Genomic DNA, 72,089 nt, shown 5'->3' with positions numbered 1-72,089 from the left:
TCATTATTTATTTATATGAGTAATTAAAACCATTTTGTGTACATAGGCATTAACACAGGATTGGTATAAACGCTCTCCACTTCCTGATTATGCTGAGAATCTTTTAAATAATTTGCCGCAATCTTTACATCCAATGGCCAAACTGTCTTGTGTTATAACTGCTTTGCATAATGATAGTAGCTTTGTTAAAGCTTATAATAGCGTAAATTCTTACTATTTAATTTAATTACATATATGTATATAAAAGTTTATTCAATATAATACAATTTTCAGGGTGTCAAGAAGACTGAGTACTGGAAGTATTATTATGAAGATAGCATGAATATCATTGCTAAATTACCACTGATAGGCTCTAAAATATATGCAACCACTTTTTGCGGTGACAAAAGCAAAAAAGTCATGAATCCTGAATTAGATTGGACTGCAAATTTTGTTAAATTAATTGGTTTCGAGGATGAAACTTTTACGGATTTAATGCGTTTATATTTTGTTATTCATGCGGATCACGCCACCGGCAATGTATCGTCGCATACAACACATTTAGTTGGATCGGCTTTAAGTGATCCCTATTTATGTTTTGCTGCTGGTATGAATGGATTAGCTGGTCCATTACATGGTTTAGCCAATCAAGAAGTATTAAAATGGCTTGGAGATATGAAGAAGGAAATTGGTGATACTCCTACAGATGATAAAATTAAGGAATTCGTGCAGAAAACCTTAAAATCTGGACAAGTAAATACTTCTTTGTTATATAAATATATTTATTTTTTATATAATATGTATTTATATTTTTATAGGTCATCCCTGGTTTTGGTCACGCTGTACTACGTGTTACAGATCCACGTTATACCTGCCAACGTGAATTTGCTTTGAAATATTTGCCAGATGACAAAGATTTTAAAATAGTTTCTAAGCTCTTTGAAATTGTACCACCAATTCTTAAAGCTACTGGTAAAGTAAGTAATCCATACCCAAATGTAGACGCGCATTCTGGTGTGTTACTACAACACTTCGGTCTAACGGAGACAAGTTTCTATACTGTTTTATTTGGTATTTCACGCGCTTTGGGTGTATTGGCTTCACTTACATGGCATCGCATACTTCTTATGCCTATTGAGAGACCAAAATCAATTTCAACATATGATCTTTTGAAATTGATTGATAAGAAGAAGACGTCCGAAGCAAAAAGTAAAATGAAAAGTAGTATTTAATATGTTATATACAATATAATAAAATAAATAAATATTAATTTTTTTTTTAAATATTTTACAAAAATTAAATATCTCTTCACACAGCAAAAGTAATTGCAATTTTGCTCGTTCAGTTTATTCGAATTGGTTTGTTGTAAAATTGATTTTATACAAAAAGCGACAAACAAAACTATGATTAGGTTGTAATTTGTACAAAATCAAGGTTTACCGATTTGGTAAGTAATTCTCATAAAGTAAAACAAAACAATATGGAATATTGTACTATTGAGTATTTTTATTTTTATAAATACATTAAAAAAATCAATTTTATTATGTATTTATTTTTATACATAAACATTTTACAAAAACAATAGTATATTCACACTGTCTAATTTATGCATGTGCTCATTTATATTAATAAGTGAACGTTCTCATTGTAATGAGCGCATCTATACAGCTGATAAAATTTTTATAAATTTCACTTAATATATCACACAAAATAATTAAATATGTAATTGATATATTAAATAATTTATATATTAATTACATATTCAGTTAATAAAGCCAAATATTTTATTAAAAACGTACTTTCTCAGTGCTTTTATTTACAGTTCAGTTGTTGTTTGTTTACATTTTACATATAAAACACATGATACATTTTTAAAGTTTAACAATTTCCTTTGTGAGAAATTTATTTGTAAGTGTTACATTCGACATTTTTTGCTCTAAATGAGCTGATTTATTGATAATGTGGTCATTTATATAAAAGCTATTTGTACGGTAAATCACTCTCAGTAGTGACTATAACGAGTAAAACCGCCTAAATGAGACAATGTGAATTGGCTAAAATATAAAGATTTATATCAGAACGAACCTAATGAGCAAAATTATATTTGCTTGTGCTGCGTGAATATGATATAACAGTTAATTTTTATTTATTATATATAAGAATTAAAGTGTTAAATATTTTTTAATTATATCATACATAAAACTATAAAATTTTATAATATTAAGTAGTTGGCAGCTCTAATAAAATTTCATAGCCATATCATGGAATAATCTTTTAAGTGTAAATTAATTGTGTTAATAAACATATGACACTTTAATAAAATTACTTTGTCTTATTCACATTTATATTTTATAATTTTTTTTAATCCATAATTCTAAATAAATAAATTTAGTTTTTTTAATGTAATACGTAATTTTACAGGCGATTGCAAGAAATGATTGTACTACGTGACCATTTCGAGCCTCGAACTAATAAACATGAACATGGCTTTGACATCTGTCAAAGTCAACAGTTGTTGTTTTTGTGTTTATGAAAACAGAAAGGTTAAGGTATTCTGAAAATTCTAGTTTAAAAGTTTTGTTCTTATAGTTGAAAATGAGTTTTGATCTAAAAAAGGAATCGGATGTTAAAGAATATATAGAAAAATTGGGTATTGAATATCGATTTGGTTGCTATTCAGAAAAAAAACCAGAAGGTAATGCGAGAATCTTAATTACAAAACATTAGCGGTGTTTCGTGTTTGTATAAAATTTATTAAATTTAAACTATTAAAAGATAATTATTTATCATAAATTATATTCTATAAACAGTATGCCACTTACTTGGAGATTACTTAGAGGGTATTAAGAAAGATTTTGAAAAGGCTGCTAAAGTTTACAAATCAACATGTGACGATTATGGTTACGCAAAATCATGCTATAAATTTGGAAATTACAGTTTTCTTGGCAAAGGGAAAAGTGGGAGCAAAGGTGATCCACGTAGTGCTTATAACTATTATGAAAAGGGATGTAATCTTAACGATTCAGAATCATGTTTACATTCAGGATTATTGCTGGTCTCTCGTTCTATGCCTAAACAAATGGACAGAGATGTGCCGAAGGTAAAATTTATGAACTTCAAAATAAGTTAATGATTTGATTTATTATTTAATCAATTGTTATTTAATTTATTATTTACAATAACTTCTATTAAATGACAGTATAAAATATATATTTTATATTTCAAAAGATTTTGGTATGTGAATCCATTTAAAAAGGTTTACATAATAGTGCTTTCATATGAAAGAAAAAATATGAAATTGTAATTTTGCTGATATTTGATTTTTCAATTTATAGTTTTAAATTATATTTAATTTAATTCTATTTCAATTTAAGTAATATTAATATTTGTTTGCTTATATTTTTATAATATTTATTAATATAGTGAAATCAGATTTCTTATCTCAAAGTGAACTAACTAGAATAAATAAACAAATTAGACTATAACCTTTTCCGATATGTCTCCCAAATTTATTTGTCATATAATTCCTTAATGATCCCTGCTATAGAGGTTTCTTCGGGTTGCAACAACAGAACTAAGACGTTAATTCAGTAATAATATTTTTTATATAATATTAGACTATATCAGTTTCCGACATATCTACCAAATTTATTTGGCATATAATCCATTAATGTTCCCTGGTATAGAGGTTTCTTCGGCTTGCAACAGCAACTACAGAACTAAGACGTCAATTCAGTAGCTTTGGCAATATTATTTTAACAATAGTTATCGTTGATTATCGTTAAGGTTAGTTCTATATTTATGGATCTAAAAATCGTTCTAATAGTGCTAGAAACACATTATCAGGAATTTTTATTTTATAAGTAATAAAATGGCTGTATATATATATGTATCAAATATAAACATTGATTTTCATTCATTCACGTAATTCTATTCTTTTGTTTTTGACTTTTTAATGTTAATTGTTTTTATTTCTGACAGGTTAAATATCTTTTCTATTATAATTTTTAAATATTATTTTGTAATATATCACGTATCTCATTTCTTTATTGTATATCATTAAATCTTTATATCAGAGTAATGTTTTTTTTTTTGAATTTTATGAGTATTTTATAGGGATTTTTAAGATAGATTAAAAATATTTTCAAATTATTTGATGCTTAAATACTGTAAAGATTGATAAGTTTCAATAACTTCTTAAATTAAACACCCTTTTCAAGAAATATAAAATTCAGCTAAAAGAATAGTATGTTACTAACCCTTAATATTTATCTACACTACATTACTACAAGACTTTGTGTAAAAAGTCTCTAAAAGACATACCATATATGATAGGTTGGATAGCAGACCTTATAGTTTGTAACTAATCTTTATAATTATATTAATTATTTCATTTGTGAATATAATTTGAAACCACAAAAATATTCAAAGGATATGCTAAGTAACTTGGTAAAGCCAAAATTATATATCGTATATGTTAATGTTTACAAGATGATTCATTTTATATTTTCCTTAAAGTAAAATGATATAATTTACTTGATTTTGTTAAGCACTTTTACAATTTTACCGAGAAAGAATTAAGAGTGTGCATACAAGTGTTTATTATTTTATTACTTTACGATTACTGAGTTAACAGGCTACAGAGGGGTATATCTGAATACTCCTCTTATTTAAAATATAAAGCTTTTATTATACTACAATATGAATATTTAAGCAATATTTATATATATTACACCGCTTTTAATTCTGTGTTCATTGCTTTCCTTTCAGGGTCTTGAATACTTGACAAAAAGTTGTGATATGGACAATGGAACGGCTTGCTTTTATCTATCGGGTATGCATATATCTGGTGTACACAAAAATCCAGAAAGTACTACTGATATAGATATTAAATCGCAGAAAGCAAATGATTTTATAATACAAAAAGATATGAAAAAAGCATTCGATTATGCGTATAAAGCCTGCGAATTAAAAAATATGTACGCTTGTGCTAATTTAAGTCAAATGTATGCACGCGGAGATGGAACTACAAAGGACGAGTCTCAAGCAGATAAATATAAAAAAATGGCAGTCCAAATGCAAGAAGAATTGAAAAAAGTTCAACCAACATTGCAATTTCAACAAGGTGTAAAGGATTAACTACTGAAAACATACCAAAATATAGACGCTTACAACCTAATATCGGGCTGCAATATAAATAAATTAAATAAAATTAGTTTTCACTTAATTAAATTTTAGTTTTTATACAAACCAAATTATAATCGGTTGTTATATTCTATTTTGGGACAAAATTTTTGTTGTTGTCAATTTTTGATTTATTTAGAAAAAGTTTTTATTTACTTCTTTATGTTGACAATTATTGACTAAATTAGTTAAATCTTAATTTTGAAATGTGTAATATAAATTATTTAGAAGAAATTACGAAAAATGCTTCGGATATTTTAAAATGTGAGAAAATTTCTAAAACATAAAATTTATACAATGTATATATAATTATAAATATTTTGAATAAATAAAAGAAAATCAAATTCAAAATTTAATTTAATATTTAATATTTTTCGATAGAATTTAACAGAATTTAATTATATATGTACACTTTAAAATGCTAATTCATTAGTGTTCTTACTAAATTTAAAACAATTTTTTTAAAGTTTCTTAAAAAGAAATTATGAAATTTAATTTTATCTCGTCAAATTTCGTTCCTATAATAATGTACTTTGACTCATGTCAATTTGTGCATATACATATGTAAGTACTAATATGTACTAATATTATGTATAATACAATTATGTATATTATACTAGTACTTTTTCAGTAACATTTTTTATTTTAAATTATGTTTTATAATTGCGATTTTTTTAATGTTAAAAATATTCGCAATATATGACATAGCAAATAATTTATGTTATATATTATTTGCATAATTTATATCATTTTTTATATAATTGTTATTATAGAGTATACTCTATAATTTACTATACATATATTCATATGTTTCAACAATAAGATTAAATTGACAAAAAAAATAATTCAATAAATATTTTTTTTTATTTTTCTAATTCTTAATGTTTCAAAAAATAAATAATGTTAAGTAATGAAATTAACCACACTTAAGGAAAATATTAAATTGTTTAATAATGAATATTCCTTCGCACAAACAATTTTTATCTACAATTTGTTGATTTTATAAAATATTGACGCAGAAAATTTATTACATTCGATTATAATATAGAGAAATAAAAACGTTTATTATTGTATAAATACAGAATAATTGCAATTTGAATTAATTTTTTTTTAATTAAAAGGTAAAAAGGTTCTAATAAATTAAATTCACCAAATTTTAAATGTAGGCCATGTGCGAGTACGAGTAAATTGAGGTAAAGTAAATTGAAATTTCCTAGGGATTTTTTTTTTGCATTGCACTTACCTATGTAAATATTTATTTATTACATTTATTGAATATTTTTGGTTAAAAGTTTCCAAAATTATTTATTTATTAATTAAACGTCTTATAAAATTTTCACATGGTAACACCTAATTTACGTAATTTTTATCTAATTTACCCTTCTCGAAATTCTGGTAAATACCAACATTCGCAGCCATACCGACATAGTTTGCTATTTCCCTCAATTTACCATCAATTTACTTGAACTTGCTCACGGACGTAGTGTATAAACCTATCTATATAATTAAGTTATTCCTTTCAACCCAAAAAGATGGATATCTAACGATTTTAACAACGATAATATTAATATCTTGATCGAAGTAAGTACTTATGACTAATTTGATGGATTACAAGAGCGCCCATGTCCACATCACGGAGTAAGTGGAACTTCATAGGTTGCAAAAGCAAACACTATCAATAAATCATTTTCATTAGTGATCAAACATGTTAATGTAGGTATATATTACTTATTTTTTATATCATGATAAAGAGTACTTTTTTATTGGTAAATTGAATAATAAACTTGGGAAATATATTAGCCATAGAGATAAACAGATACTATTGTTACACATTCGAATTTTATAAATATATTTTTTTCTGATTTTTTTCTTTAGTTATTAAATTAATGATTTTATTTTTAGGATGATTTGGCGCAGCATGATTTTAAATGACACTTGCAGATTATTTATATTATATAACTGACTATAGATCTTATCTTTAATAATGTATTATATATGTCACGATGAGTTCATAAATTCAGCACCAAAATAAGGAACATCATAGTTTTTTAAAAGTGATATAATATTTTACTATGTACCATAAGTAGTATGTCTACCATAGTAGTACTGGAGATATGGTTATGTGGTGGGTTTATCAGGAATGTTTCAGAGAAATATACATAGTTTAGAAGAAATTTCTAATATAAATAATATCTTATTAAAAATGAGAAGAAATGTTAAACAGTATTGTAATAGAAAACCAAAATTTAGAACTGCATTTGAATAAACTACATTATAATATATGAATACATAGTAAATCGTATATAAGGAATAGTATGTCAGCATCTGTTCTTAATAGAAATATAAAGACTGTTTCATATATTTTATAAATAACAAAAATTTTTTAAAGGCACTAAATACAAGATAAATTCTATAAAGACAAAATTATATAGTTCAACTTATTATCCTTAATTATATACGGCAACGTACTGTGAAAGTACTGTGATCTATGATATATCTTTTGTATGTTACAACTGAGTAAAACAGACAATATTTAATGGATTTTGTTAAATTTAGTTTTTTTTAGCAATAATTTATAAATAAAATTAAATTTTAATATCATATTATCATATCATGTATATCATATATAGATGACATATGATGCTAATATGATTTTTTTTATTTCCAAAACTGATATCATACCATGGAATAAAATTCATGACTTTTTAAACTCTCATTAATGTTTACAAGCATATAAAAAAACTAATAAATAAATAAGAATCGATGATGGCATATAAGTATATTATCTCTAATGGAGATTGTTTCAGAAAGTAATAAAATAAATTTTTAAGAAACATGAACCTTTTATGATTAATTAATTTTTCTATTAAGAGTAGATTGGGGGTCATTTCATTAAAGGTGAGTTTGCAGAAATATCTGAACTGCAAGACTGTACAGTGTGCTTACAATACACCTATAGTGTAGGGCATAGTCTTTTACATCGTACATTACTCCACCATGTGTTTCTAGTGTATGGCACATAAGCTTTTTATAGATTTACTTTGTACCTCGCCATTTCAACTAGTATTTAGAACATTGAACAATAGTAAATTGTTATTAAAATTATCTCGGTATTTCTTTTGAAAACTTCTTTAGCTGTATAAAGCTTAAGATGGCTGTATTAATGAAAAAAAGCTTCAATTTTTCACTATATAATATATGCGCAGGCCACATTTTGAACCATAGACAATAACTTTTGATAGTAGTGAGATCCATATTGTTGAGATGATACGGCAGGTTAGTTAATTTGACAAATAATCTGCCAACGATCTCTGTTGAGTGGTACTAATGAGATGTATCTTTTCAGTTGAAATAATAAATCAGCTATTTAGGCTAGTACCAGCATCGATGTTTGAATGTGGAAGATATAAATAGTTAGAATGTAAACAGTTAGCTAAACAGTTAGAAATTTTAAGGAGTTATTATTTTAAGATTTTACGATATTCTTTGACTTTATTGAATGACATAGAGACATTCTGTCTACAGACATTAACTTATTTATTTATTACAATTAATTACAATATATGAAATCTTCTAACTAAAGAAAAGAAATAATGTACTCAGTACCAGGGTTTTCTGATCATATATTATAACATATATTACATTTTATTAAGTATTTCAGAAGCTTTAATATGTTTCTGTATTAAAAAATGTTTTTAATAGTAAAACTCTTTTTAAGGGTCGATTGATAAAATATTTAAAAAGTTATATCAAATATTAAAAAGTAAGGAATTACTTACTTACTTACTTACTTATTTGGCCATAAACCGTTACCGAGTTTCGGTCTGATGCAACATGTCTCCTTAGGCGCCATTTTCCAGTCTCGTACATCATGTCGGGTTAGTGCTCCCTCAACTTAATCACTCTATCGAAGACACGGTCTATCTCTACACCTTCCTTCAACAACTACTTCTTCAAACACCTTTTTCGCTGCAGCATCTTCATCTAATCTCACGACATCACCAAGCCAGCGAAGCCGTTGGATGTTAATTCGCTTAATTATATCAATGTCGTGATAAAACTCTTTCAGCTTGTGACTTATTCGTATGCGATAGTCGTCGCCAACTCGTAGCGGATCTAAGAACTTACGGAAAACTTTCCTCTGCAACACTCCTAGTGTTGCTTCATCATTCTGTGATAATGCCATGTTTCTGCGCCGTACAGAACCACAAAAAGGATGAGCGACCTAAAGAGCGTAAATTTCGTTTATCAAGAGAGAGCTTTACATCTCAGTTGCCTATTGAGCCCATAATAGCACCTATTAGCAATGGTGATTCTTTGTCTGATCTCCAGACTGACATCATTGTTGTTTTTAACGGCGGTACCAAGGTGGATTAAATCCTTTACAGATTCGAAAGTATAATAGGTTGAGATGATTGTTAATGAGTTTTAAAAAAGAGCAATCGATCTATATTATCACGTTTTTTTTTGGAAAAATAGTCTTTACTCCAAAGTTACTCCATAGCTTTCATACATAGCCAATGGACTAAATAGGAAACAGACACCACATGATTTGTTAATATTATTTCGAAATTCTTAAAAACTCATTCTTTTATTGATTTCCTGAATATGGGGAGTGGTTGACTTGGTTTTTAGACCCTATTGCGTGTTCAAAACACATGTTTACTAGTACTTAACCTATCTGACAAGTTATCTGACGAATTTTTATTTATTTTCCAAATGTATAACCGCGTAATGCTGAGTGCACTAGCACCAATTTTCAATTAATTAAGTCAGTCACACATAAAAACTTGTGCACAGCACGCTTACAAGTAAAAATGTTTATTTGCGGGTATGTAAATTGAGTGGAGCAGAACAGCAAAAATGTATTTATAAGAATGTGTGTACTCCTATTGTATTCACATAATGGAAAAAACTATTAACGCAATTTTTCTGAATATGAATCATTTAAACTTATCAATGCTGCAATATTAAAATATTTATGAACTGATACATCCCATAAAAAATTGTTAATCATACGCCATGTGATCTTGTTTTGATGGCAGTGCTTAGTTTTTGTTATAATTATAATTTTCTTTTCAAATTTATTTTTACGTTTCAACATTTTTTATGTTTTAATATTAAATGAAATATAATAGATTCGGATAAAGTTTTACAAATAAAAAGTAAAGTATAAATATATACAGATTAAGCACAATGTCTGATAAGCAAAAACTCGGTAAAAATTGACAACATTTACTTTACACCAAGTGGAACGTTAATAGTCTTAAGAAATCCCTAAACATATTTTATTCAAATATATATCTATTTAATATTATTATGTTGAGGCTAGTTGAGTCAGTGCACCTGAGCACTTTTACTCTCTATTAACTGCGAGGTTTCTTCAAAACCTCTCTTTGCGCCTTGACTGGATTATTGTTTATCACTTCATAAGACTAAGCAATAATTGATCACAGATCTGCATACACACTAGTATCATCTACTTGAATGTGCATATACTCGTATATTAATTCGAAATTAAAGAAATAATTTAGTTTTTAAGAAAAAATTGTTAGTTTATTTTGTAGATAATTACACTATTTAAATTTATTTAAATAATTAAATGTTAAATTTATTTTATTTATATAAATTTTTAAATGTCAAATATTTAAGTCACGCATAGGTATTTAAATTAATTAGTTAACTTTCTGCTAAAGTTCAAATAAAATGAATAAAAACTACATGATATAGTCAAATAATCAAATTAATAATTGTTCACCTTTATCTACCCGTATTTAAAAAAAACTGTCAGGCTATTAGTTAAAAAACTCAGTAATTAATCATAAATTTAATGGATAAATAGGCAGCGAAATACGACGGAGGATTAATAAATAGATAGGCTGAGAACGTATAGACAAATAGACATAAATAAACCTAAAAATACTGCGAAATCTGATAAACACAGGCAGATACAAAGACATCAGATCCATTATATTATAAAACACCGTATTCAGTTTTTCTTAGTGTGACTTAAAACTGTCCACAGATATAATAGAGTTAAGGTGATGAATCACCAACTCAGACATCTGCATATCAACGTATCAACATAAATAAAATAGATATCATGAAATTGAATTGTGTGATTAGACTGATCAAAAATATATATCATTTAATATATCTTAATACTCAATGTGTTCAATATGTCTGAATAAACTTTTTTTATCCTTGTTGTACTCAGTGGTACATTATTCAAAAATCTGATTATGTTTTGTTGAGTAAAAAACTATACTAAGACAAAAGTCAAAATTTGAAATTGAAAAGATAAATTAAAACCATAACTTTTATAAATCGGAATAGGAACGTACTAGAGCAAATTTCAATAGATAGTTAATTCCTGGAAGGGATCTCATTATAGGCATTAAAAAAATATCACAAATTCTTGACGTCGCCATCTAACTGCAAAATTTTCCTGAAAATAAGAGTTCATTGTCTTTTAAGGAGTAGAATATAATATTAGTAGGTATAATATTAGTTCTTTGCTAAACAAAATATTATTAAAATATTTACAACTATTAGTACACGAGAGTTTTTAACACAGTCAAATAAAGTAATTTAAAAAATAAGTAATTTTGAGTACTAAATTCGATAATAATAATAAAAATAAGAATGTCGATGGTATTTAAGATGTTAGCATACAACCGTTTTGCTTTCACTCAGACATAATTAAACAAAAAAATTAATATACATATATTGCTTTCATATCAACAGAACAGTTTGCTCATAAAATAGAAAAACTTTTTCAATTTTACATCGATTAAAATAATAATCGATGTAAAACATTCTAAACTATATAAAGCTCACTTAAATATAAATAATTGTCCGTTGTAATACTACGGATGAGAATTATTTATATGCCACCTTATATATTTATGTTTGTAAATAATCACCTGTAAGGCAGAAATCTCAAACAGCTAGTAAACAGAAAGCGCGTCTTTAAGAAGATACGATCTGACAAATCCACAAACTTGGCTATAACTCTTATTTCAAAAGTAGATAGCTCTGTGAGGTCAGTTAGAAAAGTGGCCACAATGATGGGCACTGACACATTTAGTAGATGACAATTTTCTCTTCATCTAAAGAAAAAACAATCCAGACAAGAGTCGTTAAAGCATATACCAAGTCTTATTGCATGCTTTCGTAATACGCAGTGACTTGTCAATAACGGAAATAATAGAATAAAAAAGATAATAAATATTAAAATTTGAAGCTCAAACTTTATTTTTATTAAACTTGATTAAACTTTATTAAGCTTACTTATTTTTATTAAATAATTGAATAAATGTTAATAAATTTACTGCTAATCCCTTTCTAATTTTTTTCTGCTTTAGTTGAATCAACGGACATTTTATCCAATGAATCTTAGTTCAATCGTGATCTGATAAGAATCATCATCTATCCAGACTTCCAGACAACCAATCTATAGTTTTTATGTTTAATTTTCAGTTTAGCTGTTGTATAAGTATTAACTATATTTAAAGCATTTGCATTTCAAAATAAAAAGTTTATTACGATTTTAATGAAAAATTAACAAATAATCGTACCTATTTTACGCAGAAAGTTATTATTATCTCGTTTGCTATTAGAAACACATTTATTTTTATGAGACAGAAAAATATTAATTATGATATAATAAAGATATAATTGCTTATTTTATGAGTACAACATGTAACAAGCACGGACATCTCCGAAAAAAGGTAGTACCACAAATCACCAGATAACCCTTTGAGCACCAAACACCGTAATAACAGAAGGTTGTACTCAATGAAATGAAAACATATGTTAAATATATGGTGGGGAAATAAAAACCTTTGCTTTGTTGATACCATTATAACATATATATATATATATATATATATAATAATAAAGACAATAAGTACAAAAATAATAAAAAAAATTGAATTTGATAAAGTGCCCAATGATGATTAAGTATCCAAAAATAGTGTATTCGACATTATACAGTGTATTAATGCATTAGAGCCTATTGAATAATGGTCTCTCCTTGAATGTGATGGACGAATGGGGAACCTATAGTTATTTGTATATTTTGGACAATTTTGTTCAACTATAACATGAGGTACATTTTTCCATTAAAAGCAAAATCATAAATAGTGGAGTTTTAACACATATTTGAGTACAATAAGCTTTTTTCGCCGTTTTGCTACCACATTTCTCGTAAGAACCCTAGTATACAAGAGTAGAGACTAAATCTATCCCGTCGAATTTAGATAATTTAATAGGTCTTTTGTCTTCCCGATGAACAGTCTGATAAACTATAAAAGAAGTATTCTCCTAAGAATATATATCTTCTGGACGTCAAAGCCGGATATTCACAGAGAAAATGTATTACAGTTTCTTTCTTCTGCGGGTATCCATAAATTCTACAGCAAGGATTATGGTAAATGCGCAGTTTCTCTGTGTGGGTTCCTATATACCAATGACCATAAAGAACTGCAGTAAGCCTAGCAGTGTTCATGCGAGCTCTTTTGATGAGTTCCCAGGATGTAGATAGCCAGTCCTACTAACATTAATTTTTATCATTTTATAATGTTAACTTAATAATCATATTTTCGTTTCAGTTGTAATTTATATATTCCAAAAGTTGCAGTATACTTATAACTTAATTGGCTTTAGATGGCTTCGGCGGCAAGACGCCTTCGGTGGCTGATTTCACGTGATAGGTGAGAAACATAAAGCTTTAGGAATATAACTTGCTGTATGCACTATAAGTTCATTACCCAGCGGGTGCCAGGTAACGACCTAGGTGTGCACTAGAGTGGCCGTAAAAAATTTTTTTTTGATTTTCATATGTTTCTGCTTGTTAAAATATTCCTTTTGATGATAAATTAAGGAAAATAAAATTTCAGATCGATCGCATTGTGCCAACCCGTGCCGAGTTGAGCTCAAAGTTGTAAAATTACCTCAATATAGAAAAAGTCATCAAAATTACTACTTTGCTCGTAAAATATATTACTAACAGTTTTATTTCAGGAACATTTTTGACTAATTTACATTATTTAAATGTTTTTACGTTATGATATTGAATTCACTTACGTCTGTTTATATTCCCTACATAATTTTTGATACGAAGTAACAAAAACTGAGTAGTAACATTGCTGTTATAGTTGTTTATTGACTCTCAAATTGACAACGAGAAAAAAGTTTAACGATAATTGATCATTTACGTTGCGAAAATTAATCTGAATTGATATGGATTCCGTTTCATCTTTGCAATCGAAATCATCTCTAAAGCGGCTTAGATCCGATGATGATAATATATGGTATTTTTAATAGGAAAATGTGAAAGTGAAGTCTTTGGAGCAAACTTGCCGTCAATGAAGCAAGTATGTTACTTCAACTGCTTTTCTATAAAATTCGTGTTGAACACAAAACCTTGAAACGAAGTTTTAGAAATGTGATTGATTCCGTATTACCATTCTGGCAAAAGGCTCGTATTCCTACTCTAACTGAATCTAATTGCCAAAAAAAATTACAAAAATTGTACGATGAGTGGAAAAAAGTAGCAAATCTCCACACGAAAAATGCCGAATCAGAGAAAAAGAGTTCCGTGAAAAGATAGAACATTTTATATTCGATATCGCAGTACCTACTGCTGTTAAAACAATGAATATCCAAGAAGATAAAGATTTCTTGATTCAACAAAGAAAGAAAGGCCGACCAGGAAGCATAGCAGGCATTGATAAAAAATTATCACAAAAAGAAAAGCGCAAGTTAGAACTATTAGGGAAACTTGATAAACGTAAACAGCAATATATGGAAGATTTATGTACAAGCGTTCCAGGTAATAACATATAAGAATCAATGATTGACGTTTCTTTATTTGTTTTCAATAATCATACATGAAAGTATATTTTTCGAATAGCAGCGACAGATTCTAGACTCGATATTGAGCATAGCGATAATAGTGAAGATTTTATGGAATATCCATTGTCCTCGGAAGTAGCAATAGAAGAAGATATTATAATTGGAATACCAAATAGTCATTTACGAGGAAAAATACATTTCATTGATGATAGAATGCTTGCTTGAATGGATAAATCTAAAACTTCTACTAGAGATGCGATTCATTTCATAAGTGCAACAGCAGCTGCTTTAGGTCATCGCGTAGAAGATCATGTTCTGAATCGTACAACTGTCCACCTGATGAGAAAAGAATACCGATGCAGAAAATCGCATGATATTTTGAAGAATTTCGATGTAAATTAATTAAAGTTTTTTCTTTTAAAGTTTTATTTAAGATATTTAATTGCAGATCCCTTAAGTTTTTGTATTCCATTGGGATGGAAAACTTCTACCAGAAATGAAGGGTAAAGAAAAGGTTGATCGACTTGCTCTTGTCGTCACAGGAGAAAAAACCGAAAATATACTTGGTATTTCGAAACTAGATAACAGCACTGGTAACAAAATCGCACATGCAATTGATCAATTTTTAATTACTTGGGAATTAGACAACTTAGTTGAATTTATTTGCTTTGATACAACAAGTTCTAATACTGGTATTCACAAGGGTGCCGCCTTTTTGCTCGAGCAGAAATTGGGGCGTGAATTACTTTTTCCTCATGCTGCCGTCATATCAGCGAAATATTTCTAAAAGCTGTTTTTGAACTGAATTTTGGTATCTCATCGGCTCCAGAAATTTCAATTTTTAAGCATTTTGCTGACGGCAAAAGAATTAAACGTCATACGCAATATTTGTATTTTTCTAACTCGCTATTACATACAGTATTGGTAAACATGCCAGCACGCAATTGAAGCACCACGTAGGGATTTACAACTAATTAAAGATGCAATCCAGTATTTTGATAAACGAATTTCAGCGGTTTTATTAGAAAAATTCAAAAATCACTTGTGGTATTTGTCAGAAGAAGCTCAGCACTTTTCGACTCTGAAGTTCCACTGAATACTAAAGGAAAGATGATTAAGGCTTTGGAAAAAAACTAAAGATGACGATATTCCATGTTCAAAAAAATTCGAAACGACAATCGAAGACATAATGAAGCTCGAAGATATGGATCTCAGCTATTTTGTTACTTGTAAGACGAAACGATTTTTTCTTCGATTGGAAATTAGCTCCGATTTTTTAAAGTACGATCCGTCATCATGGGGTGAAAGAGTTGATTATTCTTCTGGCCTGCAAATTTGTAAAAACCTGACAGTTGTAAACGATCCAGCAGAAAGAGCTGTTAAGTTAATCACTGACTTCAACTGAGCCTTAACATATGACGAAAAAGACAAACAGTGTTTATTGCAAGTTGTTGAATATTATTGACACATGTATCCATCACATACTAAATCGTCACTACTAAGCCGAAAACATGAAAAATTTTAAAAACTAGAACAGTAAAACAAACAAAATAGAATATAATTAGGTGAAAACATATAAATAATGTAAATTAGTCAAAAATATTAACTGTTAGTAATATATTTTACGAGCAAAGTAGTAATTTTGATGACTTTTTCTATATTGAGGTAATTTTACAACTTTGAGCTCAACTCGGCACGGGTTGGCACAATGCGATCGATCTGAAATTTTATTTTCCTTAATTTATCATCAAAAGGAATATTTTAACAAGCAGAAACATATAAAAATCAAAAAAAAATTTTTTCCCATACAACTTATGGCCAGTCTAGTGTGCACGTGGTGACTGTGTGACAACTTGGATTGAGGACTACAATAATTGCTCCGGCATTTTCCAAGGTAAATGCAATCAGGCAAGTTGCCTTGTGTACTCGCTCTCAGAGGCTCATAACCACAATCAAATAAATTATACATTTGTTTTACTTATGCTATAAATACATTCTAAAATAAGTTAAAATATTAAAATACTGTCGTAGGATTAAAATAAATATTCAACAACATAATATGATGTATGTTAATATACATCTCATTAAAAGGCCTTCCAATCTAAAATTACAATCTTTATATATTAGGGTGTTTTTTTTTATGGATATGAGTAATATAATTGCACTGTATATTATAAATAAATTAATTAGATTTATTTAATGGTTAAGTGAGCGCACGCGTTTTCATATAAAAAAGTACTACAAATTTTTTTTCTTAATAATAAACATTGAAATTCGATACAGAATAAACAAATAAGTTGATCGGAAAATTAGAATCGAATTTCGTATTCTGGACGCTATTGATAACAAAGTGTAAAGCTCGTGTTTATAGTTTGACCCAACCCCGTTTGTATGCATGAACCTAATCGAGAGTCCAACAAAAAAAAAACAAAACCTAAAACAAGAGAAATATATTATCGCAATAAAACACATATTTTAGAAGATAGACTAAATGACAAATCTCTAATACGTTTTATTAAGAGCAGCAAATGAAAAATAGATAGACTTTTCGAATGCCAGATTACAGATATACAGATACACGTACAGTAATTGCGGCAGATAGATAATGAATTCAGTGTGACAAAAGTCAAATACTGAAGAATGACGAATAATATTAATCAAATGTCACTGAAGACATAAATGATCGCGTCTTAGTAAGAAATTATGCTACAAAAAACTGTTATCATTTGTTTGTATATATTATGCTAAAATAATATATGTATCTTGTTTGCATTGAATATGTGTATCTGCGTATATGTGAAGTGATATAGTTATTACTTCAATTAACTTACTCTAACTTAATTTTAATTAATAAAAAAGTCAAGATCAGCATAAAACAGAAAATTTTATATTCTCCATTCTGATGCTTAAGTTGATAAGTTCATAATGATTAATTTTGTTTTTATTGATTGGTTTAAAGTTCTGTTTCATATACTGTTTTTATCTGTACATACATATAGTAGATACAAACATATGACAATAGAATAGATTTTTCCCCAATTTTATGTTGTTGTTGTTATTGTTGGAGTAAATGTGTTTTGCTCTATGCATTTTTTTTTTTGATTTCTATGAATTGCCTGCATTCTTTCACCCGTTCTCCAACCTTTATCAATAAACAAACAAACAGTAGCAATTTTTCTATTCATACCGATTTAGGCATACATGAACCGACATCTGAATTGAGCTGCACTACACTAAATTTAAATACAATGAAATGAAAATCTAAACTATATAAATGTAAGTGCTTTGTATTCACACAAACACCGACAGCAGAGCATTTTTCCATGTGTCCATTCGAAACACCGTAGACTAAATTTTAGCATCAAATCGGGCTCGAGCTCGAGCATTGTCAATTTGAGCTTCAGTATTTTTGCTAAATGTGTGACGGTTAGTCCAAAACGGTGCGTCTACTAAGAAAATACTCCGGTACAATATCAACGGATCACGGAACAGAAAAAGTCGAAGTAAAAATAATAAAAAAAATATATAAAATTATATGAGACATTTTTTTTTTGAAAGGAATTATTTGAAAGTTCTTACTACAGCAAAGAAAATATAAATTGAAAGCTTGTTTAAGGTGACAGTAACGACGGTAACGATATCGGCTTCGGCGGTCGGTCGTACCATTAAAGCGGAGTGTACACTTCTGTGCTTATGTGCTAGTAACGAGTAAATTAAAGATATGTCGTGGATCTGAAAGCAAGCTGAGCAATAAATAAACACGAAAATTAGTATTTTTATTGTAGGTCTTAAAAAGTAAAGAATAATCACAATAATAATATTATTAAGAAAGTAAAAGAAAAAAAAACAAAAAAAAAAAAATAAAAGAAGAAAATAGAGAAAAAGTATCTAAGACAAGCAACGCGGATAGAAATCTTGATTGAGTTATTTTACTTGCCGCAGTTTACGAGTGGCCACCACCAACGCAGCACAAACGAACACCATAACAATAAAGCCAACAATAATAATAACAACAACAACAATAACGAAGACAACAACATGGAAGATTATTGGGGCCTAAGCAGCACAAACGGTACTTCAACACTTACGCATAAATTACAATTTAATTAATATTAACTCGTATACAATACACTATATACAAATTACACACGATAATCATAAATCTCATTTAACTGACAATAATTATTAATTTTAATAATTAAAGAACAAAAATACAATTTATTTAAAAATACAAGATTTATACCAGATTTATACCAGATTTATGCCAGATTTATACCAGATTTATACAAGATTTATATAAGTCTACAAATTGTTTGAAAAATGGAAATTATAGAAATCCTTAACCTGTGCTTTTGAGATATACATATATACTATATATCTATGAATTTGTGTACATGTTTATATGTTATATGTTATTTGTACATATATTTAAATAGTTATTGTCTTAATTTTCAGTTTCAATTAATGACGTCATATCAATTGTTATATCTGATAAAATTAGTGTATATTTATTTTAGTGTTGTTTATATTCTAAATATCTTAATTCTGCAGTTTAATGTCGTAGTCGAGCGCGTTTTTTGTATCTGCTCATTAAATTTAATACAAACGAAACAGTCCATGCTTAAATTCTGTGAATAAAAAATAATGACGATTTATATAAACACAAAAAAAAAACAAAAGATACGAAAAAAGATTATGTGAATTTTTAGAAAATTTATGTGGGTGTAACTAAATTTAAAAAAAAAAACATTTATATATAGTGATAATGAAAAAACAAATCAAAAACATTTATATAAACAATAATTTTTCTCAAATTAGTTGCAGGGATTTTAAATTTTTCTGAAAACATAACAATATTTCATATAACAATATTCCAATAAAAATATAATAAAACTCTATTTTCAGTATTTGAAGTATTTTAAGTGCAATTTAGCAATAAGATAAATAAACAATACTAAAAACAGTTTATATATGCTTAAGTTCCACATGAACGGTGGATATATAATATTCAAGATGATTTAATGATTTAATATTGATAGACCAACATAATAATAATGTTTAATACAAAAAGCGATTCTATTGAATATAAAATATGAGTATTTAAAAATTAATATATAAAAATATTTAAAAACGTGTTAACTATTATAACAAAATACACTCTAATACAATATAATATATTATCTATATAATACATGTATATTACATATACCTATGTAATACATAATAATATTAATAACAATGCAAGTAATATAATAAAATATTTATAAAATAAAAATTCAAACAATATACTATAGTGTATATATAAAACAAAATAATATTAAAAAAAATTATTAACAATAAAATTGATCTGAACAAAATTGTTTAAAACATTAAAAAATCTGGTTAAATTCACTTTAATATATGTCCAATTATATGAAATTAAGAGTTATAATAAAAAAAAATATTTTTTTTCTTCTCTTATTTGTGATCAAAAATATTATATAATTAATTATTAGCAGACTAATTGGTCATTTAAATAGATATAAAAAAAACTATAATTTTTTATTTACATTTAAAAACAATTTATATTTTAATTATATATATTATAATAAAATATATATACAGATAATTTAATAAAATTTAATTGTTTTTAAATAGAAATAATAAATTATATTTAATAATTTAATTTATATAAAACATATCACTAATAGTTTTCTTTAAAAAAAAATTATTTTAAATGAATAGACTTTTTGGGCTAAATGTATAGCGTTTATGAATATTGCAAAATATTTATCATCAATAATTTTAAAAAAAATTTATTTTTATGTGATTGTCTCTTTATATTTGACCACAAATGCCAATGTTCCTAGATTGGTAATTTGAAACTGAGTAAAATTACTTGGTTATCTGGCTATAACACATTAAAAATTTACTTAAATTATTTAATTATAAAATTAATAACTCATGTCAAACTTAAACTGTTAAATAATACTAAAAATGTGATATATGTCATCAAAGATAAGATTTAATTTATCCAGGAAATATGGGTTCAAAATTTTAATATTTTATAGAAGTTATAATGTGGGACATATTACTTCTTGTTTTCTTTATTAATGCCGTTTAGTGGAAGATAAACTTAGTTATTGCATTGTATAAGGTTCTGAATGTGTTATCTTATAGTATAGTTTAGCTATGAATAAAATTTTTGAAACCTAAGATATTTTATTAATTTGATATATATTATTTTAAATAAATATTACATACAAATATATATAAATAAACTATTAGTGTAGTTTATCATTCTGATTTTGGTGATTCGCTATGATTTATTGGTGCATTGGGTAGTATGTTAAGTTTCTTATAATATTGTAGATTTAGTAATTATTAGTTTCTATTAAAAAAATTTTTTTTGAACACTTGTATTATATATAAATATAAAAAATAAAAATAATTTAAAAAACTAAAGAATATAAATAAGCATATAAAATTAGATAAAATTTTTAAATTAAAAATTGACTAATACTGTCATTATTTAATGATTATACTAACTGAGAATATATTATAATAAAATATAAATGACGATAACAAATATTATATATATAATATTTTATGCTATTTAAAATTATTAAAAGCGTTAACAAGTTAAATTTAATAAAGTAAACATAATTTTAAAAATTAAATTGAATAAAGGGGAAAAATAAATTAAATTCTTATAAAAAATAAATGAAAAGTTTTCATCCCCAGTTTCATCACGTGTTTCATACGTAAAAAGGAAAATGCTTATAAAAGAATGAAAATGATAATAAAAAATAATTTTATCATTGTATGAAAAGCATGGTAAAAGAAAAATGTTATAAAAATTTGAAACAAATTTTATAAAAATTTTATTTTAATATTTCCGATTTTTTTTTATACAGCAAAAAAAAAAACAAACAATATTTTCAAGTGATAAAAACAATAAACAAATTTATTAAACAATTTATGAATTTATTATACACCAATCAATTTATTCAATTAATTCGGTACAACATGACGTATGAGCAAAAAAATGTTGTCTACATGCCCCTTTATGCATGTTCATAAAATTGTGTATATTTTATAATGATATATTTTAATTAATTAAAATTAAAATTTTAAAAATAATGAATAAATATAATGTCATTTGTATAAAAAGTGGAATGCTTTTAATATCAAGTAAAAAATGATATGCTAAACAATTTATAATCGTTAAAATGTGAAAATATTACAAAAGCTTTAAAACATTATTTTCCAAAAGCAAATAATGCAAACAGAATTTATTTTTATTAAAGACAAATAAATTTAAAAAGAAAAATAATAAAATGCCTCAAAGTTAGTTAAATGATTAATAAAATAATTGTGCAAATATTAATATTTGATATTAATAGAATAAATGTTCTATCGATTTATTTATTAAATTAGCTTATTTTTAACTTAAGTAATTATTTAGCTTATTATATTAATACTTAAGTGCCAAATATAACAGACGTTAATTCATTTTTAATTATAATAGTCTATTAACTACTGTGAATAAAAGCTGTCTGCATTAGATTTGGTATTTATTAACATAGATATATGTATAAAAATATATTTATTTACTTATTAATTTGTATTAATTTTTATTAGTTTAATGCATTATTTCCAAGTGCAAAATATAACTGGTTTTAAACAGTTCTTATTATACCGTTTACACTATATTTATACAAAATATATATTTTTACTAATAGCACGACAAGACGTACTAACAACGCTATTCTATATGCCTTCACAGGTAGTATATTAGAATTCAAATTAATTGAATGAAACTTCTTTGTGAATCTTTAATAAAGTTAGGTAGATTAAGTGACAATATTAGTCGAACATGTCATGTAATTCTAATTCAAAATAACTTTCAAATAATCAATAATTTTTGTTATCAATAAAAGATATAATATTTAGTTTTTCAGAAAAACGGTAATGTAATAATTTAATCTGATAATGTCATTATAATCCATAGCTATTTTGGTTTTTATCTAATAATATGAAATAAGAAATATATAATACGTATATATATGTATATTATATATATTATATATATATATATATATAAATTTCCATATTATTTAAATATGTAAGTTGTTAAAACGCTTATACCAGGTTGTTTCATCAGAGGTTGTTCTGAGAGAGATGGAAATGATTTTTAATTGTAAAAATAACTTTATTTTTCGGCCTATAGTTTCTTAATTAAAATACATTATTTTCATTCGTCCTACAATTTATAGATTTCATCCTAATAGTTGTTTGCCGAAGTATTGCGATATTCTCCTTTAGAGCAGCTGTTATTTCTTCATTTGATTAAACTATTTTGTCGCGTAAGATAGTAGAATGTATACCAAGCATATTCTAGACCAGTTGAATAACAGAAAAACACTCAAATTGAAATCTTACAATCGAGAAAGAGGCGATTATATAGGTTTTCAGATATACGAGTGCATATCTCGGGCATAAATATTGTATACACTTATAAATTATATATTAGGCTTTTATTATATACTATTAACTCTACAACTTTTCAGATTTTTCCAAATAGAAAAACCATTTGGATTATATGGGTTTTCTGAATAGAAAAATTTTGATCCAAAACTATAATGTAATCCAACTTTTTAATTAATGATAAAAAATTTTAATTGTTTAATAAATAACATATAATATATATTTATTATGTCGAAATATGTAATACTGTAATAATAAATATATCATAAATATAATACATAATTTGTAATTCATTATGTCAAGATGTTTCCAAACGAAGTGGGTCAAATGGGGGAGGTGATTCCTTGTTCTAAAAAATGAAAAAATAGAATTCCTCATTTTTTAAATTGATAAAAATACAAGAAATAATTATTCACATATCAATACCTTACTATCAAATGAATATTTCTTAATAAAGAATTTTATTTTCATTATGCAACTCCTTTTTGCAATCTTCTTTTCGAGTGAACTAGGATAGGCTAGGGTACGTTGTGGTGACGGTCTTTACAACAAAGGACATCTGAGCACAAATACCGCTCCGTAGTATAACCACGGAAAAAGACATTGTTTTATACACCCTACCAAGAATACCAACAGAATAAATATGAAGACCAATGAAATTTGCCGCATAGGCAATGCAATAAATTCGACTATGCAACTAATTTTAAAGGATGATAGCCCTATTAGGTCGGTGAAAAAACGGATCTCAATGATATTAATTCTTCTTTTGGCTGAATATAGACACTGATATACAATATGACACATAGTTGGTCTTCTGTAGAGCAATAGCTATAAAAGTCATAATTAGGCAAACTAAGTCGCATTGCAAGTTTCCACAATATGCAGTAACGACCTGTCAGTAACGATAGCTTAGTACAGAGTAGGCCCCACTTTAGTTAAAATAGCTAAGTGGTATGTTTCTTGTCTAAATTGGACTAAGTCTTGTTGTCTATTCTAACTGGTGCCAAATATTTTTGTTTAATGTCCAGCTAAGCGGACATATATACTTTATATGTACTTTTATTTATTAGTACTTAAATGTACCGGAAAATTTATGCAAAATTGCTATATGATTTTAGATTTTGGGTTTAAATTTATGACTTTGCAATACGTTTTTGTATGGTCTATTCGAGATTTTATTTTTTTACAACAATCCTAGTTTGAAATTTTTAGTCCTTTGACAATAAATTTGTTAAACACTGAATTTGTATTATTATAAATAATATATTCTTTTAATTTATATTAATTCTAAGGCCAAACTGTTTGCATATATTTTAGTAGGCCTATTAATATATCAGCTATATGAGTGGTGTTAATTGTTTATCTTATTTTAATGATAAACACACTATTAACATTGACACCTTGATCAATGTTGGTGATTGAATCTTGGAAGATTTACTCGGAGTATATCTTGATTAAAAGAGGAGACTGAGTCACCCCTCGTTATATGGATATTTTTTTCTAACAAAATGACTCTATGAGCAGTTCGTGACCAATACAAATATCTACTGTAATTTTCTTTGTCATCTACTTCCATAAATTGCAGACTATACATTACTTTATCATATTTAATTGTGTTAAATGCATTCTCATAGTTTAATAATAAATAGCACTGAATATTTGATAAATAATAAACAAAATGTTAAGTGATACATTATTTCAAGAAAACATCATAAGAATTAGTTACGTACTTGATATTTTTATATCAATTTTTCTGTTATGAATTTTTCTCAAATATACAAGAACTATATAGAATTATTTAATCAAAATTAGAGAAGTCAAAAGTTTATTTAGGAGAAAACTTTTGACATGAAACAACAATGCAAATGAATAAAACTCATGCATGTGTGTATGCCTGTATGTGCACGTATGAATACACGTAAAACAAGACAGTAAGAAATTGTTGATTTCGACACTTCGTCTTCTTTAAGTGTACGAAATTGTATGCGTTTGGAACTATAAACCTGTGTTTGTAACACTGATTAAATTAAAGTGAACTTAATTTAATGCGATTGATATCTCCACACTTTACACAAAACTATATTGCCGAACACATGTCATCACATCTCATATATGTATACATATATGTGTACTCCTTACTGTCCATGTAGTCACATTAGTCTTTTATTCATCATTTAAGACCTGCACATATCTGGAAGCAGACCTTATAGATTGTAGTAGAGTGTAATATTTGTATTATCACAGTTTTGTGCATCTGAAAGATACTACTTATTATTTCTTCTCTTTGTCGTAGCAACTTTTATTTGTGGCTACAGAAAGAGAATTTTGTCGCGCAACAAATCTAGCTAAACCCGTAAGCCATGTATAAATTTAAATACATATATACACATGTATAGAAATATATATATAATATATTTTTATAAAATATAAGTAGAAAATTTTATGTTAAAAAATTGTTGTTGCATTTATTTTTAGTTGAAATTGTCGTTATTAATTCAAAAGTAAAATATCTAAATTTTATAGTAATGTTGATTTCGTCTATAGACTTTGTAAATAAAAATTATATATAATTTCTTTCTAAATTAAAATAATTTTAGACATGGAAGTAATGTTGTTTCTTTATACATAGAATTTAAGACACTTTTTTTGGTAATTTTCGGTTTCTTTATAAAAATGTCGGTCACTTTCAATTAATAATTGAATTAAATTTATTAAGACTTAAACGCTGAATTTGTTTGAAGACTGACATTCATTTTACTTTTAATAGTTTGTAGCTGAAAGTTTAGTTAATTATTTAATTTAACTTTTCTATATATAAATTTAAATACGGTTTACTGTCCTCTAGAAATATTAATAAAGTAATATGATTGTGAGAAATTCTAATACATTCAAAAATATTAAACTTTGCGATCACTTTTAGATCGAAAAAGATAATTAGAATAATAAAAATAGTTAGTTGCATCTGTGTTGAAGCTGTAACATACTTCAAAAAAATAGTTATGCTACACAGCATAAGGATTTAGGATTTATATATAAATAAACAAATATATTTTTTATAGTATTGATTTTGTATGGGCGCTATATAATATAATTTATATTTTTAATTTTACTTTATAATTTTTACTTTTATAATTTTTTTAAAATTATAATTTTATAATTTTATATTAGACAAATATTCATCTCATTAACTCGTAAAATGATAGATTAGTTAATATATTCATAGGCTTAGGTTTTTTAAAGATTTTACTCAAAGTTGGCAAATTATTTTAGATACTGTTAGTAACTAGCCTTATAAGAGGTGCGGCTCATTTAGGCGCACAGCAATAGTTTAAATAACGCAAATTATTTTCGGAAGTCTCGCTCAAATATATACTTGTTATTCTACAGCAGTTATTCTACAATTTATATATTGGAGTTATCGGAATGATATATCATATCCGTTATGATATGTTTTGAGCATTGACAAAGGAGTGAAGATCCATTTTGGTCTTTCTAAAACTTGTGTAAAAAGTTTAGAAATAAACGCATAAGAATTTTAATATGTAGTAAAAATTTTATTGTGATTAGTGGTATAAAAATTTACTGTAAATCTAAAATCAGTGATATATCTGCAATAATTGGACACAAATTTTTGCACTGGTCAAAGAAATAATTTACAGTCATAATCGAAGAATCTCTTATATGGAATTTTTGCTTGCTTGTTTTTTGTCCAAGTGTGAGGACTCTAATTCTAACCTAAGTTAACCTAGAAAATGAAAAGAGAAAGTAGAGAGATGAAAGTAGAAAAATGTAGAAATTAATCAAAATACATTGTGTGACAACAATAAACTATGATAGTGTAAAATTAACCTCAATAGAAAACTTTTTACGGGAACCTATAGAAAATATCTTCTAGTCTTTGGTCTTATCTAAAAATCATTTCTTCATGTAATCAAATCCAAAAGTGACGAGTCTTACAGACTTGTGCTAATTAATCATATTTATAATTTACATACAATTTTTTATCAAATTTTTCATATATGTATTAAAAACAGTTTATTTGAATTTATAGTAAGACTTGTCAATCGCTTTTTTACTATATATGCAACTAAACTGTAGAAGTAATATCATTAATGATTTTACTTCATTTTATATTTTGTGGTATTATACGATTTAATATACCATATATTCAAAGTATGAAATACCTAAAATCTATGATTTGGGTCAGGTGCTGGCATAGTTCTATTGCATTTATAAAATAGTTAAATTAAAAAGGTGGCAAAATAAAGTTTGATTGACTAATTAAATTTGTGTTTTATGAAGTAATTCCGGATAGTTTGTACACTGAATTTAAATGAAAATCGGTTTTGGTTAAGGTATATTTTATTTAGGTTCACAATGTTACTTCTTACAATTTTATATTCAAATAACAATAACAAATGTAACAATAAATAATTTTTAATTTATAGATATAACAAAGACCTCGTAGCTCCTTTATTTTGACATCTTTTCGATGTAATATTTAATCATTTAATATATTTCACAATTTAACATATATTGTATTTATGATTTATTTATTTTATGATTCAATATATTATAATACTTTAATCAATTAAAAATGGTAAAGCACATCGATTCAGTGTCTAAGAATTTCATTATCGAGGTTAGATAATAAAGTTTTATTGGGAAGTGTTAATGAGGATCCCTTTTTTAGTATTTTGATATTAATCTCCAAAGAAAGTACACAATTGCGTCCAGAATATTTAGTTGCATATATTTTTTTTAAGTGCTGACGACTTTCATTCTATTTTCAAAACTAATATTCACATTTTTTATAGACTATCATGCTTTTTAATTGACGTAGTATATACAGAAAATCTATTTAAAAATAATCTTAAGTTATTGGCTGTTAGATGGATTATCTTGGTAAATCCCATATTCTAACAATGAAATAATGTTTTAGTTAATGAAGATTTGCTAAATTGATTATAAAATGACTTTAGAGTGCGTTATCCTTTTGATGAAATGATAGACTATCATTCAGTTATTTCTTTGGAAAAACACTTTATTTCATTAAAGTATTTGCGTCGAAAGCGTAAACATTTTATTTAAATTTTTTAATAATGATTAATGAATAAATTATATCAGATAAAATTTTTGTCATGCTAAAAAATTAGTTTATATGTTATTTTATGCAAAATATATTGAAAACAAGACCCATCCTTGATCTGTGTCAACCGAATTAACGTAACATCTTCACTTATTTTATGCAAAATATATTGAAAACAAGATCCATCCTTGATCAGTGTCAACCGAAGTAACGTAACATCTTCACTTCAACTACTTCTTTTATAAAATAATTATCTGAAATATTCAAATACATAATAAATTTTCTATATAGTAACAAAAAGGATCACAGTATTTCTAGCTTTTGTTTTTATTAAATGTAATATAAATTCAGGCGGTATAACCTGAAAACATATAGTTAAGCGGAAATTCTCTAACTACTAAGCACTAATCATATCTCCAGGTTAGCAAATAAGGAGATCCGGCTTTCCAGGTTGGGGGTTGATCGCAAGCCCAGTAACCTTACATCGGAAAAATTTTACCGCTACGCAACCCTCAGGGAGGCCTAGGTTCACACTGGACTATAGTGTCAAATAATAAGAAGAATCTAAATTCGTCATTCTATATTTAATATGCAAAAACCAATTCAAAACTATTGTAACTTTTGATCTAGCACTGCTTACAAGAGTAAAGCAATCAATCTTGTTTTTTTTTTGAATTTTTTCTGTATCTGTGTTGGAACTCAACACAAGAGTGAGCTAGCGCTATATTTGATCTATAAATAACGACTACCTATTGTTAGAGCCATCGTTCACCTGAATGTTGATAATGTTAAAATATTTCTTAAACTATAGTATGTTATAGGGAAGCTTGCAAAGATGCAAGACGTTATAGTGGTGAACGTAAAGAAACTACATCGGAATTAGAATTAGTTTGGAAAGTTGATTATATCAAAAACTAGTACTCAAATACCAGTTTAAAGTAAAATTCAACCATATTAACAAAGGTAGGTATGATATAGAGAAGAATCTGTAGCATCTATATAAATACAACTATTTGTAGAAAGTCGTATTCTTTAATGCGAATCTCCCAAGTGATTAGTTCATAAACAAATGTAATAAAAGAGTTTACTTAAAGAGAGTTCGTATAAAATGTTAAACATTCTTATAGCTATAAGAAGTCAGACTTAGGTAGATCATTTTGGCGGCTAATTGGTTGCTGGTCATTATGCGTTGATTTTACGAATGTTGCCGCGAAAAATTTTTTGAAAATGATTCCAACCGATGTCGAAAAAATAATATTTCGGTGAGGGAGAAAGTATATGTTTTAACAATACTTTATACTGTCCCATAAAACAAAGTTAAGAAACAGTATGCCACATTTCTTTTATATCATATAGTGGAGTACGCGATCATTATATGTAAACATATTCATCTTTTCAGTGTTGATTTGCTGAAGAAAGCTTTAATTTGTGATTGAATTAAGATTGTAGAGATAAACAACAAAGTGTTGATTTGCTCAAGAAAGTTTTAATTTGTGATTGAATTAAGATTGCAGAGATACACAACAAAAATGGACAAATCTCGAAATCCGCATAATGCAAATTATATGTTTGCTTTATTTTATAATATAATATTTAACATAATATAAAAGTATGACAAGATTCAATTCCACACATTTGCGTCTAAAATTATATTCAGACAATTAAACCAAAGTATGCTTCCAAGGACCACTAATGAGGAATATTTAGCGGTATCCGAACGACTTGCATTGCCACACACTCTCTTTATAAAAAATTAATTTTTTCAATTTAAATTTTTTGATTTTTGTCCACATTTCTATTCAAAATAGAACTTTTCTCATGGGGCTTAAAAATATGCCGTTATCCATTTTTGCAGTTATCTATCTATTCTATAGATATCTTATCTATATCTATAGTTATCTATGAAGGATGTTATAGAGGTTATGTTAAGGATGTTATGTTATAGAGTTATGATGTTATAGAGGGTAGTGGAGGGTAGTAAAATCGCATAAAGAAATAAAGTCTTCGCTATAGGATATAAAAATGTTATCAGTTATTTTCACAATTATGCTTTAAATTGTTTTGCTATCGCACAAACCAATCGTTGTTTAAGAGCCTTCGGAAAAAAAGGAATATCAATATAAATGAATAAAAACATCCCAGCTCTATATATTACCATATAATGATATTATGACTTTGTAAGAACGCGTTTCGAGCCAAATACGACAATAAATAACAGAAGTTTAATGAGATATTGCAATTAACTAACGATAAGTGTATAGTAGATTGGGTCATCGGTTGGTACAGTTATACTACAGTTTATGGGGACTACTTCAAAGGAGATAAATAAAATTTTTTTTCTGATTTACTGTAGTTTTTTGTAGTTTTGTTTTATTTAAGTTATCTATGACTTTTTTTTATAAATAATAATAAATTTAAATATTTGAAATCATCAGTGGTCCTTAGAAATAACTCATTAATTTTTTAGTCAATACATAATTTTTATAAACAGCAAGTATCAGACTTGAAACATTGAAAACGTCGAAATTTTTGTTTTCTAAAAATTTCGTATATTTTTTTACATAAATATACACGTATATTGGTCTGCAAATGGTACCTTTAATATTGATCTAAGGCCCTTGGTTATATTTTTCTAATTTTTAATATTACATATATGTGTAGAAATGGTTAGATTCAACTATTAACTACAAGTATGAGTATATTTTATATAAACTTCTTCGTGATGGAAAGAATATTTAATATAATTATAAAGAAAAGTCTTTAAGTCTTCAAAGAAGAACTGGTATATTGATTTATTTTACTGATAAAATATATAAATCATATTTTATCAAAAAATGCGTCCTTAAAATGTATAATTATCTCTGTGATTTTTTTTTGTATTTAATGATACTGATTTATTATTATGATTATACACATTCAGTTTTACTTATGCACATTAATTTATAATTGATATTGTACATTTGAATATGAACGTTTTAATTATTTCTTCCCTTTGTAAAGATACATATCAAAATCTAAAAAAGATTTAAGTAGATGGAAAAAAAAAAAATACGAAATACATCCGCATTTCAATTCTGTTTAATTGTTAAAATCAGTTTTAAATTAATCAAGTGGGAAAATCAAAACTACAAAGCCGAATCCATTCACATACGAGTATATGCATTTAGCACTAAAGTGTGGCATTTATTGAATCTATGAGCGGCACACAGACAATAAATCGTACGGTTTATACAGACACTCGTATCTGCTTTAATAATAGACGACTTTAAGCTGTAAATTGCACTACTAATTTAGCAATTTAAGATGCGCGATTAACATCTAAAAATACAGGGTGAATAAGATTTATGACAGAATGGCCTTTATCTTTTCAAAACAATTATTTGTTACTTAAAATAAATGTTCAAAAACATTACACTATATATAAAAATTTTTATTTAATTTATTTTTTTTTTTTAATTTTTTAATACTCTACATTAATTTTGATCACAATCTAAAATGCTTTTAGGGACTTACAATCTAAAACGCATCGAATATTGCATAGCACAATAAAAAAATAACCTAAAAATTATTACGGGATTATTAACCGATCACTGTAGATTGAATAATCACCTATCGAAGTTAGAAATTCAATTCAACTCAGACTGCAGATACTGTAGAGAAGAGAGAGAAACTGCATACCATGTGCTTGGGAATGCCCGACACTGATGCACAAGCGGAAGAAATACCAAGAAGGGTATTTCATGGATATATAGGGTTTATAGAGATTTAGAGTGTTGAAGAACATTCTAATCCAACTAAGGGGCACAATAGATCTTTAAGGTCGCAGTGCACTATCCCTTCTTTTTCAATAACAATAAATAATTATCTATTAGTTATTAAAATTGATATAAGAATCGAATAAATATAATTATAAAATACTTTCGTTAGCGATCTAAAATTGTTTCTTTTATAAATGCGAATCTTCAATTTAAAGTTCCGCTTAGAATATAAATTCTGTAATATATGGATTTTTTTTAATAATGCCAACTATATTTATCATTTCCGCTGTTGAGCTTATAATCGCCGATATTGATGTTGTTGTAATTTTTTTACAATTTCGCTATCTTTAAAATCAATTAAACGAAATAACTGCGAATTTTAATTAGCATAAAACCGCATTACACTTTTGCGGATTGCATCACAACCGCAACTAAATTTGTTTTATCTTTCCAAGGTTTGCAATAAATTGTTGACAACAACTTTTACTAATAGAAGAGTTGCCGCCATTTAAGTGAATTTCATTATTGTTTTGCTTTCTTAGCGTTGTTGTTTTTCTATTTGTTTAATTTATGCTTTTTAGTTCATAGTTTTTGTTTATCAGTTGCCGCCTTAGTTTTTGTGAGACTGACTTACTTCTTATTATTGCAGTAATTTTTATTATTTTGTAAAATTATTTTTTTAGTTGAATTTATTTCTCTTATTATATAGATTGATTGCTCCTGCAGTGGAAGATATTGCAGCTATACTTCAATATTTTGTCTATACTTATCGATTTAGTCCAATTAAAAATATTTGAAATTACTTACTAAGAAAAATAATGTGTTAAATATTTAAGAATAAAAAACAAATCATTAAAAATTATCTGTGTAGATTCTACTAATTTTTGGTTGGTTTTAGTGGCGGCAGTGTCAGATATTAGGTTAATAAAGTAAAATTAATTTTCTTATTCAATACCAATCACAGACTTATCTATTGATAAGATAAGAAGATAAGAATAAACGGGTTACTATTTCCCACTTGAGCAGAGCACTGCGACCATGATTGATTTTTTGTGGTACAACAGACCCTAACTGAACAGAAGACATTCAGCCTTCCGAATGAAGGCTAAAATGTTGGTCGTTGAGGACCTCCTAATGTCGGAAGGTGAGAGTAGTTGCCGACCTAGTGAACTCCTCCTGACCCAGATCAAGGCTAGGCAGTCACATAGAATATCTATTGATAAGTCCGTTTATTTTTAATGACTTATACATTCCATAGTGGATGTGTTAATTTTGTAAGGGTAAGGAAATACTCAGTTCTCCTTTTTTCTATTTCTTATTGCAATAATTCTGATTAAAGCGATGCATACTTTTATAACATGGGTTCCTATGGGTAAAACTCTGTCAAAATTTTGTGAATTTAATTCTACCTATAGTTAATGGCCCATTCTTAACCCATACTAGTTTAGATTTCTCGCAGCCTACCATGGTTTTTATTCATTTAAAATATGTAGCCATTTTAATCAATTTTTTGAAAGATTCATTTTAGTGTTCATCATATTAGTGTCTATTACAAAGATTACTGATATAATAAATCTAAATCTAAATTAAAAATACTTAATCACAAAATATTTTGAATTAGCATTCTTTAAAAATAACATTTATTATAATTTGGATAAACTTTAGTTAACATAATGTATATGGAAGCGAAGCAATTTTTTTCCTATTTTCCTTTTTAGAGTTTTTTCTCATACGAGGGATATTTAATACATCAGAGACATGTAAATTTGGATTTTTGCTTAACTATAAATTTATTTTTCAACATAACATCCTTTAAGTTTTATACACTTTCTATGAATGTGTCAAATTTTTTGATACATTTTGGTAGTATTTATTATAACTGTTTTTCGAATCAAATTAAGAGAATGTGATTAAGGATTCATAACATAGGACCAATTTCGCTGTGGCAATTGCTTATATGTAAGTTCACAATTTATGTGGCTGATGCGGTATTTTTTCCTAATTATAGTCTAAAATTGTTGCAAAATATTAAATGGTTTCAACTTTTTTGAACGATACTCAAAACATTATTTAGTTTTTAGTATAGTCACAACAAATAAAATTCGTAATAATTTACAAATGTAAATCAGTAGTGAAACCGAAACCGAACAGTATCAGTAGAAGATCAATCGCCCAGTTGCGTGACTGATCTACAAATGAAAAACAGTTGACGACCTTTTGTTTGCGGTAAAAGAAAAATTTTTCTGAGTGTAGTCAATCATAATTATACAATGTGCATTTGAAACAACAGAAGCCCTTATTTTCTCGTTGATGGAGTTTTTTTTTTCAAAAAATTGAAAAAATTAATACTCGTAGAATTGTCTTCAAAAAGTTGCAGAAGACTAAAAAAATTAAAGATAATTCCATGTTCTTTTGTTTTCATTTGTTAGTGATGCATCCATAGCTTATCTATCATTATAAAACGAGGAAATAACTCTTATGGATAACGCATATACCTATAATTAAAAATCATATTTAAAAGTGATTACACTGTTAAATATTTGATAAGAGCATATAAATGCTGTTATCAAATCTTATAATCACGTTTGCTAGATATTCGATATTTCTCGATCCTCCGGTCTCTAGACCCTGATTTTATTAATGATATCTTACTAGGCATCCAGCAGTTTTAAAATGTATTAGATCAAAACCAAACCAATTCAAACCACTTTTAAATTGTTCCATACGCTAGTACTTATACGCGTTACTTATTAAGCTATTTTTTTGTTTCAAAATTATCTTTTCTTCAGGAAGTTATGCCTAATCAGCTCTCAGAGTTCTTCTGTGTATTTTCAGTAAAACTTGAATATTTGTTTAGTGGAATTTGTATGCTAAAAACTTTTTATCAAAATAATTATTAAACTGCATATGTGTGAATAATAATAATTAAAAGTTCACTAAAAACTTACAAATTATTTGAACCTTCAAAGCATATTGTCCTTTTTTCGTTGCAACAATCGCATCTCTTAACTATATGTAAGTATAGCTTCTTATTATTGTCAGTGATGAATTTATAGGTGTGGGGGACTGATCAAGATCAATTTCCTCTTCCATTAATATTATTATGGCATGTTCTATACAATATTTGATTGTATAAACTTAGCCTATTCAGAAAGAGTTTGTACAAAAGGTTTCCAATTTTGTTATTTTGAGCGATATATCTCATTTTCTTCTTCCATAATGTAATGCAAATATAATAAAAACTATTAAAAAGGGTTTGATGTATTTATGGTTTTATATTTAAGTACTAATTTTAAATAGAAAATTCGATAATGAAATATCAAAAACATTGAAGAAAGTTGTAAAATTTTATATATAGCTTTGAAAAATTAGGCAGATTCGGTTTCAGTTTTTGACCATTCCAAAATAAATATAAATATAATATAATATAATGTATATAATAAAACTAAGTTCAATAACTTAAAAACTCATCCGCAATGTTTGATAATTAACATTTTCGGATCTGTAAACTTTAAAAATATAAAGTTATTGGATTTTAATGTTAATTAATTTATATAGAAAGATTTTAAATTTTCCATAAAATAAGACAGTATTTAACAGTGTCGATATGAAAAGTCATAGTGACCGGGAAATTTTTTTAATTGCTGTCTTTCTTGGTATCTAAATTATTTGATAGGCAAAGAGAAAGAAGTTTTTTAAAGATATAATTGGAAGTTCTAAGTTTATGTGTTTTCAATTTAAAAGCAATAACAATTTAAAATAATTTGAAGTCATCATACTATGACCCCAACACAAATGATCAATTATGTTGTCTTTACGTTAGGTTAAGTTGGAGTGGCGGTCCACTTGAGCTCAAATTATGCCCATTTGTGATACGGTGGTACATTTCCCTTACTATTAGTTAAAAATTAAATTGGTACAATAACTGCATATTACATATAAATTATTACATAAAATATAGATGGCAAGTATTAGTGACAGCCTGTCTAGCAAGAGACACAGCGCACTTAAGCTAAACGTAGTGCATTCATGGTAATACCGCAATTTAAAAAGCGGCATATATTTTAAAACCGTTATTTTGGATCAGGAAACCATAATGGCACTACAATAAATTTAAGGAATGTAAACGCGAAGATGGATATGCCCTTTTTTGCGAGTGATAGTTTGTGTAAGAATAGACATTTTTGTCTTTTATTTCTGATCGGATATGGTGATAGTAAATTATATAGTCTTCTAAAAGTATAGCTATTAAGAAGCAAGTAGTTGTATTTTACGTTTTGGTGTTGTGAATTCGACACGATGATACCGTTTGTAATTGCTCGACTTTGTTTTGTGAAAATGATCCAGAATTGTAAGGTATTCCATGGAAGATATTTGACTGATGTTATATTTCACACATAATGACAAAATCTGAATAATATATTGAAATGTATCCTATATATTCTGCATAATTCTGTATATTTAACAGTAATAATTGCATTCCTGGATTAAGACTTCGTAAATTTTAGTTTTGGTGGTATTAGAGTTCTCTCTTTTTTGTTCATATTGCTAAAATTTCATTTTTGTTAAAACACACTGAGAAATAAGATTTGCATTCTGTGTGAAAAATATAGGGAATTATTAAATAAATACGGAAACAACATTAATTTATCAAAATTATTATTACTGTATTACTATTACTGTAACTTAACTGAAACTGAAAATGCACATCGCACAATACGGGTTTCTTTAGTTTCATAGACGAAGGAAACAGGGTCTGAAATACTCTGTATGTACTTATAACAATGCTTGTTTGTGTTCATTCGAAAGAATTTTATGATCAATTTTCGATAATAAAAACAAGCTAGAACAAAGAATTATAAAATATATTTTTTATTAGGATAATAAAATTCAGAACTTGTCAGCAAATTATAAAAAAATCACAGAATCGTTTTTCACTTTATTAATGATATACTATACACCTTCAAATGAATCGATTTGATTTTTTATCAGTTAATACACATATACATAGGATTACATAAATATTAAATCTATTATAAAAGTAGAGGATGGATATTTGGGTCAATATTGTGCTAAAAGTATATTACTGCAGTAAAAATTAATTTATAATTTAGCTTGCAATATTAAAAGATGGGCTTTTGTTTAGTAAATAAATACTTTTATTGCTGTTATTATTACAATTTTATTGGGTGTGAAAAAATCAATGTGACCTGATTCTTATATGTGAAAATCAAGGCAAGATAAAAACCAAGGTCTTGATAAATATTAATTTATACGGTAAATGTTGAAATCGTACGTTATATATTTAAGATATACATAATAAACTTATTTGTCACCAAAAAAAAATATATTATTAATAATCTATATTTATTAAATATTTCAGATATAAATTGCACTCAACCCGCTATTGATGATTTTCCCAAAGATTTATTCACAGAAGCACAAAGACAGGCTGGAGCTGTTGTACTGCATGTACTTGCAAGTCTATATCTTTTTGTAGCTCTAGCTGTAGTCTGTGATGAGTACTTCGTGCCAGCCGTGGAAAAAATATGTGCAGGTAAAGTGAACTAAAGTATAGTCGTAAGTTTTTGGAATATAGATAAAATCATTTTCATGTCATGTAATAGCGTTAAATATGTCGAATGATGTTGCTGGGGCTACATTTATGGCGGCAGCAACATCGGCACCGGAATTGTTCGTCAACGTGATTGGCACATTTATCACAGAAGGTGATATTGGCGTTGGTACTATAGTGGGTTCAGCTGTGTTTAATATATTAGCGGTGGCAGCATGTTGTGGAATTGGTGCAGGAATGGTTTGTAAAATGAAATATTAATATAAAGAAATTAAAAATTAAATTTGAGTTAATTTTGATAGACAATACCACTTGATTGGTGGCCATTGACAAGAGATAGTATAGCATATGGCATAACAGTAGCAATACTTATTTGTGTTATGCATGATGAACGCGTAGAGTGGTACGAGGCACTCATATTGGTTTCATTGTATGCAGTGTATTTAGCAGTAATGTACTTTGATAAAGCATTTCAAAAATGCGCTAAAGGTAATACTTATTCTTGAGAAACAATATTGGTGCACACGATTGATTATCACATGATATATTCATAGAAACATAATAGTAGAAATACACATAACCTAATACACATAATAATAATAATAAACTATGCAATACTTACATATACAATACAAACAGTAACATAACATTGATACTTTTACACACTCACAGGTGGAGTAAAACAGGCGCGCTCCCGAAGCCGCTCCTCCAATTGCAGCATACACACAAAAAACAGTAATGAGAAGGAACCTACAGGTTGTTACACTATTTATATAAACTCTTTATATATGAAATAAATAATCAGACAATATTAAATTTTTTAATAACAAAATTCGTCACATTTCAGATATTGTTGAAAATCGCATATGCCAAAATATATCCACAATACAACTTAACGGTGGTGTCAATAATGATTCATCCAAAATGCAACCTCTTTCAATAGTCACAACTTCAACACAAACCACAACAACGGCTTCCGTAACCGGAACTGTTACAGCGCCCATATCATCAAATGCTCCTGTCACATTATCTATTGAGAACACTGAACCTGGCACAACATCAGCACAAAAGGAAGCAGAGCCCGAAGAGGAGGGTTACTCGTTACTGCGCTATCCAAAGGGCAAAAGTTGTTTCGCACAATTTACTTGGATTATAATTTGGCCAATACATTTGCTTTTTCGCATCGCAATACCAGATTGCAAGAAAACCAAAAATAATAAAATATTTCCCTTGACATTCATTATGTGTATAGTGTGGATTGGTTCACTGTCATATGTTGTTGCTTGGATGATAACAATAATTGGTATAAGCGACTTATAATTACATTTATTCTTAATATTTAAAATTTGTTCTCATTGTTAAGGTGATACATTGAAAATTCCGGATTCAGTTATGGGCATCACATTTTTGGCAGCAGGAACAAGTGTACCTGAAGCCGTATCCAGTGTTATTGTAGCAAAAAGAGGTGAGCAATGCACACTTATAGAGTTTATAAAGCGTCGAAAAGTTTTATTTAAAATTTGAATATTTATATTTATCAAATTTTTTTTATATTTTTTAATATAAGTCTATTTTATTTTATTTTATTTTTTGTTATTTTTACTTTATATGCACGAGACATATATTTTGAACGTAAAATTATGCATATGTATGAGTTGCATTTTTATAAGTATAAAAAAATTAGGGGACACCCGGATTTGAACCAGGGACCTGTCGGACTGCAGCCGAATGCTCTACCCCTGAGCTATATCCCCAACTGCATATACATATAAATATGTTATATACAGCTGTCTTGTGAAGAAAATACATATTGCTATAACTTACTGACTCGAGATCGGGAGTTCTTCCCGGCAATATTATATTTTTGATATCAAAAATATTGAGAAATATTTTTATAAAAATACAAGCTGTTCAAAGAGAAAAGAAAATAAACTGTTACTCATAATACCAAATTTAATTTAAATTTGTTAATTTGCATATTGCAAAAAAAAAAATTTCTGGTTTTAAAGTGAGCTACAATCAGGTGTTATTGACTTCAATACCTATTATATATATAACTGTAAAAATTTTAAATTATTTGTTTTAAGCAATAAATACAAAAACCATATGGTTGTTTTGAAATTCCTTCTCTACTTTATGTGAATTTCTTAAGCATACATATGTATATATATATATATATCAACAATTGTAGTCTTATGAAAGACACAAAAATTGCATACTGGAATGTATTAAGGTAATGGAGAAATGATTGAAATATTTTTCAGCATTACGTATTGAACACCAAAAAGATATTTGCACTATTGATATTGAAATCATTTAGATTTGGTACCACAAATCCAAAATGATACTTAAAAAAGCCAGGAAATGATTTCTTAAATATACTACTATTACAAAACATTATAGTACTGAAAAGTCTACAAGTATTCTATAGCAAAAATTAATTAATGTCATGTGTCTTGGTATATCCGCACAAATGACATGCTAAGAGACCTTAGAATAAACCCGGTCAAAAAAATCATAAGGGACAGACCTTTAAAGCTATTCGCGAAAACAAACAGGCTACCCTACTTAGGACAATCTAAACTCAGAATAAACTCTGAATGACTAGATCAGTCATCAAATAACTATAAAGCTTTTGAGGAATACATAAATTAGTCAGTGAGAAGGGTGGGACTCTGCACAAAGCCTCCAGATATCAAGGAGTAAAAGTGCCCAGATGCACTCACTCGAAAAAGACACAACATGAGTAAGATTTACATAAAAGTTCTTCTATTTACAAACTAGCATCTCAAAGTCAATATATATTAAATAAAACATGATAAACTGTTTTAGATTTGAACACACTGCAGAGTGTGTGGATTTCATTTAGAAAAATAATAACAAAGCATATTGGTTTTGACAAAGGAACTTATTTAAATTTTTTTAACATCGGACAATGTGTCTCCTTAGTCTATAAATATATTACACCTTGATGCGGAATATTTTCTATTAATAATGTTACTATTACTATTATTATAACATATTCACATTATTATAATATATATCTTTATACTTTAATTATATTATATAATTATGCTTTACAGGACATTTTATATCAAGTAGCAGGCAGTGATAAAAAACATTATATATTGAATTTATTTATCTATGAAATTAACTATGATATGTAATATCAGTGAAGTACAGATTAAAAAATTTATTAAAGTAGAACTCATATACATAAATTTGTATTGTATAAATTTAGAAAACTCAATAAGTAATTTAAGTAAATAAATATATGAAATTCATTATTAACACAAATAAAAATTAATTTAATTTTCATATTTTTACAGGTCATGGTTCGATGGGTATCTGTAACTCAATTGGTTCAAATACGTTTGATATTTTGCTCTGCTTAGGCGTACCATGGCTAATCAAGGCAGTCTTCTTCCCTATACAACCTGGACAAAACTATGTTGGCATCAATTCAGCTGGTCTAGAATATTCTGCAATAACGCTGTTATCAACTCTATTTTTGCTCTACATCACATTCTCCTTTAACAAATTCAAACTGGATAAGAAAGTCGGTACGGCGTGTTTGGTTATGTATTTAGTCTTCTTGGTATTCGCTTCACTAATAGAACTGAACGTATTCTTCCGTGTGAATCTACCGACTTGTGGTCGGTCATGAAGCTTTCAAGTGTAAAAGCTGTATGAAGTTTAGTTTAAGAATTAATTTTCATTTGAAAAGTTTCGAAAATATATATATATATATATCTTTCGCATTGTTGCAAAGAGTTTTTAATGAAAACCAAACAAAATACAAACGCAACGGTCAGTCCTTGAAATGCTTAGTTTGAATATTTTTTTAAGTTTTGAATGAAAAAATTTACTTTGTTATAAAAAACATTTATAACATAAATACTGTTTATTGTATCATTAATTTAGATTTTCACATTTTAGTTAGTTCGGATTACTTTTAATATATAAGTTGAATAAAGAGAAGTTATAATTTATGTAAATAAAAACTCAATGAAAAAATTAATAGAGTTTCATTTAAATAATAATTTTAATAACCTAATTTATATTAACTATAACATAGTTAAATTGAAAAATTTAATTTTATATATTTACAAAAGAAAGAGCAAAAATTAAAATTATTCTTATTTGCACATATTATATATTAAATCGATAATTAGATTTTAGTGGACCTCGCCCTTTAAGCGAAACGGTACTGCAACCTAATAGTTATTATCTATGGGACATATTTTTGTTGTATTAATTTAAAAGTCATATTATCTTTATAATACTATGAGATATAATTAAAAATTTTTAATATAAAACATACTATATTAATTATTTTACTTGATTGTACAATGTATTTTTACGCTGTAATGTAGTAATGACATTAAACTTTATTATATGTATATAATAAATTTTTGAAAAAATACACATTTTTTAATGTTTCCATAATATTATAATATTTAAGAATTAAACATTATTATTTAAAAAAAAATAAATTTATTAATAAACTACCAATAAGTTCCAACATACATATAATAATAAAAGCTAATAAAAAGTGAGATAAAGAATATTTTAAGCAATTGTTTTATTTATTTTTAAACTTATTATTTTTGAAACTTTCTGCAACTATACGAGTAATAATTAAGTACAGAATTGATATATTTATATATGTAATAAAATATACATTAAATATGTGAATAAAATGAATATTATTTTATTTTTCTTCAAAAAGCAGGACAATTGCATTAATTTTAAATACTTTTTCATATTTAAGGATAATCATAAAATTTTGCTTGATGGTTAAATATTTGTTTTCCAAATTCTATTATCGTATTAAGAAGCATAAATTTAAGTCAATATAGTTAGAACTTTCATAGGTGGAAAAATTATTTTTTTATTGACTTGAAAAGAAAACTCTTAAAAATATATTTGTATTTTAATAGATAGGCAGATATGTTATAATTTTAATATAATTTTTAGAAAAACATAATATTAAAATAATATTAATAAAATAAAAAACATTAATCTAAAAAATAAAAATTAATACTTCATACAAGATTGGATTCAAATCTGGAATTGTAGTTATAAACGTTTAACTAGGTTAGGTTAGGTTATACCGGCAATCCCTTGGCCATCTACTTACGCCTATTACTCATTGTGTAACCGTTTATTAAAGAAATTCTAGGTTTAAAACTATCTAGAACCTTTGTCAAACCTTAAAATGCGGTTTAGTCTGTGATCTTATTGTTTAAGATTCTCAAGGAACGGACTCTCTATAATATTTAGTCGCATTCGTACATGAGCTGAATAAAGACAGAGTAGATGAGAGGCACTTTCATTGTTCTCTCCACAGTTGCGACAGTTATGATTGAAGAAGGGATTCCATCTTCTGACATAGTTTCCTAACCTATAAATACCTGTTAGTAAACCTACCATAAGATTGATATCTCTATGTGACATTTCTATGAGATTTCGTTTTAGTGGAAAGTGGCCAGATTGCATACAGATATATTTTGGTCTTCTTTATTCAGTCTAAACTCAACACAGGTATCTCTGTACCAATAACCATATTTTTATTTAAATATACACTGATCTGGAACTCTAAATTTTGGAGAATTATTAATTTTAATGGACAAATAATAATCTTAAAAGCACAAGTTATGCTCAATATGGATAATAAACCAACAACTTATACATTAAGACCGAAAAGTTTTCGGAAATTCTCATTTCAAATTCGCGCGCTGTATATTTTTCGATATTTTAAGTTTATGTAGTTTGGCAGCACTGTCCTTAATTACTATGCCAAAAATGAGCGCGATCTGTCAGACAGTTCGTTTACGGCAGCTGTTGAAACCAGTTCACCTCAGTAGTGCGTTGCGAAAAAAACAATGGAAAAAAATATTGAACAAAGAGTTTGCATCAAATTTTGTGTTTCGAACGAAATTTCGTGTGCAGAATCGTTGCGAATGCTACAAAAGGCTTATGGGGAATCAGTTTTATCGAAAACTCAAGTTTATGAGTGGTACAAAGCCTTTCAGGACGGTCGTACGACCGTCGAAGACATTTCGCAACGCACTACTGAGGTGAACTGGTTTCAACAGCTGCCGTAAACGAACTGTCTGACAGATCGCGCTCATTTTTGGCATAGTAATTAAGGACAGTGCTGCCAAACTACATAAACTTAAAATATCGAAAAATATACAGCGCGCGAATTTTAAATGAGAATTTCCGAAAACTTTTCAGTCTTAATGTACAATGTGGGGCAGCAGTTGGGCAATTTGTTTATTAATAGGGATGATTATTTCGGGGATGCATAAATTTATGTAGTTCAAAAATACTCAATCATTTATTCCGAAGATTTGTTACTAGGAATCGCTTTGTCCATAACTGATCTAGTGCTCTTGCAAATCTGTTTATATTAATAAACAAAAGTAGTTTCCTTGGGGAATTTAAACTAAGCGATAAAGCTAACCTTCTAAAACGAAGAGTATACCATAATTTCTAAGTTGCAGTATAACAGTTGGACCAGTTAGTGAAGTTACAATTTTTACTATTTAATATTGTAGTTGATCCATAAATTGGAAGTAGAAGTGCATTAAATTTCTAACTGAATCACGCAAGTACAACTTCTCTCTGTGAAATACTGGTACTCTACATTGTTCAGGAAATCATTAAACGTCGTTTGGTAATTATCAGCTGCGGTTATAATAAAATAGCTGCCGATGAAATTACTTTCTAATTTAAAGTTTTGATTTTTTTGGATCTCTATCAATCAAAATGGAGTGATGAATACTTATTAGAGCAAGAGCAGAAGTCAAAGTGCGTCAGTGAAAAAAGACAGTGTTATAATATAACTTTTTTTAAATAGATTTTAATATTTGTTACAAAAGTGACAAGTCATTATCATGTTGAATGTCGGCTCTGATTAAGTTAAATGTATTATTTTTTTAGCACCATATAGTCTTACAAATTTTGAAAAATAACTAATTTAACGCCACTGATTCTCATCTTTAAAGTTTCGTGATTTCAAGAATAACTATACTGCTATTTTATTCCATTTGAGAGCTAACTTATAAAAAAACTTCCATATTTTGGCATTATCAATAATATTAAAATGTAGGTATGTATATGATTTTTAAATGGTATAGCATAGGTTTATAATATATTTTACCACTTCAGTAGAATTCTAAAATTATATACATGTTTTAATTTATATTATTTATTAATATACATATTATCAACATCTTTAACATATTACTCAAAGATTTATTAATCAATTTTTTTTATATTCAATTAAAAAATGACGCATTTGAAAGATTTTGAGGACATCGATTATGATGAAACAGATTATGATTACAAAGTAAGCAACTGCACGTTAGCGGCGATAAAAAAATTTCCAGATCTATTAACTGGTATACCACCACGCTTTGACTATGCAGGAATAGCATTTCTGATAAGTGTTTACCTCTTTTTAGCATTGGCAATCATATGTGATCAATTTTTGGTAACAACTGTGGAAAATTTATGTTACAGTAAGAACATTAGAAAAGAAAATTATAATTATAGTCAGTCACTAAAATAAATGTATAATCCTTATAGAACTTAAAGTGCCCTATTATATAGCGGGCGAAACATTTTTGGCGGCAACAACATCAGCACCAGAATTGTTTGTAAATATGATTGCAACATTCGTGACGGAAGGTGATATTGGTATTGGCACAATTGTAGGATCATCTGTATTCAATACTCTAGCTATGCCGGCCATATTAGGATTATTTTCCGGTGTGGTATGGTTTATTACTAAGAAAGTGTGTTCAAAAATAATCATACTATATAATTTAAATTTTAGACAGCATATTTATATTGGTGGCCCATAACCAGAGATATAGTTTGGTATATTATTTCGATAGTTGCATTAACCTGTATAATTTGGGACAGTATTGTGACTTGGAAGGAGGCATTGTTTATGGTTTGCTTATTTTCATTATACTTGACGACACTAATTTTCGACTTAAGGGTGCAAAATTTAGTGATAAGTAAAGAAAATTTTTTTTTTGTTTTATTTAATTTATATTTCATATTTTAGATCCCAAGTTACATTCGTATTTGTCCTTCAAGAACACACGTATTACAGAGAATTGTCATTGTCCAAATGAGTATTTTATAAATAATGATGATAGTATGTACAATATATGCCGTTATCCTCATGGAGAAAGCTTAAGTAACAAATGTATTTGGTGTATAATATGGCCTGTATATTTCGCATATTATTTGACAATACCGATTTGTCGAAGAGATTGTCATTATATTGTTTGTATCTGTAGTTTAATAATGTGCATCATATGGATAAGTATCGAAACATATATGGTGTCATGGATGCTAACCGTTTTGGGTACATCAATCATTTTTTATTTTTATATAAAATAATGTTAATGAAATACATTTTTTAGGATACCATTTTTTTGTTCCTGACACCATAATGGGTATAACTTTCTTAGCACTTGGTGCTAGCATACCTGAAGCTATATCTGGTATAATCGTTACAACTAAGGGTATGTTTTATTTTCTGTTTTTATTGTGGGATATATTTTGTTATATTCAATTTTAGGTTATGGTTCAATGTCTATTTGTAATGCATTGAGTTCTAATACATATGATATACTTTTTTGTCTTGGCGTGCCGTGGTTGATCAAAGGTTACTTTTTTCCAAAATATCCGGGCAAATATTTCGTTCAAATTAATTCACATACAATAGCTATAGACTCTGCTACTTTGTTGTTGTCTATAATTGTGTTATATTTAATTTTTCTTTTAACAAATTTTGTATTAAATACAAGACTAGGATTTATATGTGGTACATTGTATATAATTTATTTGTTATATGCATGCATTGTTGAAGTTAATATATTTAGTACTATACATTTACCAATTAGTATTTTGTAATTAAATTTTTTTTTATTATCAATTAAAAATTAAAAATTTTATTTATAAAATTATAACTATCAAATATTTTGCTTCGAGTTGTGGTAAAATCAAATTTAGATGTAAATTTCCGATGAAACAGTATCAAAAGGGAATAAAAGCATCTAGTTAGTTATATATTAAATTCGAATTAACTTTCCGAAGGACCTTATATTTACTATTGACGAAATTAAAACATGTTCAGAAGATTATTTGTACATAGTAAGAATATAGTAAGCAAAATTTATAACGTTAACTAATACTACTGTACGAGTACTTATTCATGGACAGCAACTGGCCCTAAAGTATTCAATACTATAGGGGTGATGGTCAAACTATATGAACAAAACACAATACATGTTGAGGTTGAGGTGCTAAAACTCCTCCATAATAATGTTCTCTCTACCTTTTTTTGAGGCTTGATGCTGTGTTATATTGAAATAAATGCGTAACGCTTCTATACAAATCTACTCCAAAGCAACTTTCTTAAAAGGTTGTAAAACAATGAAATAAGCACAAAATTCAAGTACTGATCATGGGTTCAACATAATCTTAAAATATTTATATATGAGAAATGTGTTTACTTAAGAAACCAGGTATATAGAAGTAAATATATTCTTAAAATATTTTTATGACTGCTACTTCAAATATTGATTATAGTTTAATAATAAAAATAGAATAAGGAAAAAGTAAAATAAATATATACAAAAATCAAGGGAGGTGCGCATACATGAGACCACTACATGCTACATGAATCTAATAAATACCATCATAAATCAAAATGCTCTAATGACATTTTAACAACCTGCAATCTGCAATCTGCCTACATGAATGCCTATTTCTGCCACGAACTGGTTTAAACTGGTAGGTATTAACTCAAGAACATGCAAAGTCAGCCAACTTATCATCTGATAAAAACTAAGTCCCCTAGTATTTTTGCATTAATTTATTAATATATATCAAATGGCATGTATTTAATATTTATTGATATTTGATTGATTTCCTAAGCGTAACTATTTTTAACAATAGACTTTAAATTCCCTGATGTAAACTTTCAAAGTCGTATCAATGGGAGTACTTCTTATCATTTGTGGCACGCCACATTTTTTTTCAATAATTTAAGTATTAGCAAAATACAAAAAAAAATAGATACGTTTTCGTCTAGCAACATATATCTACATATCGTGGGAAATAAACACCTAATATATGAACTGGTTTAAAATCAATAAACAAAAAAAAAAAAATAATAATAATTTTAAAGTATTTAATTGCTTTTAATTTATTTGTTTAAAGAAAAAAAACTGAAAATATTTTTCAATTGCACCTGCTGATAAAAATAATTTATTTTTTGAAAATGTTGATAATATATACTTATTATTAAAAATTTACTTATACTAAAGAATTATATTTAAGACCATAAATTAAAATTAAGTTCTTTGTTTTATTCTATATTTTAATTAAAAAACCAGTTTGACGTAGAAACGAAAAGTTTTTCAAAAAATTTTTTTTGTGGAATTAACGTCTTGGGCTTCTCTATTGGCGTCATTGTAGTTAAACATAGCAGTCTAAAATTATAAGTAATATTATTAATTGATATATAAATCAATCGAAGAGTGATTAATTTGCAAAAATATTTTATTTTCGCAATTGATTTGATTAGGAAATAGTTAGCGTTCTAATTGTAAAGAATTCACTAAAATTATTATATACATACATAGTTAAGGAAACATATTCAGTGGAAAATTTTTCGTACGATAAAATAGTTTTAAATATGGCTAAATATATACCTTATATATATTAGGAATGAAGAACTTGCTACAGATCTTAAATGAATAATTGGCGTCTATCGAAGATTGTGCTCATTTTAATACGAATTTATTTTACAAAAATCAGCTTAGTATCAGGTATCAGCTTAGCGATATTCAATAATCCATATAACGTAGTATTTCCAACTGAAATTATATGCAATGTTGGTTCTACAATTCGAAACATTATTTATTGAATAATTTAGACTCTAGTTTTCTTAAATATTTTGCACCGTAAAATACCATATAAAATGTATATGATATATGTGACAAAATATCTATGTGTTGCCATTTGGATAGAACGGATGTAAAGTTGATCGCTTAAATACAATGAGGCTGCCAGAGTATAATGATATGGAAAAAAAGGACTTAATGTTTTTAAATAATAAAATTTAATAACGAAACTTGAGGTATTTTAATACTAAGTAGACACAATTTTTAAGAAAATATGCTTATTAATTTAGATGTAAGAGCTTGCTAATAGATTTTACTCATACTTATAATGTTTGAATGATAGAATTCACTTTTAAAAATTGGTTTTTGTATTCCTTCTTTCTTTTGTTCCTTTTAATGTTTCCTGATAATTAAAAAATTAAAAAAAATTTTCCTTTTGACGTGTCCCTTATGTCAGTTGAAATACTTGTACAAAAATTTTATATTAATGGGTTTTTATCATTATTACACTGAAGGACTATTATCACAACCATACTTAGAACCAGATTCCTGAAGGTTTTTGTCACACATTTCGATCACCATTGAGAACGACTTCATTGAATCTGGACGAATATTTAGGTTTTAGGGTAATACATTTGTTATTACTCATTTTAAGAAGGTGGGAAGGGGAATCATAATAAAACTGTGTTAGGATAAATATTTCAACACGAGAGTGACGCCGTCTGAATATGATTTTTCTTTAAACCTGCTGCTTGGAGAATCTAACATCACATAGATAATAAGTTAATTGGTAAAAATATTGTAGTAGCAGATATACCTTCTGCTCAAAAAGTATCCGGATTTTTTTTGTTAACTACTCCTTAAGTAATTTTTTTTTGTCATGTTAGTACACCCTTTCTTGACATGTGGTACAAATTTGAGCGCCATCTGTCAATTAGTTTGCTTACAGCAGCTGTTATGGAACATTCTTGTTGTACGCAAATTTTTGACCAAACACGGCACCATTGTCATCGCTTAGTCACCATATTCGCCAGATCTGGATCCGTGCGACTTTTTCCTGTTCCCGAAACTCAAATTGTCCCTTCGTGGTAAGCGCTTTGAGTCGATTGAATCGATAAAAGAGAATAAAAGGAGCATATTTTGAAGGACATAAAATAAATTTGGAATAAAATTTAAATTTGTGTGTTTTATTTACAAAATACTTTTTTAACAGAAGGTATGTACATTTATATACATCGGTCTAAATTAATGAATGGTTAAATGACGATTTAGCTTATATAAATTATAATTCACATAAATAAAAATGAATTAAAAGTGGAAGATGAAAAGTTTTCATTTGCCGGATTAAACAAATATATTGATTCTGCAAAACAGAATAATTTTTCAGAACAGAATAAAGTGGATTTGAAAATAATAATAGGCTATGTTGTAATTAATAAAAATAATAATACATGTATTTATTAATTTTTTTTTTGCTTTTGTTTGATTTGAAATTTCATATGGCACTTGTTGTACACAAGTTTTGTATTAATGTAGATATATGTAAACTCGTAGAAGATTAGTATTTGTTAGTTGTATTTACATGCAAATAAATTTACTTAATATTATAGACTTGTGTAATAGATTGCATACAAATTATTTAAATTAATAATTTTATTTTTTTGTTTTATAGTTTTATAATTAACAGTGTTATTTTGGTGATTTTGTTAGTTTTAATAAAAATAAACCCAAAATTAAGATATTTTTCTCCGCAACGCTGTGATTTTTTATTAAATTTTTCATTGGAAATATGCCACACTTAGACCCAACTTCACCGTAGCAACTTAAGTCTCAAAATTGATTTAAGTATGACTTAAGTCAACAAAGTTAATGAAATAAGTTATGATTGTGAAATCGCCCATTGGTGTTTGTCTTATATAGTAAACAAACACAAACCACTTAAACAAAATTTTGGAAAAAAGAATATATTCTAAACATTTTCTTATATTTGTTTATAAGAATAGGGAGCAATACTGAAACAATTTTAATATTAATCATTAAAACATTTTTTTATCGCTTGTTTATTTATTTTTATTTAGTTATACATATGTTGCAGTATATAATTATTAGAAAGGTTAGTATATATTTATTATCATAATAAAAAGAAAATATTATAAAGAAATTGCGACTAGTGGAGTAACATTAGCATGACTTTCTCAGCATTACGTTCCTAGATTAGGTTCTATACATAAGAAAGAACAAATCATGCAACAAATAATGCCTCTACGAACAGAATAGTTTTGAAAATTAACAATTGAAAATAAAATTATAATTAATTAATTAATTCAATTATTCTACAGCTGGTTTATGATTTCGTTCTAATATAAACACAGCAAGTAAAATTGTTAATAAAAACTTCCTCTTATTTTCCTCTTATGAATCAAAGATACTCACATTGCTAAAATAGTCATTATATAAATATTTAGTTTTAATATATTAAATATATTTATATAAATATATTAAATATTAAAAATATATTTAATATATTTTATATCAATACATTATAATATATTAATATTAATATAATATAATATTCATATATAGTTTTATGTATTTATATATATTAAATATATTTATTAATTTAATATATATTAAATTATTATATATTATTAATAAATATATATATTAAAATATAAAATTTAATAAAATAATTATTAATTAACATAATAAATGTTTGAACAAATTACTAAGTGTTCTTTTTTAAAATTGAGCCTAAAGTAAAAATAGAAGGTTGAGTAAATATTTTGCTGATAGTTTTTCAGATTGACGGAAAACGTGATAATATACATGTTTCTTAAATTCTATGTTTTTCAGGGGCGTAGGTGTAAAATTTTAGTGTAGAATTTTAGATTGAATTTTAACGTCTGTTTTGAAACGGAAAAAACTACATTCTTAATATAAACTTTTGCTTTCAATAACAAGGTATTTCGAATAGTATTAAAGTACAACATTAAAATTGTATTATTTTATTAATTAATTGAATTTTTGACTGAATATATAGCAATTTTGAGTATTGCCAAATTATTTTTTATATATAATTATATATAATTATTCGTAAATAATTTTTTGAGAGAGAATTTGTTTTAAAGAATTAATAAGCCCACTGCATTCAATGACTTCAAAAAGAAGTAAGCAAAAGGTTGGAAAATTTTTTTTACCTGCGTTGATGATTTGACAATTTATATACGTACTATATAGTGTACCCTTTTTCAAGCAATCTCTGTATTTTTCGTGCCACTGTATTTTATAAGATGCATAAATTTTCCATTTGCATGTTTTTCTACCTCTCCCTTCTTATCATTTATTAGGAATATTCCAAATTTGTTTAAAATCAAACATTATAGTTTACTTTGTCACTAAATCTTATTATAAAAGATTCGATTGATCTTCAAAATTAGACAGTCGTCTCTAAACCTTAAAACTGAACTAAACTAAAAACCGCGTTAATATTTTATTTTTATAATTTAATATTTGTGTTTATTTAACTGCATATATAAATAAATATATATTTTGTGTAATTTAAAAATGAGTGTAGTTCCTTTTTGTTGGCCAAAGTGCAAAAGAACTTTACGTCAAAATTCAGATAATAATTTATATAAATGCCGCACTAAATTAGCTTTTTTAATTAGAATTTTAATATTTTTAACTGTGATATTTATATTTTATTCGAAATTTTTGCTGGATAATTATTTGAAAACCAGGAATGAATATAATTTGGAGTGTAAGTTGTAAAAGTTTTATACATTGACTTAACAATAATTGGATAATTAAAATGATTCTTAAATAACAATATATAAAAAAATAAAAGTCGTTAGTGAAATATATATTATTTTTTTTTGGATGAAATAATTATTAAATATCTTTTTAAGAGAAATTAAGTGATTTTTTTCTTGAGACTAATGTAAACACGTTTATGAGAACACTCAAGTTCATGGTTACTATAAACAGAAGAATTCTAATTACATGTATGCATGAGTCAATAATAAATCGCATCAACTAAACTAAATAAATTTTCATTGAGAATTTTGTAAAGTTAACAATATCAGTTTCGGATTGTTTTTTGGAGTTATTCAAAAAAGGATTTTTCAGCGGCTGTAGTATATATGAAATAACTGTACACGATAGATTAGCAGATATTGATTGATATATGTATATATAGAATAATTTATATAGTACATGATTTGTATGCTAGTCGTCTGCTATACATTAACTGTCATAATCAGTATATCCTTATATCCAAATGAGGGATATTTTTTAAAATAATAAATCGTAATTGTAGTCTTTGACTTTTGATAAGCTCCTAGTAAAGAATATAATATTAGTTTTTGAATAAATTTCTTTTTTTCACTTCCGCTTGAAATATACCTGCAAAGTCTGTCTCTGTATGATAGTTCTAAAGGAATCACCAATCTTACTATCTAGTTTGAATCTAACTGTCTTGTAGTTAATAGTCTCAATGACTACTTATTATACAGAATACTTTCATATTTGTTGATGAATTCATACGACATATTATTCAAGTGCTTACTTGAATTATACTAAAGTATACTATGAAACTAAGAATGGAGTTATCCAATTTAAATATTGCTGCCAGATAAGTTAATAGTTCATAAAAAAAGTTTATTTTAAGATAGCAGTAATTCAAGCATATAATTCGAATAACAAGAAACTCTATGTGAATTGAGTTTATCCTTATATTAAGTGAGATGCTCTATTTTCAATTCACTTCTAATGATATGAGTAGCTAGGTTAAATAGTTGTTAGTTGAAGTAGAGGGAGGAATGAATACTCTTTAATTAGCTTAAAATGCTGTTTTAAATCGACATATGTTCGTAATGATTGGTGAAAAAATGGTCAAGCTAGAACCAGCCAGAAACAACAAAGACGAAAGTCTGACCAATGCTTATGCTAGAGATGTCGCTGAGCGTGTTAAAAACTTAAAACTTAAAAACCATAAACTTAGGCTTGTTCAAAACCAAAAACTTAAGCCTGGTTTTGACAAGACTGGATACAGGTGTTCTTTCTTCGAGAGCCAGTAGATATGTATTGCAAGAGATACTACAGAGTGACTGAGGATGGTTCCATGCGTTCTATAGTCCAGTGCCTTTTAAAGATAGATACCTCTGATGTATTTCTGTGTATCATGTCATGACTTTTTTTAAAATAGATTGGCCATGTAGCCCTTGACCTGATTGCTGTGGCAGTATGGGCCCACTCACTATTTGTCTGCCGCAATAAGTGATTATAAATCCACTATCGACTGAAGCTGTCAGGGGCAGGGACAGTGATATCCGTAAAAGAGGCACTCAGTCTAGCACACTCTTTTACGCATTCGTTTCCTGTTATATTGGAATGCCCGGGAACACAAACTATCATCTATGTTAGTTCAGATTATTCTGGCTATACATCTATGTATTGGGCCGTAGCGATATCAGATGTAGAAAGATCTATGTAGACATATATTTGGTATTATGTAAGGTTGTTACGTCACCTTACGTCTAAAGACTGTTAAAAACTCCATTTCTGAGAAGTCTAACAGCGCAAGACATATATATAAGAGATGTTCCAAAGACTTTTTTATTTTCAGGTCTTTGTTAATGTTAATGACTTATGAATTTCTGTAATTGTACTTTCACTTTATAATATGAATTATAAATCAGAAGTTCAGCATAAAGTGATTTTTGACCCACTTATATGGCGCAATATCTAAAAAAAACTCTGGTACTTTGATAATACTACCAGAACGGTAGTACAGACGGTCAAAATAAATGATCAAAATTTTCAAAATAAATAAACGAAACATATTTTTTATATAAAAAAATTATTGAAAACTTATTTGAATATTGAGATAATTATTTTTAAAGGACCTAGTTAATTTTTTTTTAAATTAGAAAATTTAAATTGTATTATAAACATTTTAAAAATAATTATCAGTTAACGTGCTGATATTGATATTTAATTTTTGCTCTTATTTCAGTATTTATAACAATTTTAGAACGTTTTCGTTAAAATAACGTTACAAAATGAATATAGTGTTATATTTTTTATTAAATTTATTTCGCAGTACCTTATTACCCGCAAGAAGATATAAGCTTAGGCCAGAATGGTATTCAAACAAATTTAAATGAATTTTTGAAAAGAAACCGAAGATCTGTGGAAACAGTTTCTAATAAAGAAAATTGTACACCAGCAGCCATACTAGAATTTCCATCAGATGGTTTTACACATGAACAACGCCAACATGGTTGGATTATAGTTCATATAATAATCGCTTTTTATTGCTTTTGGATACTGGCTGTGATATGTGATGAATATTTTGTGCCAGCTGTGGAAATTATTTGCGTCAGTAAGTAATAAATTTTAAAACGTAGATGTTTCTAAAGATATAATTAATATAAAATAACAATTTAATTTTAGATTTTAAAATGGAAAAGGATGTGATTGGTGCTACTTTTATGGCAGCAGCAATATCAGGACCTGCATTGTTCTTGAACTGTGTGGGTACATTCATAACGGGTGGTGATATTGGTGTTAGTACAATTGTTGGTTCAGCTGTATTTAATATGCTTGCTGTGCCCGCTTGTTGTGGTCTTTTCGTAGTTAGATGTATTAAGCTTGATTGGTGGTCATTGACCAGAGATTGTCTCATATATTTCTTAGCCACGTTAGGCTTAGTAATTACTTTATATGATGGCAAAGTATATTGGTATGAAGCGCTTTCTTTAGTGATTGCTTATTTTTTATACATGACAGGTAAGTTTTTTATGACTTATAATTTAATGATCTAAATCTTTAATATTTCTTGAATTTTTTTAGTCATGTATTACAATGACAAAGTAGCACGTACAGCTCGCCAACTTATTTCTAAGTATCGACAACGTAAATCACGCATAAGACCTTTTCGTGAAGTCAATGAAATAACACCACTTCTTGTTAGCAGAAACAATAATTCCAGTTCAAAGTTTGGAATTGAACAGATTTCAACATATCAGGCTTTAGATATTGAAAAATCTCAAATAGCTGTCAGTTCAACTTCCGTTAGCAGTAATGATAGTGGTAAGTTTGTTATTAAAATGTTTTGAATATCTTTTTTTTATTAAAAAAAATTAATATTATTAACTATTCTTGTTTTTCATAAGATTTTGCTGACAGTCCTTGGCAGTGTAGCGAACAAATGAATGCAATTGAATTTATATTCCGTTGGCCCATCACTTTTATACTGTGGTTAACTATTCCAGATAGTCGTAAAAACTCTAAAAAGAAGTTTTTTACCTTCTTAATGTCCATTATCTGGATTGGTGTTTTGTCATATGTTGTGACTTTTGTCATAACCGTTATAGGTAAGTAAGAGTAAAATAATGCATATTGAACGTTAAAGTTATTGATTTGGATTATTTAAGTTTTATAGAATTGATTAACATGAATATTAGAATTGAATTATATAATTGACATAAGTATTTTTGAACAATATTTTAAAGTTTTCTTTTTTTGGAATGGTGAAAATCTTCACTTGATGGAACACAATGGTGGAATTTAAATAAAGAATTTTACTAATGTTAAAGAAAGTTTACAGTATACATATAACATTAACGCTTCATTTTTTAATAAGAAATTTATTAAACATTATTTCTCCAGATTCTGGATAATATGTTAAAAAAAATCGTTTGATAGTCTCAAAGGCATTGAGCGATCACTATTTTGAATTACGAAACTAAAAAAATTTATAAGTATTTCCCGTCCAGCGAAAAATTCTAAGGACATCATGTTGTGAATGTTAAATAGTGCATATGTAAAGGATCTTAAAGAAAATTTAAAACTAACGCTAAGATATGGTTTTATAAAGAACCTTATCCACAGGAAATTTTAGAATAGTTTATAAATTTCTAAACTTTATTAATTTTTAAGGATTAATTTTGTAAAGAACATTAATAATATTCTTAAAATATTTTGATATAAATTTATAAACTTTATAAATTTATAAGATTTAGTTTTTTTATAAAGAACTATAATAATATCTTTAAAAAATGTTAATATAGTTTATAAAAAAATAGCAGAGTATATTTAAAGCGTTCCAATGAAAATAGCTTAATGTTTTTTTTTTGCTAATTTTGCTGCTATTGAATAAGAGAAAATATGTAGTATAATACGAACATTATAAATATAAACAATCTGAATATAATATTGAAGGTCTAAGAAATAGTTCCAATACCTATAAATAGCCTTCCATAGCCTAGCAGTTGATTTACTATTAATTAATGCAGAACACTTAACTTTTTAGTGCTATTTAAACACATTTTGGAAAAACTTAAAACAGAGATTTAAATAATACATATTTGGAACAAGGAAATATGTACCTCTAATGAATAATCTCTATTATAAATTATAAAAATCGTTTCGTAGAATTAAAAAAAAAAACTTAAGAAAAGTAAAGGCTCAGTAAGTCGGTACTTATCGCAAGGCTCAGGTCTTACATCATGATTAATAAATTTGAATAATTTGAGACGTCATATGTTGATTCATTTCATTACATATAAAAAAATATAAAACTCAATTGAGTTTATTTTATTGATTAAAAATTGATATCTTATTTAAAGAAAATTTTACTAAAATATTGTATTTGGAATAAATTAAACTTAAAAAAATATCTTCAAATCGCATGTTGTTATGATATATATGACTGATATCAAATTCTTTTAACAACGCCGACAATTTATTAGATAATTCAATTTTAAATCATATTTTATATATATTGTTTAATATAGCAATATATAAAATTATTCATAGTTAATAAAATCGCTTTAATTTATGTTACATATTTTGATTAATGATTAAAAAAATGAATCATCAATTAAATATATCTTATCAATTAAAATATTTTCTAAAATTTCTTCTGCTAATGATAACTACTATCAAGAGCATTAAATTATTCTAGTGTTTAATCTTAACATAATAGCCATTCTTACATCCAAAGTTATACAAATATTTCAACTTTTTTTAATTAACATTAATTCTTTTTGTTGTAGGTGACACACTTGAAATACCCGACTCGATTATGGGATTGACTATATTAGCTGCTGGCATGAGTGTACCGGAAGCACTTTCGAGTATAATCGTTAGTAAACACGGTCAAGGTGCGATGGGCATCAGCAATTCAATTGGTTCAAATACTTTCGATATTTTATTAAGTTTGGGATTGCCTTGGTTTATCAAAGCATATTTCATGCCAACGAACCCAGATGAGAGATGGATTACTCTAAATTCATCAGGGCTCTCCTATTCAGCAATATGTCTTTTGATAACATTAGTATGTCTTTATGTAGCATTTGTTGTTAACAAATTTGAACTTAATAGAAAAATTGGAGTTGCTTGCGCGATAATGTATTTTATATTTCTCATGTTCGCATCAATGATAGAGCTAAATGTGTTCTTTCCAGTAAATTTACCTGTTTGCAGTCATTAGTTAAAGTATTTTGTAGTAACACGTGAATACACTCGTGCCAATCTAGTGACATATGATAAGATTGTGCTAAAATTATTTATGTAAATATGAGTATCCATGCGATCATAAAAGCAATTAACACTTTTTTGCATTTAAATAAACGTCAAATTCTAAATTTTATTAAATAGTATGTACATTATTATTTGCATGTTTGGCTTTTGATCTCATAAATTCAATGAAAATTTGGTACACATCAGTTTTTTACAATTAAAGTGATACATTTCTTTTATTTAATAAATTTTTAATTAGCATGACATATTAAAATAGATTTAGAATTTAGATTTAATCATCGTAGATGCACGTTAAAAAATTTTAATATTAATAAATAAAAAATAAATAATAATAATTAAAAAAAATATTTTTAAATATTTTGCTAAAAACGTTAATAATTAAGTGAACAGAAAAGATATTATTTTAAATGGTTTTTTTTTTAAATTTAAAGAGATTTGATTTCGAAATTAGAGCTTTTGTACACTAAGTGAATCTATAAGATAGTAGAATGCTATATATATATATATATATATATATGTATATATATATATATTAACTATTAATATATAGTTCAACTAAACACCATTTTAATATTTAATTTTCCATCAGAGTAAATTTATTTATTTATCGAAATTGTTGCCGATGTTGTGTAAAATAAATCGGACCCTTCAAAGATAACGATTTTTAAGTAGGCTGGTTTCTTAAAAGTGATAATACAAGTCTTAAAGGCGATTCATATGAAAGACAGAGTAAGTCTGTGATCATTAAACAAAAAAATTTTTTTGGATGCAAAGTTTTATTTTATTTTCAATGATTTTGAAAACAGTTGGATTATTATATTAGGCGGGATTCATAGATTTAAATACTGAAATCGATATGGTGCTTTGAGACACAGTTATAGAGATAATCCAGTAAATAAAGCTTAAATTTACTTCAAGGCTTTATAAATAAAATTCTTTGAATTGTCACCATTTTGCCATAGCAATTCTAATATATATTGTGATCTTTGTACACTGCTGGTTAAAGAGAAAATCAGAAAACAAGCAAATGCCAACTTCGAATGGGCTAGAAATATCAAAAAAAAAGATTTAAGATAAGAAATCCGATGACCTTTTCTATGTTTAGTTAAAATGAAGCAGAATTTGCTTCAAATTTTTAATAGTTACATAAAAGAGATTATGTTCAAAAGCCTAAAATAACAATACAAAAGTTTTAATAGTTATATATAATAAAAGATGATCAAAAGCCCGAAATAACAATACTTATATATTACTTTTACATTTATATTTTTATTTCGCACAAACTATTTATACATTTATTTGTATTTATATTTATTTTATTTTTGTTAGAATGTAAATAAATTAAAGTCTCTAATTTTGTTGTTATAATCTTGATAAATCGGAGAGTGCACATATTTAAAGGACTAAAAAAGACTTGCTTTATTTCTGAGACTGTATGAAAAATAGATCAATGAAAATGAAGATTATATACACTATTTAACACATTCGGTATGCGGTACATGCAAATAATATTTTATATTTGTGTCGAAATTCATTGACGTTTTTTATACCTTTTTATACATACATTCTACTTAGTTTATATAAGGACTAAAATGATAAAGTTAATTATAATTAAGAAATATTCACCAAATTTCTTTTTAAGCTAATTTTTCAATTACAGTACTTTCAAAAAATAAATTGAATTGTTAAAATTTGTTTATAAATAAATGATGGTAAAAATATTATTAATACATTATTTAAGAACATAAATCAACTATCATACATTTTATAACTATACATATTATCTGGAATTTAACAAAAATTCCATAACATAACATTAACATCAATTCAAAAAAAAGAAATTAATTGTACTTTTAAACAAGATAAGTTGCAATTCTTTGTATATTTTATGGTTAATTATTGCTGAGTTATGTATATAGCATTGTTCGATAAAAAATTTAGTTTTATATATGGTATATAGTAAAAAAGTTGATTTCTTTTCCTAATAATATAAAATGTCAAAGAGACGCTTCCGGCATATTCAACTAAAAAATTTTTATTGAAGCAAGAAAAGAATTTTTCGATCTAATGAATAAGATGTATTGAAAGCCGATTTGAATGTTGAAGTTGTATACGTACTAGGGACAAAAGAAAACTATATAATTGATATAAGCTATGTTAATCCAACAACTTGCTTCTCGAACTAGAAAAATACAGTTATCATGGTATAAAAAAGTTGAATAGCGAATCAAGTCGAAAATCTATATTTATCAAAATATATGATGATTTTTGTTTGATGAGCTTTCTGTGAAATGATTTTCTTTATGTTTTATCGCTCAAATATAAATAATTAATTAATTATTTGTACGCTATAAGAAAATCATCAATAACTTACACAAAACCATAAATGATATTATGGTAAATGAACAAAAGCAATATGATAAATGAACAAACCAATATATAGATTAATATCAATTAGTAATAATTTAAAGATTCAACATAATTTTATAGACATTTATAGAAATGTTTAATATTTATAATATTTTATTTGTTGATTTTTTGTTATAATTTTTTTGTTAAAATACGTATCGATCGTATCGAGATGCATAACCTAACTTTAGGGGTTTCGTTGATTTAAGTTTTATTGCATTGTATGTATAAACAAATTTTTTGGCAAAGCTTTTTAGTTTACGCTGAGACGATTATGGATACATATCACTTATGATTACTATTTTTATCTGCAAAAGCGCTTACTACAGTATTTCCCGCAGTTGATGCAAATATGCATATGAACAACAGATGTAGTAAAGAGTTAAAGACATATTAGCTCTATGAATATTTTGAAGAATGTACTAATGCGTGCTGATATAGGGCAATGCCTTAAAGAGTTATTAAAAGGCTTAGATTCTCGTAATGTTTAGAATGACAGCTTAAACTGATATTGTTATTTCATTATATAGTGTTAAGTATGATTGCAGTTATTTTGCCTATTGTGTATCGGTGTACAGAAATTCTCTAATATATACTATTTCGAATTTGTCAGTTCATATGAGAATCTTCACATTGGTTTTAATGCAATGTCTCTACTGTTCAGTTAATATTCGGTGTAGCATTTTTAATATGTTTTTGGATAAGCAGAATTAAATGAATTCTGCTTATCTTTTTTACAGATAATATTTGTACGTTCTGTACATTCGACATTAGAATGTAGAATTTAAAATTTTTCCTATTGTAATTGTCCAATGACAGTATTGTCTTAACTCATAGATTGCCTTTCTTGTTGGTATTAATAAAGTCAGAGATCTGAGAGTCGATTCAGTCGAAAAATACATTAAAGATCGTGCTCTGAAACTGTTCAATATAATTGACAGTCACAATAATCCAACTCTCAGCATCCTAAAAATACAGCGTAATTTGATAAACACAGGCAGATACAAAGACATCAGATCCATCATATAATAAAGCTCCGTATTCAGTTATACTTAGTGTGACTTAGAACCACAGATAAAATAGAGTAAAGGTGTTGATTCACCAACTCAGACATCTGAATATCAATATATTAATAAAGTATAATTTAATTAAAAATTTAATTTAAAAATTTAATTTTCATATTTTCACTAAAAATGTTTATTTTGGTATAGCCTTAATTTTAAGGATGCAAAATAAATAATTTTCTTTATTTTTCGCTTTTATTTCAATTTAATAAAAAGCTTATTATACCACATTTTTCAAAAACTAATTGGGTCTTATCTGTAAATGTATTGCATTGGCCTTGGTAGCCTCTAAAGATATTCATCAAATCGGTCAATTTTAAGCATAATAATCAATTTTTATTTATGATAATTACGAGCTGATAAATTTTTTATTATTGTTAATAAAAAATCAGAGATAAACTTGATAACGATAAGTATGTACGATTTTGTACAATTTTGTATACACATTTTTGCAAAAGCACACACCTTCGTGTTTTTTAGGGCTAGGAACGGTGATATATGTAATGAATGTATGATGCCTTAAGCTTATCAATACTCGTATATAAATATAACAAATATCAGTTAGAAAATCTAAAAATAAGGGTTAAAATATAATAAAAAACATTTTAAAAATAATTAAGAAAGCACTTAATATTATCAGTAGGATCAAGCTACTTTTAAATATACCCACCATCCGTTTTGTTTACTTGCTTTACGATTGATAATTATTTCTGTTTCAAAGAAGCTCAATGTTAATCATTATGAGTGAAATAACTTAATATATTTATGAAAGGTACTTTCTCTTTAACTAACGTAAAATAAATCACTTAGGAATATAATTTAAAAAAAAAAACAATGATAAAACCCAATTGTTTTAGCGAAAACAAATGTGCCACTTCAAGTTGACACATGTTATTAAGAGTATTTACGCTCATACTCCTTCTTGATTTAGTGATTACATATCACTCCTTCTGTAGTTGCAAAAATATTATTCACATTTTGTTAGCGTTTCGAAGTTGAATGATAGCGATTTTCGCTGAATTTCACGTTTATACCTATGTTTTGATTTTTGTCTGTGATAATTTGTTGACACTATGACGCACTTAAATTGATTAGAGTTTTATGGCACCTATGAGCCCCTCTGCTCCGAATCAATAACGTCAGCAATCATCGATATAAAGTGACATTTTTTGTAGATAAAACTTATCATTGTTTTCGTTTGTGTTTTTGTCTTCAATTCTTTTCTGCTGTAAAGTTCAATTACACAGGGTATTGCATTGAAAATTCTGCTGTGACTTTGAATTATTTTGTTACATAGACAGTGATTACATCTTCAATAATTAAAAAATAATAAGACAACAAAAATATTAGTATTGTAATCTTAAATTACAATAAATAATAAAATGATTTTAGAACACAGTAATTACTATATAGTAAAAGACAAGCAAAGCACTATATAGTATCAGTAACATATACATAATTATATTGACTTTAATAAAAAATTTATATAATTTTTATGAAAAATTTATTATAATATCTTTTTGAAGGCAAAAAATATCATTGAAGTCAAAGAAAAACAATAATTATTTATTGATACAGTAATGATGCCAAATCCTACAGTTGTACCTGTGAGGTCTTTATGTTTGATTCATCATGAACTGGAATTGAAAGAAATAGCTAACAGCAGTGTCAAGATATAAAAAGGAAGCATTAACTATTTGAAACATTAATATAGATTATAATTTTTAAAATTACAGAAAGCGTTTAGCAAAATGGATATTGCATTTTCTTACAGTTACATATACTAGTATAATACAATGCAGTGAGTTTGTTATTCAGAGCTGTGTTCAGATATATTTGAATACTTTTTGTTGAATTTCTTTATATCATAAAACGAAAATAATAAAAAAAAGGAGTTGGTGCCATTATTTTTAGTCTACCCATTAGGTGACATGTTACATACTATGTAACACAATTTTATATATATCTCAATATTAAACGTACTGAGGTCTAAAGTGTTACTATTTCTATTACTACTATCATAATGAACTCTAATAGTCCTATTTTAGAGACGAAAGTTTGCTTTCATATACTATTTTTGTCCTATGTGTATATTAGTCTTCATTTTTAATATATAATTTTATGTTTTTATTTTGGCCGACATATAGCTTAATCTTAAAAACTCAATGTCCGCGAAATCGTAACAATGCCAAATCTGAATATTTTTAATTAGTTGCTTATTTTCAATTTAGTGCAATAATAATAATGTGACTACTGTTGTCATTGTATTAAATATATGTATTGTCATATGTATTAAATAATTTGTGTAATATATATAGTGTTCTCCTATGTATACATGAGTATTTTGTATATTTCCAACCGTTTACTATAGCTTTTTATTATAAATATCAAAATATTATATAGTATGAATACAGTTAAAAGTCCAATTAAAAGCATTTTTTATTGTGTTCTCAACTCAAAACTTAACAAAATTATGTTATGTATGTGTTAAACATTAATTTGAATTCAGCCATTGAATTTTGTTTTTAATTTAAAATATATATTTATTCCTTTAATCTATATACTTTTAACTAGCATTTATAAAATAAAACGAGTATAATAATGAATAAACTGAAATTAGTAATTAAAAGAATAAAAGTTTCCTTTTTAATATTTTTCCAAATCACCCAGCTTGATTTCAGTTTTTTGTTTTCGAATGAACACACTTTTTACCTTCTATCGTTAATGTTTTTTTTTATTTTTTGTTATTATTTTTATAAAATAAAATAATAATAATATTTTTCCTTTATTTTATGTAATAAATGACAACTTTTTTTTAACCTTCACTGTTAACATATCTCTTTCACTAATATCCTTCTTTATAATTATTTTTATAAATTTTTCTTTTCCACCGTCTATCAATTTGTTCTCACAGAATTTTTTTTTATCATTCCATTTATAACTGCTTTTGTTTTCAAATCTCTTTTTCACTTGTGTCTCATCACACTACATTTTCTTTGTTTTTGTCTGTTTTTGTTATCAAATCATTCTTTTCCGTCTCTCTTTTTACATTTCACAACATTCCATTTGTTGCCTTTATTTTTACATCTCTTATCTCTTTTTTTCGTTAGTTCTTTTCATTTTATTTAATTGTGAATACAGAGAATGTTTATTCATAGGTTTTCTCTTACTCTCTTAGTGCTGTTAGCTGACTTAAAACAATGGTTTATTCATAAGTTTTCTACAAAAATTGTTTGTAAAATGTTACTCTTGTTCTCATTGTCTTGTTCTCATTGTTAGGTGGTACATTGTATTGACCATTATTTTTCTTTATCCTCAATATACTTCGGTTAGTTAAATAAATTACCTGTTTTTCATTTTACTTTACACAATTATGCGAAGTTAAGCAGTGATTGTATGCGTGAATGAAGTGAGAGGGTTTACTTTACAAGCGATATAAATTAAATTATAGTTAATTTGATGGTTTTTGTAGTTTTTAATTGTATTTTATTTAATCTTTAAAATATTTTCAAATAAGAAGGATAATTTTTTATAAAAATATTCTTAATGTTCGATTAATGTTCGATTTTAGTAATATAAGTTGAGGATTGATTGCAATTTAACATTTATTTTCCGAATATCTAATTCCTATTTTATTTCTTAAATAAAATAAAATTCTATATATTTATTTATTTTCGTTCTAATATAAACACAGCAAGTGAATTTGTTAATAAAACTTTCACAGCAAAGTAACAAAACTCTAGAAAAATATGCGAACATAAAAAGTCAAGTACGGCTTTGGGTCAGTTGGTTAAGGTGCGCTGACTCTGAGCTTTAAATATGGCAGGGTACGTGTTCAACCCTTGGTACTTGAAGTTTCAAGAGAATTATTTAATAAAAAATATATATAAAAAATTGTACTAAGATCACTGATGGTGGGTATTTGGTAATACTCGAAACAGCTGTATGGTCAGTCAAAAATTTAATTAATTAAAATAATATAAAATTAATTTTTGTTGTTGTAGTGCACTACTGTTTGAAAAACCTCATTATTTTGTTTATTTATTTCATTTATTTAATCTGGGATTTATATGTTCTTGTGTTTTATCATTTTATTTTTTTGTTTAATTTTTCAATTTTTTTTCCATTATATCTACTTTACAACTTTACTCTCCTATGTGTATCACTGCTTACAATAAAACAATTATTCCTATTACTTCTTTTCTCTTTTTATCATCAACAACAAAATTAATGTTACATAGTAACAATTATGTGAAAGGATATAAGTAATGATATCTACTACTTTGTTTACTGGTGTTATTAATTGAGTTAATAAAATTGTTTATCAGTGCTATTTTTTTTTTAATAATAATTTTTCTGCGTACATGACTTTTCGTAATAACAATTTTAAACCTTTATATTTATAACAATTTTTTTTAATCAAAATTTACTTTCGGCAATAAAATAAAACACCCGCAGTTTATTGGCACTTCGTTGCCGATTTACAGTAACAATTTCGGTAGGCCTTATCGAAAAGCACAGAAACAATTCAGATTTATTATATATATATATGATTTATAATAATATGGTAGCTTTGTATGTTGAATTACAACAACAACAAGCATTATATTTTATTAAAAAATTCATATCTTTCCGATACTCTCTGATATTGAATAAAAAAACAGTAACAGTAACAGTATTGACAGTAACTACTGCTGCTAATAGATAATTTTTTTATACTTAACTATTGGGTTGTATGAAATTTACTAAATACGACAACAACAATTGCAATAATAACAACAACAAAAAATTTAAGTGGACTTTTTATTTAAACAAAACGTTTAAAAAGACACTCATTCAACGGTCGTACTTGATTAGTTCAACACCGGAATTCTAACCGTGCAGTACATTTTACAGCAATTAACAGATGCAAAAATTTATAAAGAAAATATCACAAGCATTACAAAAAAAGCAATTTATAATTAGCGGGTTGAAAATAATTGTAAAATAAATTTCCAGTTATTAGAAAATAAAATATTAATCGAAGAATTTTACGATATTTTAAATATTTTCTATAATGTAAATATTTGGCGCCTTGTCAGTTTTATTGAATAAATAATATTCGATAGTTTCAAGAGAAAAACGTGTGGCACTTGTTTACAAAAATCGAAATCGATAAAAATAATAAAAGAAAAGAATACTGAAGATATTATTACATTATAAGGAAGATTTAAGCGGAACCGGAAACAAAACATGCGTAAAAGTGCTTACTTAATCTTAAGTGTATTGTTGATTCTAATCACTGCAGCTACTGAAACCAATTGTACCGGTATGCATTTTTATTGTAACAATTAATAAAAATATTACATATTTTATTATTAATTATTTATTATTTTATTGTTGTATTTTTGTTCGGAAATGAAATAATAAGCATTTTGTTTAATTATTCTACTTTGAACAACTTTGATATCTTATCACAATACTTAGATACATAGGATGTCTAATTAAAAACGCTTTTGAAGACTCAAATGTAATACGTTACATAGAGTATTTAACTTATTAAATAAATAATACCGTTATTAAATAACAAATTTTGAAAGAAATATATGTGATTATTTTAATAGAAGCACGGTTCATTGCTCCTATCTGAAGCTGTAAACTGAATGATCATTTAAAACTACTTCATCTTTGCAGTTTTCAGCACAACCCCATGTTTTTTAATACATTTATTTACCGTCGTCTGATTTTAAGAAGTCAAAGCTGTAAAAAACCTTTAAAGGAAATGAATAATAATTCAATTTTGAATTATTTTTAATCATTTTTATATTTTTAAAAATTCTTATATTTTTAAATAATTTATTAAACCCTTATATTTTATTCATTGTGGATCTTACATTTATATGTTGAAATAATTATTTTTTATTCATTATGAATCTTATATTTAAATATGTAAGAATTTCCTAACCCGTTTAATAAAATATTCTTTTTATTTTCGAATAAAAATATGTAAAAATTCTTTTTACTTTTTATAAAATTATATCACAATTATTTAATTGTACACAGTTAATTAAATTATTAAAATGTTAAATAATTAGTAGTCATATATTGTAAAAAAAATTAATTATTGTGTAATTTAACTTTATAACAGATCATTATTTTATTCTTCTGTAATAATTTTTTTCGTGAATTATTCAACTATTATAAGAAAGAAATTGTACACAAATTTTAAAATAACAAACTTATCAAATTGTTAAATATAATTTATATATATAAAAAATTGATAATAACTTCGGTTTTATACAATTTTTGCAATTTTTTATTTCAAAGTTTGAAATTTTCAACTATTTAGGCAGTTGAAAGGGTAGTTAAACCAAGCATGCACAAATTCTCTCTTGGTTTTTATTTGTACACGCACACATAAACAACTACAGTTTATGTACACAAATTTTCAACCAGTGGAATTAATTAAGTGTGATCCTAATTTAGGATTCCTAAACAAAAATTCATGCATGAAGATTGATTTCAAAAAGAAATACAGTGCGCCCAAACACATAGGATTCGCATATTAGTAATGATTTTTAAAATGGTTTTCACACAATTTAATTAATTTTAAAAATTTAAATTTATAACTTTTAGAATTTTTTGACACGATTTGAAAAATGATCGTAAATTCTTTCTTCGTTGCCCTTCTGCCTCTTGTGTTTTTGCACACACATAACAATATATACGAATTTCCAAAAAACTTAAGAATGAACTATAGCCTTAAACAAAAACAATTGTACTGAAATTGATCTTCAAAAAACAATCTAGTGTGTCTAAGCATTATAGAAACATCTTCGATTACTCAGAAATTTAAAAAGTTCTGAAATTTTCAATAAGCATATTTCCAATTATAAACCATTAGCCATTAACCATTATAAACCGTTGACTTTTGGCAACAATTATTGCCAAGAGTACTATTAACTCATATTAACTCATTGTGTATAAAGAAAAAATTTTAAAAACGAAATAAGAGCAAATTAAATTAAAATACAAAAAAAAAAAAATTAAACGAAATACATGTTCTTCGAATCGAAGCTATTCCATTATAAATATTAGTTTTATTTTGTTTTTGACTATATCTAATTGCTGCTTCTATGTCTATAACTTTAGGTAACACAATGATAATAATAATAGGGCAATTCCGCTTAATGATACCTTACAAGATTTTAATAAATACGAGAATTTTATTTTATTTTAATTTTTTTGGAAATCCGGTCTTAGTTCTTGAAGTACAGGTTTAGACGTTGCAACAAATGAAAATTTCAATGAATTTAAATTGTTCTTAAACATATTTTTCCGTATACTATTAACTATGCTAAACAATGGCATGTCGTTCTTGATTATGTTTTTCAATATAATTTTCAATAATACTTCTTGGATTAATATTTCTCTTATTGAAGATAATAAACAAGGTTAAAGATGTTGAAAAATTTGTTTGATTAAAACTAGTTTTTTTTAGAATATTTCTATTTTTATGGAAACTAAGTATTAAATTTTTTTTTGGCTTTAAATGAACCAATTTTAATAAATATTTAAGCAATATTCTTGGAGTATTATATATAGAGTATATCAAAAAATTAATATAATTTAAACTAAGATTCTATTCATTAATCATGTTTTGTATATTTTTGATTTTTATACTTGATTTGATTTGAGTTTTTTAGAAGTATTTCATATTAAATTTGAAAACTTTAATCAAGAAAATTTATTTCTAAAACATCCCAGAGTAATCATTTTCTACAACTTTTTCGAGTATTTAAAGTTCTTTAAATAATTATTTACTTTTGAGCAATGTCTTTAAATATTTTTACAAAAAAATGCTCTACCAGCGGTAAATCACATGATTTAAGAACCCTCCCAAAAACTTCATTACTTTTTGATTTATCTGATAATATATCATGTAATTCATTGTTATTGAAAGCAGAAATCATCCAGACGATGTCCCCGCACATATGAAACAGTTGATTATTATTTATAATTGTGTTCTAGGTGTTTTTAATAGTGCTATTCCGATTTTTTTTTAAACATATACAGCTCAAGTATGGCATCAATCCATAAACAGCACCGAATATCAAATTTTTAGAATATAGCGGTTGCTAATGGATACCGAATGGTTTATCTTTGGGTTTACTGAGGTTATACGAAGATTAAAAGAAGTTTATTGTATAGCACTCTGTAAACAGATTTTCTAAATATTTATTTTGAATACATGTAGCACGTTAAAAAAGTTTATAAACAATGCTCCGAAGTACATGTTTCGGTTACAATTTGCAAAAAATTTCTAAATAAATTAATGATAATGTTAGTTAACAGACAGTTCAATATGTATAAATGTCGAGTTGTTTTAAAAAAATATTTCTAAATGCAAGTAAATTTTAACAAATTATGTAGTGATAAATTTTTACTAATCACCATTAAATTAACTTCAATTAACTTTGTAAACTTATGCTAATGAAAATAAAATTCAATAAACACACTTTCTTTGCGTTGAGAAATTCTTTGTATGTGAAATTTATGTATAACATTATAAGCATTATATACCATAGATTTTAATGGACATTAGGTAGAGATTATTAAGGTATTTCGAAAAAATCTTTTCATACTTTAACTATGATATGTAAAAAAAATCTGTATAACTGAGTGCTCAGAGACGCAGACAAAAATAAAGAGCAACAGATATAAAATAATGGTCCGTTGCTGCATAAAATACGCGGTCGGATCCATAATTTGTAAAGTTTGAAAATTTTTCGCACATAATAATTCGAACACTCTTTAAATTTACAATAGATAAGAGACATAGGTTTTACTATTAGCAATCCACTACTTTTGTTATAGTATGTATATATAATATATATATACTATATTATATAATATATAGTATATATATATTATATATATTAAAATGTGTATTAAGTTATGTGTGTAATATTTCTGAATTCTATTATTTACGATTGTTACAAAGCTTTTGATTGGTAAATCTGGATTCAATTTAGATTTAATTTCGATCCGTCAAATTTTATTGTCCAACCGAACATTTTTAAGGTAATCTAACAGGTGTGGAATGCGTATGCACTGACCACAATCCGGCGCCACGGAAAATGGTTGCCCGACTCTCACGGACTAAATAACTTCGCCTCATTCCTAGGGACCTTGTTCTACCCCGGGACTACGTTAGTATTACTTCGAGGTAGAATCCCTATTAGTCATTTAAAATTTTAATCGGTGTGCCCTGAGTCCAGGCCCCGCTACAGCTGTAGGTGATTAACCTTGCCCTTCATCTTGGTATGATAAACCTGCTCACATTTTTGTAGTAGTGTTAATAGACATTTATATTTTCTATAAATACATATATCGAATCAAATCACATTTTATTTGTCAAACCATATAAAAAAATTGTTAATTTCAGTGTAATCATGCTACTCTGGCAAAATACCTAGTAGTGTTATAAATTAATCTCGAGTGTTATACATTTTACTCGTAATGTTTACTGATCGAAAATGAAAATTATACTAAATCTGAATGTCGATTGAAAAAGTTACACCAGATTTACCAATCGAAAACGCGATTAGAGTTCAATTAAGTAATTCTTAAGCATAAATAACTAATTCATAGAATTACTTATTATTCAATATTTTTTTAAAATTATTTTTAAATAAATTTAATATTTCATAAACATATTAATATATTTTTCATTAAAAATGTTCTCTGTAATTATGCAAATTAATGTGAAATCATTTAAAACACAAATTTGTAAATATAAAGAAAACTACTTACTCGTATATATAATATTTGCACTGTCAATTGTTTGTAAACAATATCATACTTGTTTTAAATTTAGATTTTAAAACAATTCAATTCCTCGAATCAGTTCAGAGAACAAAATCAAGCAAACACTTCTGACTAACGATTATATTTTAAAAATAAAATCTTATGAATTATTAAAACAAATACCTAAATTAAATTAAAAATAATTTATGAGATAAAATTTCAAATATAAAATAAATAGCAAATTAAAATGGAAATTCTACAGCTAAACTCCAAAAAAAAACTCATTTGAAAACCACAAAAGATAATGATTTTGAACGGATTAAGCAAATTAAAAAAAATTAAGTATATATTAAGTATAAAAACTTTATAAGTGCAATGAAGTATCTTTTGTTATAAATTTGTTTAGTAAAATTAAAAAATTAA

The 72,089-nt window shown here is 26.5% G+C and overlaps 5 protein-coding genes and 1 non-coding gene across 9 annotated transcripts in view; 5 read left to right on the top strand and 1 right to left on the bottom strand.

Annotated features, from left to right (window-relative positions):
* LOC119669643 (probable citrate synthase 1, mitochondrial) overlaps positions 1-2,489 on the top strand; it is a 3,516-nt gene extending 1,027 nt beyond the window's left edge. For all 3 annotated transcript variants that reach the window (XM_038079627.1, XM_038079628.1, XM_038079626.1), the window contains 4 exons: positions 47-202; positions 274-732; positions 798-1,188; positions 2,401-2,489. In XM_038079627.1, the coding sequence (XP_037935555.1) occupies positions 47-202; positions 274-732; positions 798-1,188; positions 2,401-2,417 (1,023 nt within the window). In that variant the 3' untranslated portion in view covers positions 2,418-2,489. The remainder of the gene's footprint in view (positions 1-46; positions 203-273; positions 733-797; positions 1,189-2,400) is intronic.
* Positions 2,490-2,516: 27 nt separating this feature from the next.
* Positions 2,517-5,211, top strand: LOC119669644 (cytochrome c oxidase assembly factor 7 homolog). The gene is made up of 3 exons (XM_038079629.1): positions 2,517-2,674; positions 2,790-3,079; positions 4,750-5,211. Exons 1-3 carry the CDS (start codon positions 2,575-2,577, stop codon positions 5,116-5,118), a joined length of 759 nt encoding a protein of 252 aa, XP_037935557.1. The 5' UTR covers positions 2,517-2,574; the 3' UTR covers positions 5,119-5,211.
* A 13,657-nt stretch (positions 5,212-18,868) lies between these two features.
* LOC119669642 (sodium/potassium/calcium exchanger 3-like) lies at positions 18,869-41,891 on the top strand. 2 transcript variants are annotated; one of them, XM_038079623.1, is made up of 8 exons: positions 18,869-19,096; positions 37,724-37,897; positions 37,968-38,155; positions 38,218-38,404; positions 38,588-38,671; positions 38,763-39,218; positions 39,279-39,380; positions 41,245-41,891. In XM_038079623.1, the coding sequence occupies exons 1-8, from the start codon at positions 19,063-19,065 to the stop codon at positions 41,580-41,582; spliced, it is 1,563 nt and encodes a 520-aa protein (XP_037935551.1). In that variant the 5' UTR covers positions 18,869-19,062; the 3' UTR covers positions 41,583-41,891. The 2 variants fall into 2 exon arrangements, with proteins under 2 accessions (XP_037935551.1, XP_037935553.1); XM_038079625.1 differs by lacking the exon at positions 38,588-38,671.
* Positions 39,598-39,669, bottom strand: Trnac-gca. The gene has a single exon. It is a non-coding gene; the product is annotated as a tRNA-Cys (tRNA).
* Positions 41,892-45,215: 3,324 nt separating the features above from the next.
* On the top strand, positions 45,216-46,858 carry LOC119666566 (sodium/potassium/calcium exchanger 4-like). Its single transcript, XM_038075847.1, has 7 exons — positions 45,216-45,327; positions 45,391-45,447; positions 45,515-45,702; positions 45,765-45,951; positions 46,002-46,307; positions 46,366-46,467; positions 46,524-46,858. Exons 1-7 carry the CDS (start codon positions 45,216-45,218, stop codon positions 46,856-46,858), a joined length of 1,287 nt encoding a protein of 428 aa, XP_037931775.1.
* An 8,195-nt stretch (positions 46,859-55,053) lies between these two features.
* LOC119666565 (sodium/potassium/calcium exchanger 4-like) lies at positions 55,054-58,354 on the top strand. The gene is made up of 5 exons (XM_038075846.1): positions 55,054-55,240; positions 55,312-55,647; positions 55,711-55,950; positions 56,034-56,234; positions 57,918-58,354. The coding sequence occupies exons 2-5, from the start codon at positions 55,320-55,322 to the stop codon at positions 58,352-58,354; spliced, it is 1,206 nt and encodes a 401-aa protein (XP_037931774.1). The 5' UTR covers positions 55,054-55,240; positions 55,312-55,319.
* The last annotated feature ends 13,735 nt before the right edge of the window (positions 58,355-72,089 follow it).

Source organism: Teleopsis dalmanni, chromosome 1 (assembly GCF_002237135.1).
Source record: "Teleopsis dalmanni isolate 2A chromosome 1, ASM223713v2, whole genome shotgun sequence".
Taxonomy (NCBI): domain Eukaryota; kingdom Metazoa; phylum Arthropoda; class Insecta; order Diptera; family Diopsidae; genus Teleopsis; species Teleopsis dalmanni.
The sequence above is the reverse complement of the archived record's forward strand: the minus strand, read 5'-3'. Positions and strand labels throughout refer to the sequence as shown.

Coding starts and splice junctions, on each gene's coding strand:
- LOC119669644 (XM_038079629.1), top strand. CDS start 2,575: ATGAGTTTTGATCTAAAAAAGGAATCGGATGTTAAAGAATATATAGAA. Junction 2,675..2,789: donor TTCAGAAAAAAAACCAGAAG/GTAATGCGAGAA, acceptor TTCTATAAACAG/TATGCCACTTACTTGGAGAT. Junction 3,080..4,749: donor TGGACAGAGATGTGCCGAAG/GTAAAATTTATG, acceptor CTTTCCTTTCAG/GGTCTTGAATACTTGACAAA.
- LOC119669642 (XM_038079623.1), top strand. CDS start 19,063: ATGGAAGATTATTGGGGCCTAAGCAGCACAAACG. Junction 37,898..37,967: donor CGTGGAAAAAATATGTGCAG/GTAAAGTGAACT, acceptor GTCATGTAATAG/CGTTAAATATGTCGAATGAT. Junction 38,405..38,587: donor ATTTCAAAAATGCGCTAAAG/GTAATACTTATT, acceptor ACACACTCACAG/GTGGAGTAAAACAGGCGCGC.
- LOC119666566 (XM_038075847.1), top strand. CDS start 45,216: ATGACGCATTTGAAAGATTTTGAGGACATCGATTATGATGAAACAGAT. Junction 46,308..46,365: donor ATGGATGCTAACCGTTTTGG/GTACATCAATCA, acceptor TACATTTTTTAG/GATACCATTTTTTTGTTCCT. Junction 46,468..46,523: donor TATAATCGTTACAACTAAGG/GTATGTTTTATT, acceptor ATTCAATTTTAG/GTTATGGTTCAATGTCTATT.
- LOC119666565 (XM_038075846.1), top strand. CDS start 55,320: ATGGAAAAGGATGTGATTGGTGCTACTTTTATGGCAGCAGCAATATCA. Junction 55,648..55,710: donor TTATTTTTTATACATGACAG/GTAAGTTTTTTA, acceptor GAATTTTTTTAG/TCATGTATTACAATGACAAA. Junction 56,235..57,917: donor TTTTGTCATAACCGTTATAG/GTAAGTAAGAGT, acceptor TTTTTGTTGTAG/GTGACACACTTGAAATACCC.